This window comes from Camellia sinensis, chromosome 7 (assembly GCF_055761805.1).
Source record: "Camellia sinensis isolate YWXY chromosome 7, ASM5576180v1, whole genome shotgun sequence".
Classification (NCBI taxonomy): Eukaryota; Viridiplantae; Streptophyta; class Magnoliopsida; order Ericales; family Theaceae; genus Camellia; species Camellia sinensis.
Genome location: NC_138967.1, coordinates 177,604,170 through 177,665,117, shown reverse-complemented (window position 1 = coordinate 177,665,117; position 60,948 = coordinate 177,604,170). Strand labels below are relative to the sequence as shown.

Genomic DNA, 60,948 nt, shown 5'->3' with positions numbered 1-60,948 from the left:
CCAAGCCTAAGTCTCGTGGCCTTATTTTTTTATTATTTATTTTTATTTTTATTTTTTCAGTCAACAAGAGATTATTTATAATATCGAAAATGACAATAACACCCACAACATTAATACAATTAATTATGTTAGAAAAATCTAATAGAATCACTATGTAAGAAAAATTTAGCAAATCTCAGATAACCGTACAAGGAAGAGCCTTGTTTTGTAATAAGAAAAAAAAGAAAAGAAAAGAAGCAAATAATCAATTTTTGTTATTAGCAATGATTAACCCCTAACCACTCATAGGTACACACAGTGATAATACTGCAGAGCCGACCTTATGTTTGGTCATTTTCCTTTGTTTTACAAAACACAATTGTGTCCTCCGCAGAGCTTTAAAGTTTTGGTATCGTCTTTTACTTTTCAAAACAAATTTGTGCCCCCCCAGATAGGGCATTACTTCACTATTCTGAGGCTGCAAAAATGAAAATTTTGCACCAGTGTGGGACAGATAGACTATGCAGGTCAAGAAGGCTACCTCTCTTTTTGAAATGAGAGAAAAAGTATCGTATGGTTTGACAAAGTGCCTGTTTGGTAGCGCTTTATTTTAGCTTTACTCAACTTTTAGATTATTTTGAACTATTTTGATGTGTTTAGTAGAATTTAAAATCACTTTTTGTAACTTAAATTAAGTCAAAAAAATGATTTTTGACTGAGTAACGGAAGGGGTGCTTTTTCCATTCAGCTTAAGCGGAAAGCTAATAATTGAGGGACAAAATTACTTAAATGCCCCTTGTTAATCTCAACTATTACCAAAAACCCAACTATAGAAATCCCATATTGTTAAACACTGTTCACTTGAGAGAGAGAGGAGAGGCGATTTTCAACGATAAGGCGATTTTCGACAGAGAGGCAATTTCCGGCAAACAAACTAGAGCTCTCTCTCTCTCTCTCTCTTTCACGAACTGGAGGCAATGGCTAGGACACGATCTGCTCCATCGCCACCTCCCGTCACCACAACTATCAACGACATGATCGCAATCTGAAAGCTTAACCACAATCACCAATGTGGTTCATCGCTTTGTTCTCTCTCTATCTCTCTTTTCGACGTTGGTTTGTCGCCATCGTGATCTGAACCAATGCCATCGTCGCGATTTACGTTGTTGTTGGTCTCTCTCTCTCTTTGTGCCTTCGTCATTGCCCCCCATCCCTCATCACATTCAGCCAGTGCGAAATGATCTCAAACCCTAACATCGCCACGTCGTCACTGTGCCTGCCGGAGCTAGGGTCTTCAGTGTTTTTTTTTCTTTTCTTGGAGTTAGTGTTTTTTTCATAAAAATAATAATAATAATAATTAAGCATTTTAGCCATCAATGGAATAAATTTTATATTAATTGATACTAATTAATAATTTTACTATTAATTGATGTCAATTAAGCTATTAATTGACACTAATTAATTTATAATGAAAAAATGAAATAATTTTATACTAATTGATACTATTAATGAAAATAATAGTTTTTGTAATACTAATTATATTAACTTTTATGAATGAAATACTTTTTTAAAAATTAAACTGAAAAAAAAATGACAAAATAATCATTTTTATATTATATAAGGGCAAAAAGGACAATTATACAATGAAAAATTATTTTACAGCTTATCAACCAAACACTACCCTACTGCTTAAATCCATAATTCCACAGTTGCCCTAAACAGATTAATAACTTATGTTCACAATTACAAGTTATAATTTGTTAAATTATAATCTATAATCACTTTTTCACAACTCTAACAAATGAAACCAAAAGTGTCACTTCTTTCTCTCTGTCTGAAAGTGTAGTTTTGAGAGAAGAATGGATCATCATGGAAAGAGGGCCCCACTCCTCTCACGGCTAGATTTCAATTAATTAGATAGAAGCCAGACTTGTACTAAAACTCTAAATCTTCTCTAAACAGTCATTAAAAAAATAATGGTTGTTCATGGTGAAGAACCTGAGTTTTCCCTTCGCAAGTGAGTTCAAAGTAACAAACATAGATATATAGAACTTCTATAAAGAAGAAAAAATTATGATTAGAAATGATAAAAAACTTTTGAGCTACTAACTCAAAGTAGTTGATCCAAGCTCGTATCATCGGCTCAGGTGTCTCCTATTGTGAAATTACAATTAAACACCAACATGACTTGTTTCCAAAACAAGCCATTTGAACTTCAGCTCAATCATACAAAAAATATAATAATAATAATAATAAATTAAAATGCAGGTGGAAAAGCAGGGACCAATAAAAATGAATATACAGATGGTACATTCAGATTGAAACAAGCCATGCAGAGAGAAAACTAGTCGAGATTTTCACAGGCGGCGGAAAAGAATTTGTATACAGAGATGGTACATTCTAACATAAGTCTACAAATTTTGGAAAAAATTCTCTGTGAAAATACTATTCCAGCCCAACATTCCTGACTCAGCAGGCAGGCTACAACAAATAACAAGTAAAGGCAACAAGTTGGAATTATCAGACAGTGAACGATTAGTTGAGGACGTTGCACTTGAAATAGAGCTGCCTTCTGACTTGGAGGTTGAAACCACTGTTTGAACCCTGCGCACAAGCAAACCACATGATAGTCCTATATATATGGCAATCTTGGACCACTGCCCAAGGCTGATTGTGTGAAATTACAAGCGAATACTTCAAGGAATAAGAACTCAACAACAAAATTTGACACAACAGTTGTTGCATACAACCCAGTAAACGCCTGAAAATGACGTCAATGTTTGGTTTGTAATCCAAAATGTTCCTTTAATATATTTTTGGAAGTCTTTCCAAACCCCTTGCCCACTTCTTCCATTTCCCTCAATTTTATAATTTCCCATTTTATCCGATCCTCCCTGTTACGGGTAGCCTCAAGCAAGGCATCTGGGTCATTTGATGATGAGTGCATTGAAAGTTCGAACCTCTCTTTGTCGAGCTGTTGATACAGGTTTAGAATATAGTTCTTTTGAGCACAAAGCCTTTCCTCTGCAATTTTATATTCAGACTCTTGTGCCTTTCTCAGAGAATGAAGAACCTGATCAATCTCATCCTCGAGTTTTAGAGATTCGATCCTGGGGTCAAAGTTTGTAGATAAAATTTTAGGTGAGCCTATTCCAAATTCTGGAGATTCCCTGCGATTTGTGACTTCCAGCGCATTATGCCCACGATCAGACAGCCCTCCTATCATCAAATAAAACTACTAGTAACCCAGGGCATGAAAGAAATACCATATTTTGAGTGACAAAAGAAAAGGGGAAAAATGAAATGAAAAACTTTGATTTATGCTCCGTTTGTTTGGGAGGAAAACATTTTTCCTGCAAAATATTTTCTGTTTTTTCTAGCATTTAATACAAGTGAAAACAACAATCAAAGGAAATGTTGGTTGTGGTCAATGAAAAACAGGTGGAAAATGCTTTCCATTTTTGAAAAGTGAAAAACATTTTCTAAACTAAAGTCTTACCAATGTCACCACATTGCCACCACCACCATCACCTTTGCTAACCCACCACCACCACCATCACTGCCAATTCCACCCCACCACCACCGTCGCCCCCGTCACCACTACCACCAGCACACCACCACTGCCATCACCATCACCACTCTACCGCTACCTCCACCCCACTGTCACGGCTGCCACTGCCACTGCCACCACCACCTCCACCTCCGCCACTGCCATCACCACTAATACCACCACCACCTACCCCACAACTCCCACAATCATCTCCCCCATCACCACCGCACCACCATTAATAAAACTCCTAATACATTAGTTTCAATGACACAACCAACATAGTAAAATGTTATGAAAGAATATTTTCTAGAAGAAGTTTTTTGTAGAAAATGTTTTCCATTGAAAAAAGTTTTCTACTGAAACAAACGGAGCGTGAGTGCATCCAGAGCTCCACTCAAAAGGAAGGGGAAAATCAGAGTGGGGGGACATTGCAAGGTTCTGATTGTATTAGAGTACCTCATAAATATAAATAAATAAACAAAACAAGAAATACAAAAGACATTTTGGCAACATATGAAAGAGCTAACACTACGCTTTTGTTCCATGGCATTGAGCCAAAGCCCTAGGTAAAGTTTGAGTTGACATTTCCTTAAATACAACAATATACATGTAAATGCCACGATAAAATTTATAGAAAAATAAATAAACAGATAATGAAAGTATGGAGAGTAAAAGACCGGACAATAACTCAGAGCATAGGAGGTTGGAGAGAAAAAGTACCTGCCGTAACTGCCGATATGTCTTCTGTTTTCCAAATATTTTCAAGGTAAGTCCCACTCTTAAGCTGGTGCAAGTATCAGATTGATCATACTAGTTTTAGAAACCCTAAGAAAATGAGGATAGACTCTATCAAGAAAAGACTAATTATAGGTCAGCAGTTTAGCGATACCTTTGCCATGGCCATTTCAATACGAAGCAACAAACTCTTTGCACTAGTTTTCTGTGAGCCACGCAAAACACAACTGCCAACATTTAGAATCTTCTCAATGTCATCTCGAGAATCAATAGATTCACAGGTACAAAAAATCTTTGTAACATGTGGAACAAGATCTGTCCTCATATCACAGCGCCGACAATAGTACTCAGCATCAAGACCAATGCTACCTCCAACTGTCCCAGCCATGTATGATCGAAGAGCACAGTCTATGTGAGCGACATGGCCACAAATAATGTTGTAACCTACCATAGCTTCGCATTTAATGAAACTGTAGCCTCCATAGGATGAATTAATAGTCTTACAACAAAGAATACAACAACAATCTCGACAGAAACTGGGTTCGCTGCAGCAAATATCGCAAGCCATGGGTTCCAAGGCAGAATCTCTTGTTTCTACTAAACTGTTGCACATTTTGTTACCAGCCTTGCAACCCACAGCTCCAAACTGAGAATCAGACCCCAACTGTTCAGATATCTCTTCAGGAAGAAGCGTAATGACAGCATTAAGCTCCTCTTCACTGCCTACACCACGATTCAGAAAAATAGTTTTTTTTAAAAAGCCCCAAGGCCAGAAGTTTTATGTGTGAATAAAATCATCCCAATTCTTGAGATCCCCAAAAGACACTATTGAATAATAATAGCACCGATACAGATGATGGTACAATGCATTCTCAAAAATATATGGGTGTACAAAAGCATTAAAAGACCATCTTTCCAAATGTCAAAGAAAGCTAGATCAAGGGGAAAAAAACAAAAAAAGTTAAGGTGAACAAAATGGATGTGGAAGGACAGATTTCCTTTTTTCTTTTATTGTTTTGCTTGTTCTCACGTAAAGAAATTCAAATTGACTTTAGGACTATGTTACATGAACTCGTGTATAAGTGTTAGGTTGTTATACGACTAGATTTCATATATTTTTTTAAAGGGTTAAATGATGTTACAAACTAAAAGAGAGCATTCTATGTATAAAATTGAAATATTAAGCATAAGTTATGATGTGGTTAGGCCTAGAAAGGCCATAACCCACTATGAACAACCCAAGCCTACCACTTAGGGCCCAAGACATAACCCAACTGATAAGACCCAGCACAGCCGGAAATCAACATGACATGAAGCACCAATGATACTCAGACACGTGGCACGTAAAGGGCAAGCCACATCAGCAGACAAAGATCTGCAAAGTTATTGCCACTGCACATCGCCATTAATGCAGCCTCACAGCATTTATTACGATAACACCTCTTTGTCGGGACGGCATGCCCTCACCCTGAACAAGGTAAGTTACAGCATAGACTTGGGGCCAAGGTGACAGAAAGGACGGGACAACGAAATGATTACCAAAGGATATAAGCAACCGTTGGAGACAAGAAGAATGTTAAACTTTCTATCTCTAATTCACATCTCTACATTTCACTTCTCCCTCTCTCTAACTTGCTCGTCTGAGGGTTCGCTGGGGGAACACCCCGTTCCCCGTTGAACTCTTGTGCAGGTTCTCAGGTGGGCTTGGCCATTCAGGTATCGGTTGGAGAAGCGTGGACCAGTCCGACCCATTCCCTCTGGAACCCGTTGTATCGTAACTGTATCATCAGTTGGCGCCGTCTGTGGAAACGCTTTGCTCCTCGCACCAGTTGTGTTCACTGTCGCCGGAGACCCTATTCCAATAACCCTTTCTCGCTACCCATCGAAGTGTATGGTCACGACTAGATCCATGGCTTCTCATCAAAATGCTGCCGACCACCAAGTCGACCCCCCCAATCCAAACAACCCACCACAATATTTCATTGAGCTTACCAACAGCATTAACCGCATGGCCGAGCAAAACCAAGCCCTGATGAATGCCCTACTCCAAAGAAGCCTTCCTATGCCCCCTCCACCACCTCCCGATATTCCTCCAAACTACGAACAAGCCCCGAGCCATACTATCTCGCAGCCTAATCCACCCAACAGAGAAGGCTTGCAACCCCTTCCCCCAGGTATGAACTTGCCACCCCCGAGGCCCACAACCATCGATCCCGACACCAATCCTTGAAGGAGACGCCAGCAGTGTCCAGCCCCCGTTGCCCTCCGGAGGTGACCACATCCCTCTCTGGGACGCGGAACTCCGAGCCATGAAGCTCCAACTCTAAGGGGTCATGGAGAACATCCAGCATAAACCCTCTACCACGGCAAACTCACCATTTGTCGCCTCCATCCGGGACAAACCTCTACCCCCAAGTTCAAGATGCCCACCATCGACTCTTTTGACGGTACGGCGAACCCAGTCGAGCATCTGGAGACCATAGAACCCTCATGATCCTCCATGCATTCCCTGATGAGATCATGTGTCGAGCTTTCCCCGTGACACTGAAGGGGTCAGCTCGGCTGTGATTTAGCCAGTTACCAGCAGACTCCGTCTCCACTTTCCAGCATCTCAGTGACTCCTTCCTCAGCCATTTTATTGGAGCCCAGCGCCAGTGATGCCCGGCAACCTAACTCCTCAACATTCGACAGACCGAGGGGGAGTCGCTACGCAGTTTTGTTACCTGCTTCAACACCGAGGCCCTGCAAGTAGCGGAAAATGATGACAAGGTCATCCTCACTGCTTTCATGGCCGGTCTACGGTCGTCCGACTTCCTTTTCTCCCTCTCTAAAAACCCCCCGACCTCCATGGCAGCTCTACTCTCCAAAGCCCAAAAATACATGAATGCTGAGGATTCCCTAGCCGCCCGACAAGATCCGATAACCAAAAACCCAACCCCCAGAGAAAAGAGAAAAGACTCAGAATCCAGAAACACCTAGTATAATAGCCAAACACCATACTATACCGACCGACCCCCCCGAGCTGACCGGTTGGCACCAGTCCGACCGCCCAGTCGGTTCGAGCGGTACACACCCCTTAATTCCCCCATGGAACAAGTTCTCAATCAGATCCAGCAGGACTACCCCCTTAAATGGCCCCAACCTTCACGAACCCCTTCCAATTGGAAAGGCCAGTCCAAATATTGTCGTTTTCACCAGGACCATGGCCATAACACCGATGAGTGCGTTAACCTCAAAGATCAGGTCGAGACCCTCATACGCCAGGGACGTCTTAGCCGGTTCACAGACACCCGCCCTCAACAGAGGCAAAGAACTGAGCCCCTCAGAAACAACCGTCGGCGCACCCCCCCGGTAGCCAGCCCAACCTAACCAAGGTCATGATCGCCCTCCACAACAACCTCGGCCGCTAGGCAACCCTCCCCCACCTGTTGGAGAAATCAGAGTCATTTCAGGCGGCCTTGCTTGTGGGGGACCATCCCGCTCGGCTTAGAGGGCAGAACTCAGGAAGATAAGGCAAGGCTCAGACAAAGCAGTTGCCACGGTCGATCGACCCTCCAAAGAGCCTAAGCAGTAGACCGAGCCTATTACCTTCACGGACGCCGACTGTACAGGCATCCGCTACCCTCATGATGACCCTCTCGTCATTTCTGCCCTCCTCTCCAACTACAAGGTCAGACGAGTTCTCATCGACAACGGCAGTTCTTCAGTCATCATCTTTCTCAACTGCTTTCGCCAGCTCAAAATTGGAGAGGAAAGTCTGTCTCCTCTCCAAATCCCTTTGGTCGGTTTCACTGGCGACCGGGTCACCTCCATCAGCTCCATCGATCTTCCCATCACAATCGGCGAGTACCCACGACAGACTACAAAGTTGCTCACCTTCCTTGTTGTCGACTACCCATCCGCCTACAACATCATCCTTGGCCGCACTGCCCTAAATGCCTTCCAAGCTATCACATCAACTTATCGCCTTGCCGTTAAGTTTCCCACCGATCTGGGGGTCGGGACTGTAAAAGGAGAGCAGACCGTGGCCAGGGAATGCCATGCCGCCTCACTAAAAGAAGTCAAGCTGAAGGAAGCCATGATCATTGAAGGACTTGACGTCCGGGATAAGGACAAGCTGGTCAGAGGGGAGCCTGTGGAGGAGCTCGTTGAGGTTCCCATCGACTCCACCAACCCGGCGAAAACCGCCAAAATCGGTAGCCAACTGTCCCCCCAAGTAAAGGCCGACCTTACTGCCCTCATGATTAAGCACAACGATGTATTCGCCTGGACCCACTCAGACATGCTGGGTGTTGACCCCTCATTCATAACCCATCGCCTCAGCATTGAACCCCATTTCCGACCTTACCGCCAGAAGCAGCGCATTTTCCATCCGCAGCGCAATACTCTCATTGCCACAGAGGTCGACAAGTTCCTTGAGGGACCTTACGTTGTGAAAGCCAGACCACGACCGGGCACTTACCGACTTCAGGACATGGAAGGTCAAGACCTCCCCCACCCTTGGAACGCTGAACATTTGAAGCGCTATTTTCAATAAAAGTTGTATTTTTGTATCGTCCAAAATGTTGTATTTTCTTTTGGACAATCTATGTTCTCATTTTCTCCTTATATAGTATAAATTTGTGACCCCATGGGCTACATTTTGTATAACAACAAGCTTATATCTCAACTATCTGTGGTATTCCAATAACGCTTTGGTTGCATCCTCAGCTAGACTGAGCATGAAGAGCTCGGCCAGACCGAGTCACAAAAAGCCTCAGCCAGACTGAGCACAAAAAGCCTCAACTAGACTGAGCATGAAGAGCTCGGCCCGACCAAGTCACAAAAAGCCTCAGCCAGACTGACTATGAAGAGCTTGGCCAGATCGAGCCACAAAAAGCCTCAGCCAGACTAAGCATGAAGAGCTCGGCCAGACCGAGTCACAAAAAACCTCAGCCAGACTGACCATGAAGAGCTCGGCCAGACTGAGTCACAAAAAGCCTCAGCCAGACTGAGTATGAAGAGCTCGGCCAGACCAAGTCACAAAAAGCCTCAGCCAGACTGACCATGAAGAGCTCGGCCAGATCGAGTCACAAAAAGCCTCAGCCAGATTAAGCATGAAGAGCTCGGCCAGATTGAGTCACAAAAAGTCTCAGCCAGACTGACCATGAAGAGCTCGGCCAGACCGAGTCAGAAAAAGCCTTAGCTAGACTGAGCACAAAAAGCCTCAGCCAGACTAAGCATGAAGAGCTCGGCCAGACCGAGTCACAAAAAGCCTCAGCTAGACTGACCATGAAGAGCTCGGCCAGACTGAGTCACAAAAAACCTCAGCCAAACTTAGCAGAAAAAGCCTTAGCCAGACTGAGCATGAAGAGCTCGGCCAGACCGAGTTACAAAAAGTCTCAGTCAGACTGACCATGAAGAGCTTGGCTAGACCGAGTCACAAAAAGCCTCAGCCAGACTGAGCATGAAGAGCTCGACCAGACCGAGTCACAAAAAGTCTCAGCCAGACTGAGCACAAAAAGCCTCAGCAAAATTGAGCATGAAGAACTCGGCCAGACCAAGTCACAAAAAGCCTCAGCCAGACTGAGCATGAAGAGCTCGGCCAGACCAAGTCACAAAAAGCCTCAGCTAGATTGAGCACAAAAAGCCTCGGCTAGACTGAGCATGAAGAGTTCGGTCAGACTGAGTCACTTAAAGCCCCAGCCAGGCCGAAGCCACCATTGCGACTTCATGAACATAAGCACAGTGGCCATATTTTCTCACACTCACTCTGCATTGAATTTTTCTTACAAGTTAAAATTCACTCTGCATTGAGTTTTCTCACTTTCACTCTGCATTGAATTTTTCTTACAAGTTAAAATTCACTCTGCATTGAGTTTTCTCACTTTCACTCTGCATTGAATTTTCTCACTTTCACTCTGCATTGAATTTTCCTTACAAGTTAAAATTCACTCTGCATTGAGTTTTTCTCACACTCACTCTGCGTTGAATTTTTCTTACAAGTTAAAATTCACTCTGCATCGAGTTTTTCTCACTTTCACTCTGCGTTGAATTTTTTCTTACAAGTTAAAATTCACTTTACATTGAGTTTTCCTTACATTTTACACTTCACAATAATTTATACATTTCAGATGTACAAGCAAAAACAATGGACTGAAAACACAACTCAAATTTTATTTATTCACAAACTTGTACATAAGTTCATTACAGCATTTCAAAAAAAAAAAAAAAACAAAAACAAAAACAAACACACAAAAACAACTCTAAGTACAAATTGTGTTCACTTCAAATTATTCCTCCTCACTGGAAACGAGGTCTTCTTCTTCAATACCCTCAACCAGGGGGGTCTGGGCCACATCGTCTTCGTCAATTTTTACCCTACTGAGGTCTAAGTCTAGGAACAGCTCTTCAGCTTTACGCTTGAACATCTTCCAGCCACTGTCCCAGAACTCAGCCATTTCGTGCTTATAGAAGTCTGACCGCTGGAAGCTCTCAATAACTTCTGCCTCAGTCCTGTCCCCAGCGATTGTTCCCGACGAGCTCGCCCCCCCAGACATTTCCCTCGCCAAGCTGCTGGCGACTGCGGCATCGATCGCCATTTGAAATTCAGCAGACCCCTTAAACTGCTCAACTGCTGCGACGCATAGGTCAGGGTATGCCGCCCTTTTAGAGGCGGCCTTGGTCTTTTCATCCTCCAGCTCCTTTTGCAATCTTCACGTCCGCTTCATCCTTCTCTTTGATCTGCTGGGCGCGCAGTTCTTCATTATTGATCATTGCCTCTTCAAACCGCTCGGTGGCGACCGTGCAGGCATTTTGAGCTTCCCCTAGCTTCTTCTGCTCGCCAGCCAGTTGGAACTCGAGTGACACTACCTTGCGGCGTTCGTCCTCCAGCTCCAACCCGACCGCCAACAGCTCAGCATGGGCACGATCGGCAACATTGCCCTGCATGATCGCCAATACTTTCATCTTTTTGCCTTCTCAGCCTTCTGCCAACCCCTGGCACACGCGCTTCGCGCAGCCCTCTTCCAGCTTGCACTCTCCTTCTTGAAACTTGCGAGCTGGGCCATGGCCTCCTCCCACTTGGCCTTTGCAGCCGCTGCCTTTCTCAGCAGAGCCCCTGCTAGGGTGGTTGCCTCCATTTGAGCAAAGCAGAACCCCCTTAGCAGCTCAGCCTCATTGAACCTGGCTGCAGAGCGCACGGCTCCTTCGTCCACCACCCCCAAAAGAAGATCTGCAGCCGTCCTGGCTGGGCCTCCTTCTCCCTCCAATCGCCCAGAAACTGCTGGAGCATGGTAGATGGCATACTTTGGCCTCACCCCCTCTCCTTGGGGCGCAGGACCCCCCTGGGGCTGTTCTTCTCCCCTCGTCTCAGGGCTAGTTGTCCCACCTTCTACTTGAATTTCAGGAACGACCTCTGCGACCTTCGAGGCGATCCCCACCACTACTGGGACGACTGTCATGACCTCCGAGGCGACCTCCACCATTTCTGGGGCACCCACCCTTCCTGAGGTCTGCCCTACTCCCTCTTCCTCTGCCTCTGCCTCCTTGGCTATGGGGGTCTCCTCTGCCGTCACCTCCCTCCTCTTCTTCAAGGCAAGTTCCTCCTCACTCCTTCTCACCTTTCTTTTCTTCTTCCCCACACTGCCCATGTCCTGGTTAGCCCTCTGTTTTAAAGGATCAATCGGGCGTGGTCGTGGCTCAGATTCACTCAAGTCTTTTTCCCCCAGCGATTTGGAGCGCGGTCAGATCCTCTCCCATGCGATCGGCTTATGCGGTCAGTCTTCCTGTGCCTCTTTGAACTTACTAGCTTGGGCGAGGATAGTCCTATCCTCCGCCTCTTGTGCCTTCATTCTCGCCTTTAATTCCGCCCGGTCGAGGTCTCTACTGTTCGGTTGAGGACCCAACCCCGCCACAAACAAGGCTGACGGCTGAACAAGCTCGTCCCACTTGGCCCCCTCATTCTCCCGCCATTCCTTCACTATCTGTTAAAATTTACCATCACCTACCACCAATTTACAATCACCTACCACCACCTACTCCTCACCTACTACACTCACCCTCTCCTATATAATGAGCCACTCACCATTTGTAATATACACAACATTCAATACATCAATCAATAATACATCATTTTTTTACATGGTATCAGAGCAAGGTTAAGAATTTAGTATTTTTTTCGCGTCACCGGCGGGCGGCAACCTCGCCTTGGCCGCCCGCCGGACCTCAACCTAGTCCGCTTATTTTCTACACATACCTTCACTCCGCTGCCAGAAAGTCATAGCTGAACTCTTCTCTGCCTCACACATATTTGTTCATCAATGGCGACATCGAGCCACCATCTTCTCATCCATTACAAGCACCCACTCAATCTCAGGCAATGTGCCATGCAATGTGCAAAGCAGTCCTCCCATCCAAGTCTATGCTATTTACATCAATACCATCGTCCAGCAACTCCTGGACTCCCTTCACGTCACCATGGCAGACGACCCAACGATCAACTTTAAGAACCCAGCATGCCGTGCCAACTCAGATCGTCCTAGTTTGTCTCGCTGGCATGCCACTTTCCGGTCTCTGTGCTTCCTAGTCCACCGGGCACGTTCACTCCCCCATACTCCTCCACTGCAGCATATGGCGGACCTCCAAATCGAAACATCACGGTGGCCTTCCGCTTCAGCTCCTTGTTTTCTGCCTTTAGCACACTTATCTCTGCTCGCGCATCCTTATACATGCGTTGGAGCAGAGCCAGTTGGCCGTTTAAATGCTGCACCTCATTTGTCCTACTCTGCAGCCGGTGCGACAAGTTTGTGACTGCCGTCATCGTCTCCACACAGGACTTCAAAGTATACTGGTTAGCCTCCACATCCGTTTGCACTGCCATTTTTTGCTCCACCGACTGCATCGGAAAGTTCAACGGAGCAAACCCAGTGGTGTTTGGTTGAGGTTCACGGGACACCGCACCAGTTATTTCTCTTGTGGACTCGTTAAGGTCTGGAAAGAGAGTGAGCAGACCACGGGAAGATGAAGCCATTTTCTGGGCAACAGAGTGTTACAGAATATCTCTCGCAACAGAGTGTTACAGACTCTCTCAGGAATATCTCTCAGAAAACGAAGAGTTTTTCAGAGTGTTACAGAATATCTCTCGCAACAGAGTGTCTCTCTCAGGAATCTCTCTCAGAAAACGAAGAGTTTTTCAGAGTTTTTCTAGCAGGTTTTTTTGTCTCTGCTTCCAAGCCTCAGCCTCAGTTTATAAAGACCCTGACGAAGAGGCAGACACGCGCATCATGCGCCTCTCGGTGCTCGCCGACAACTTGGGCGTGCCTTTTGATGGCACGCCTTTTTATGAATTGGGCACACCTTTTGAGGGTGCGACTTTTTAAGGGTCCGACAAGACTCTGTAAACTGTCCCGACATAGATTCCGGTTAGTTTCTACAAGGGTCCGACAAGACTCTGTAAACTGTCCCGACATTGATTCCGGTTAGCTCTTTTATGGGTCCGACAAGACTCTGTAAACTGTCCCGACATTGATTCCGGTTAGCTCTTTTATGGGTCCGACAAGACTCTGTAAACTGTCCCGACATTGATTCCGGTTAGTTTCTACAAGGGTCCAGCAAGACCCCATAAACTGTCTTCTACAACGGTCTGACATGACCCCATAAACTGTCTTCTCCAACGGTCCGACATGACCCCATAAACTGTCTTCTACAACGGTCCGACATGACCCCATAAACTGTCTTCTACAACGGTCCGACATGACCCCATAAACTGTCTTCTACAACGGTCCGACACGACCCCATAAACTGTCTTGTACAATGGTCTGACACGACCATACAGTGTCACCTATCCTCTTTTATTTTTATGTATTTTCTTGTTTTGTTACTCTCTCCAAACTCAAGTTGGTTAGTTTCTATCCTCCTTGAGTTTGCGGGGGGCTGTTAAAATTTACCATCACCTACCACCAATTTACAATCACCTACCACCACCTACTCCTCACCTACTCCTCACCTACTACACTCACCCTCTCCTATATAATGAGCCACTCACCATTTGTAATATACACAACATTCAATACATCAATCAATAATACATCATTTTTTTACACTATCTTCACCCTCTCCTCCGCTGCTGCCCCCAGTCTTGGCTCCATCGATTTGGTGGGCACTTTCCAAACTGTACGCACCCCAACCCCTCCATTGGCGGACACATAGAACCACCGCGACCTCCACTCCTTGATCGATGACGGCAGCCCCGCCACCAACCCCTTCCCTGCTGCTGCCTACAGGGTAACCCAAGTTTCCTGCTGCCCTGACACCTTGTAGCACGCAAAAAACTCGTCCACTGTCATTTCAGCCACCTCATTTGCCTTCAGCCACGCACTCGCACAAGCCAGCAAGATCTTCCACGCGTTGGGCATTAGCTGGCCTGGGGCTACCTTCAACCGGTTCAGTACATCCACCACTATCCGGGGGAGGGGCAACCTTAACCCTCCCTTCAGCGCCTCCTTGTACAGGGCGAACTCCTCCGGTTGAGCATCAGACGCCCTCTCCTTTGATTCCGGCAGTTTCAACTCTATCTCTGCGGGGATCTGGTACTTCTCCCGTATCCCCTCTAGCTCTTTCACGGTAATGATCGACTTATCAGCCTTTGTATGCCAATGATCTGGCTCCACCTAGCTTATCGGCGTTGGGGCAGCCATCATGGTGGAAGAATGAGATCGTACCGCCGGCTCCCCTACCCTCTCTATTTGCCTCTCCGCCCTGTACTGCTCCGCCAATTCCACCGCATCGTCATCCCTAAGTGGATCAACCCTGGCGATTCCAGCTTCTTCTTGGGCCATTTCTGTGGTGTGTCTACGAATAGCTTCGGATATGGGCGCAAGGAAATTCAAAAAAAGTCGCAGAGGTGTATCGTCAGCAACAAAAGAGTTAACACTTGGAATGTTTTGATTTTTTGCAAAAAGGTAAGTAAATCGAATAATACCAAAGACCCAAGGCTTGCCCGTATTCCAAGGGTCACAATTAATTTTCGCCAGTTTGAAAACTTTTCAAAAAACTCCGCCAAAACTGTCTTTTCAACACCCACAATGACCTATGGTTTCACTTCTAGCTCAACGCCTAACCTTCCTCACCACGAGATGTTGCCACGTGTACGACCACGATTCACTGCCTCCTCCCCTTACCTTGTCTTTTCCACTTCAAATCACTACGTGACACGACGCCTCTCGAGCCCCGCGCCCTCCCACCTTACCCTTCGCAGTCGGCCCCTCCACTCGGCCACCTTTCGTGGTCGGCCCTCCTCATGGTCGGTCCCTCCGCCCGACCACCCTTCGCGGTCGGCCTTCTTCATGGTCGGTCCCTCCACTCGGCTACCCTTCGCGGTCGGCCCTCCTCACGGTCGGTCCTTCCACTCGACCACTTCTGGTCGGTCGTTCCTTTCACTCGACCTTTAACCCCCATCTTCCTTATTATTCCCTTCGTTGGACTAAAGCTGCACTTGGGAATGGAGGACTACTGATGTGGTTAGGCCTAGAAAGGCCATAACCCACTATGAACAACCCAAGCCTACCACTTAGGGCCCAAGACATAACCCAACTGATAAGGCCCAGCACAGCTGGAAATCAACATGACATGAAGGACTAATGATACTCAGACACGTGGCACGTAAAGGGCAAGCCACATCAGCAGACAAAGATCTGCAAAGTTATTGCCATTGCACATCGCCATTAATGCAGCCTCTCACAGCATTTATTACGACAACACCTCTCTGTCGGGACGGCATGCCCTCACTCTGAACAAGGTAAGCTACAGCATAGACTTGGGGCCAAGGTGACAGATAGGACGGGACAACAAAATGATTACCAAAGGATATAAGCAAACGTTGGAGACAAGAAGAAGGTTAAGCTTTCTATCTCTAATTCATATCTCTACATTCTACTTCTCCCTCTCTTTAACTTGCTCGTCGGAGGGTTCACTGGGGGACACCCCGTTCCCCGTTGAACTCTTGTGCAGGTTCTCAAGTGGGCTTGGCCATTCAGGTATCAGTTGAAGAAGCGTGAACCAGTCCGACCCATTCCCTCTGGAACCATCGTAACTGTATCATCAAGTTATATAGTAAAATCGACATGTCAGATTAGGCATATCTAACATATATGATATAATCCATATCCTTAGCAAAATGTTGAGTGCCCAACAAGGTTATTTCATAAATTTAGAGGAGTCCATTTAACATAACTTTACAACCTTTAATTTTTTTTAAGCCCTGTTAACAAGCCAAAGATGATTTGATGAAATAAAATAGTAAGAAACAAATTCTCTTTACAGAACTAAATGTATGCAATTGCTTAATAATATATCGAAGAAGCCAAGAAAAAGAATAGTAGTAAGAAAGAATGTAATATTCAAGAAAATTTTCCAGTCACATAATCTTTGTTTCACAAGGAGGCTTTTTTTTTTTTTTCTCTAAAACTATACCTACTTGAAAATTAACAACTTAAAAGGAACCAAAAACTACGCCTAATTGTAATAAACAATACCATCCTTCCACTGAATGTTCCGTTTCACAGTACATAAAAATTGGAAACCCATAATGGATGTAGGATTATAAAAAAAATACTTTAAAAACAAGCATAAAAGAAAAATAATGCCGGTCTGGTTGTATACAATTTACTTAGAAAATATGAAGAAGAAGAACTCCGAAAATATGAGGAAGAAGGAATATATTTCTGTTATATTCAAAACTTCTTATCTTACAAGACCAAATGACACTCCTTATATAGGAGATATTACAAACATCATCATAACCCATTATATGCCACTTACATATTATATATTACCACTATCTACCACTATCTTATTATATACATGCCACTATCTACCACCAACACCACTATCATATTTTATACATACCACTATCTACCACCAACACCACTATCATATTCTATACATGCCACTATCTACCACCAACACCACTATCATATTATATGCATGAACACAATTTCCAGCACTCCCCCTCAAGCTGGTTTGAAGATATCTTTCATAGCCAGCTTGCTAGTCAGCTTATCAAATTGCTTCTTGTGTAGTCCCTTCGTTAGCACATCAGCTAATTGTTCACCTGTTGGAAGGTAGGTCATACAGATTATGCCAGCATTGATTTTCTCCTTGATGAAATGTTTATCCACTTCTATATGTTTTGTGCGATCATGTAGAACTGGATTATGAGTTATAGATATAGCTGCTTTGTTGTCACAATAGACCTTCATAGGTGTCGGGTGAGAAAGCTTTAATTCTTCAAGAATTCTTTTAATCCACATTACTTCACAGATTCCATGGGCAACAGCTCTGAACTCTGCTTCTGCACTACTTCTAGCTACCACATTCTGTTTTTTACTCCGCCATGTAACTAGGTTCCCACCTACAAAGGAGCAGTATCCGGATGTTGATCTCCTGTCTGTAACACTTCCTGCCCAGTCTGCATCTGTGTATACTTCAACTTGAAGATGTCCATGTTTCTTGAATAGTAAGCCTCTCCCTGGAGTTCCTTTCAAATATCTTAAGATCTTATAAACGGCCTCAAAGTGCTCTGCCCCTGGTGAGTGCATGAACTGACTTACCATGCTGACTGCAAAGGCAATATCAGGCCGCGTATGAGACAAGTAAATCAATTTCCCTACAAGTCGCTGATATTGTTCTCTCTCTTTGACTTCTTCAGCCTTAGCAGCTTGTAACTTCAAGTTAGGCTCGATCGGAGTCTCCGCCATCTTACAACCAAGCATACCTGTTTCTCCAAGGAGATCAAGAACATATTTTCTCTGATTAACGAATATACCTTCCTTGGATCTTGCAAATTCCATTCCGAGGAAATACTTGAGGGCTCCCAGATCCTTAATGTGAAATTCTTTTGCGAGTTTCTCTTTGAGGGCTGCTAACTCTGCTTCATCATTACCAGTTAAAATGATGTCATCAACATAAACAATCAAAATTGCAATTTTACTGTTTTTTGAATGTTTATGAAATATTGTGTGATCTGCTTGACTCTGCGAGAAGCCACAACTGATAACTTCCTTCCCAAAGCGTTCAAACCACGCTCTTGGTGATTGTTTGAGTCCGTATAATGACTTGTTCAATCTGCATACTCTGTCACTTCCAAGTCTCTGCTCAAATCCCGGCGGTAGGCTCATGAACACCTCCTCTTCAAGATCACCATTGAGAAATGCATTTTTAATGTCAAGTTGATGTAGAGGCCAATCTGAATTTACTGCAAGAGATAACAGTACTCTGATGGAATTTATTTTAGCAACAGGAGCAAACGTCTCCTGATAGTCAATCCCATAAGTTTGAGTGAAGCCTTTAGCTACCAGTCTCGCCTTGTATCTCTCAACGCTTCCATCTGCGTTACATTTTATCGTAAACACCCATTTACACCCAACTGTTTTCTTGTCTTTGGGTAGATCAACTATCTCCCAAGTACCACTTCTCCTTAAAGCATTCATCTCCTCCATGACTGCTAATTTCCAATTCGGATCATCCAATGCTTCCTGTATATTCCTTGGAACAAACAAGTGTGAAATCCTAGATGTGAAAGCTCTATGGTTTTTAGACAGTCTTTGATAGGAGAGGTAATTTGCAATAGGATGTTTAATGCAATTTCGGACACCTTTCCTAATTGCTATAGGTACATCAAGGTCGGAAATAGAAGGAATAGGATTACCTAAAATTTCGATGCCAGAACTCGGGTGGACATTCAGGTCATTAGGATGGACATTCGGGTCATTATTCCTCAGATGAAATCGCTTCCTAGTATAAACCTGAAGCTCAGGATTTAGATCATTTTGTAGTACTTCTCCCCCTAAACAAGAATCTTCTTGACTAGGCACCATAGAACTTGGTTCTCCTAAGTGATCATTATCAGACAGATGTGGTTTTTGTGTAGGATAAATGACATTGGGGAGCGGGATAGAAATATCCCAAAAACGGTCTTCTACTCCACTTGTCTCCCCCTGAAGAGAAGTGTTGGGGAAATAGGATTTTGTTTCCACAAATGACACATCCATACTCACATGAAATTTCTTGTTTTGAGGATCGAAGCACTTATACCCCTTTTTGTTTGAGGAATAACCCAAAAAAACACATTTTATAGCACGGGGGTCAAGTTTTGAACGAAATTGACTGGGAACATGAACATAGGCAGTACATCCAAAAACTTTGGCGGGTAAATCAGAAAACAACCTCGTGTCAGGAAAAAAAGTTTTGAGACAATCAAAAGGTGTTTTGTATGTTAACACCTTTGTAGGCATCCTGTTTATCAAATACGAGGCTGTTAAAATTGCTTCACCCCATAAATATTTAGGAACATGCATGTAAAACATTATAGCACGTGCTACTTCAAGTAGATGTTTATTTTTTCGTTCTGCAATGCCATTTTGTTGAGGGGTATCCCGACATGTAGATTGATGAAAAATCCCCTTTTTTTCCAAAAACTCACCCAACTGCTCATTGAAATATTCTGTTCCATTATCAGAATGTAAAATACCAATTTTGGTTTGAAATTGGTTTTCAATCATATTGTAAAAATTTGTGAATAAATTTTTCACGTCAGATTTTTTATTCATCAAATAAATCCAACATAAGCGGGTATGGTCATCAATAAATGTAACAAACCATCTTTTACCAGAAAGAGTAGTGATTTTAGAAGGGCCCCAAACATCACTATGAATCAAATAAAAAGGTTTTGAAGCCTGGTAAGGTTTTGGCAAATAAGTAGAGCGATGAAATTTTGCAAAAATGCAACTTTCACAATGAAAAGAAGAACAATCAATCCCTTTAAATAATTCTGGAAATAAATGTTTCAGATAAAGAAAACTAGGATGTCCTAGCCTATAGTGCCATAGCATTATTTTTTCTCGAACAGAGATTGAACTGGTACTATTAAAGCTCTGAGCTTTTTTATTACTAACAGGTACTTCATCAAAGTAGTAAAGACCTTCAAGCATCCTAGCACGCCCAATCATCATCCCCGAGTTCTGGTCCTGAAATTCACAATGGGATTCAAAAAATGTAACACGACAATTAGAATCCTTAGATAGTTTACTGACAGACAAAAGGTTACAGGCTAAGTTGGGGACGTGAAGAACAGCATTGAGATTAATTTTCTCAGTTAGTTTAATAAGTCCTTTTCCTGCAATAGGTGAAAAACTACCATCGGCTATTCTGATTTTGTCATGACCAGAACAAGGGAAATAGGTACTAAATAAATGGGAAAAACTAGTCATGTGATCGGAGGCACCGGAATCTATGATCCACGGAGAGAAGTTTAGGCAAGAGAAGGCTTTAGGATTTCTACCTGTTTGTGCCAACAAAACACTAGGAGTACCGGTTGAGGAGTTGGATTTTATCAGCTTTAAGAGTTGATCAATCTGCTCTTTGTTGAAGGGACCTGAATCGGCTTCATTAGCGGTAGGAAAGCCACGATTCTTCTCTCCTTGTTTGCTGCTTTTCCAGTTGACAGGTTTGCCATGAATCTTCCAACACGTTTCGCGTGTATGGCGAGGCTTGTTGCAAAAATCACACCAGACCCGTGGCTTATCATCAAACCTGCGCTGGTAATTTGCAGCCTTGTTGGCCGCAGCATCGCTAATTAAAGCAGAAATTTCAATTGATTCACCATTACCTTTTTTCTTAAGCATGACGCTCCTTCGGCTCTCTTCCCTTCTGACTTCGGCAAATACTTCGCCAATGGATGGGAGAGGAGGTCTGCCAATAATTCTTCCTCGCACTTCATCGAACTCAATGTTGAGGCCGGCAAGAAACTTGTAAATACGGCTGTCTTCCACAGTTTTCTTGTGGTGGTTGCAGTCGTCAACTGATTTCCATTCGTATGTGTTGAAGATGTCAAGATCCTGCCACAACCTTTTCAACGAATTGAAATATTTGGTGACGGAATCATCTCCTTGACGAATCTCTCCCAACTTCAAAGTTAATTCGAAAACTTGAGATTGATTTCCTAGGTCAGAATACATCTGACTAACATTATCCCACAATTCTTGTGCAGTAGTATAGCACATGTAATTAGAGCTTATATCCTCCTCCATGGAATTGACCAACCATGTCATAACCATGGAGTTTTCAGCGTCCCAATTGTCGAACAGCGGATCATTAACCGCAGGAGCCTTCTTGTCACCAGTGATGTAACCGATCTTTCCTTGCCCACGGATATACATCCGGACAGATTGTGACCAGCGGAGAAAATTATCACCATTTAGGCGGATGGTGGTGATTTGGACAGAGTGAGAGTTGGACGTTTTCACCGGAATGGCAGCGGCAGGGGTTGAAGTGGTTCCAGACGTGACTTCCGACATGGCTATGACGGTTTTAGGGCTGCTGTGTTTTTTGTTGCTCTGATACCAACTTAGAAAATATGAAGAAGAAGAACTCCGAAAATATGAGGAAGAAGGAATATATTTCTGTTATATTCAAAACTTCTTATCTTACAAGACCAAATGACACTCCTTATATAGGAGATATTACAAACATCATCATAACCCATTATATGCCACTTACATATTATATATTACCACTATCTACCACTATCTTATTATATACATGCCACTATCTACCACCAACACCACTATCATATTTTATACATACCACTATCTACCACCAACACCACTATCATATTCTATACATGCCACTATCTACCACCAACACCACTATCATATTATATGCATGAACACAATTTCCAGCAAATTTGCAACACAAGAAGTACATCAGCAAGAATTTTCTACCATTGCCTAATTTAGCAAAAACTCATAACTCCATGGCTGGAGCAAAAAAGTGGATTCTTGGTCAGAGCAAGCTGCCCTATATTTGCTTAATTGCAAATATAGAAATTTTGAAGTAAATCATCCTCCAAATTGACAAATACAAAAGAATGAAAAGGGAAGGGAAAAAAAAATTCTTTAACCAAAGCTTTAATGGTCAACTCATTGTCATCCACTCCCACAAACTATCATTACAAAATGATTCATATCAAGAAAGTGATCTTGCAAACTCAATTCCATAATTACAAGCAATAAATGTTGCTCGTGTCATGGCAATCATGTTGGGCCCCATAACATCAAAGGGCTAAACCATTATAGCTGAGTCCTTGGATTATACCACTCATACTACCAAGGGCTAAACCATTTTGAACATCAAACCATTGGAGGAGGTAAAGCTGTCCCTCATAATGGGAAGGTACAAAGAAGAACAAATATCTGATCACAAGACCACATAAGTAAGGTATGCAACATATTAAAACAGAAGGATGTTATTCTTTATATAGTGTTTGGTTTACTGGAATGAAATAGAATTGAATGTAATGGTCATTCCTTAACCTCCCTATGGAGTGACTATTCTCTTTCAATAGTGAATAATGATTCCATTTGTAATACAAATTTTATCATTTTTTTAATGAACCTAACATGAGAAGGGATATTATCATGGAATGATCATTCCATTCCATTTCCTTCCAGTGAACCAACTAGAGCATAAAAGATTAAAATCATAATAGCCTGACCTTTGTTCACATGTAACTTTTTTGCAGGAATCTTCCAACTGAATGAGGCAAAAAATGCATCAACATCAGCACCAGGGAATGATGCCCGGACGAAATGTTCAACTGAAAGCTTACTCGCAAAACCACCTCTCTTACGCATGGGCTCTTGAAGACGCTTGGGAAGATACAAGTATCTATCCAAAAAGCAGCCAGAATGTGCGACTCTCTTCCCCACCTTCCAACTCCACACATCACCAGGATTTGGCCAATCTTCAGGAGCATATGGCAAACCTTCACCTGAATCAGTTGCAGAAACCGGATAAAGACGAAGCCCATTTTCCTTTACTCCAGCGGTGCTTCCGTTACTTTCAATAGGATTGTCAATCTCCATAGATTCCTTTCCTGTGCTGACAAGTAATTAGGGCCGCTGAACTGTATCCATGGTCATTTGGATATCATTAGCTGTAACCAAAGTATAATTACCAACAAATATTACAATTTATGAAGAATACTGCTCTTCTTTTTTCTAATTTTTTAGAGGTTATTTTGCAAATATAGAGTTGTGGATACGTATGCAATGATGCTCAATTCCTTCAAATGCAATGAAGTAACCAGATAAAAACTCAATAGTTTTGTTTCAGAAAATGCGAACCCAGATCAGCAAATAATTGTAAAAACCAAATAAAAGAACAAAATTTCCTCCTCCAAACGACATAGGCTACACCACAGAGAGTCCTCAAGTTCAAATGTTTTTATTAAAAGACTAGTCAAAGCCTGGTAAATTTCGAGGCACTGAAAAAAATTGGATAACTCAGATTCAGAGATTAGCTGATTTTATTTGAAAATGAACAGAAGGTACGGAGTAAAAATAAAGTGAACCCAAGGTATTATCTTTGTCATGCATAAATAGCTTCCATGTATATATATATATATATGAAAGACAAAGTCTGCATTAGGCGATTATTTTCAATTAGTATGACAGAGTAAGCTGGCATTAGGCTATTAAACTATCAGTCGTATCAGTTAAAAGTGCAAGAATGTAAACAAAAGGTGGATGCATTATATGTAAATATTAATCATTACAAATTTACAAACGATTTCCATCAATCGCAAAAATGGAAACCTGTTGTTGACATTATTGATATTATGATTATTATCAGCTAAATTTAGAATATGAATAAAGAGAGACGATAAACAATATCAAAGTTACTTCCATGCAAATTATCATTATTACCAATTAATGTAAACGTCAAAAATAGGAAGAGGGGGGGGGGGGGGAGCCAATCTAAATATTATCCAATAATAACAGGAGTAAAATTAAATTTGAAAGAACTGGACATAATTATGAACATTCTAAAAAGTTAAAACTTAACTACTATTAACTACTACATAGATATAGTGCACAGTACATGCTTTAAAAGGTATAAATATATATACAAATATTGGGTGATGGGTGCCACTGAACAACGCATACGATTTTTTTAATCATGATAGTAAACTTGGGAGTCACGCTACAAATATTATAGTCACACTAGAAATATTGCACATCATTGGCTAAACTGTGTGAATGTGTTTTTACAAATCAGTCATCCATTTTATTCAAAAAACAACTATCTTCTATCAACATAGATACAATAAAAAAAATAAGCCATCCATCCTGAAAAGTGCAGCAACAAACAGGTGCAACAAGCACAATTCATGACAGGCAACAGGTCAATAGCTCAATAACAGTAATTCAAATGGAAAGAGAGGATATGGAATAAAAATAAAATAAAAAAAATTAAAAAAAAAAACAATTTTTTTTTCTCTACAAAATATTTTCAACAATTCTGCTAGCTCAATGAGATTTTAACACAAAACAATAGTCTCTCCAAACCTAAGAAGCATGGATGCTTCTAAGAAGATGATGTATCGGTGTGAGTTGGACACTTCTCGACACTTGTTGTTGGACACAAGTCCAAATGTGTCGCAACTATTTTTTTTATTTTAATCAAACACGTTTGGACACTTTTGGAGGATACACGTGTCCATCGCTTATACATGCATAAAACACATTACAAGTGTAAATTGCTTATGCACACATGATCCAAACCTAAGAAGCATGGATGCTTCTAAGAAGGTACTCATTAAATACTTCTCAACACATGTCGGGCACATGTCAAAACGTGTCCTATTATCATCATTAAATTTTTTTAAATCAAACACATTTGGAAATTTTATGACACACGTGTCCATCATCACTTGTACATAAATTCATTACATTATCGCTTTTACACACATGAAACATATTACAAAGCATGAACAAAATAATTTACAATCCAATGATAAACAAAGTAATACAAATTTATCCATTCTCCTTAAACGTTAAAAATTCAAATTATGTTGCTTATTTTTATTCTTATATATATAGTTTATAATAAAGATACAAAATTATATATATTTTGCATATACCTACATATGTCATGACCAGTATTTTTTTATTTTTATTTTTTTCTCTCTAAATTATCATGTTGGTGTCCGTGCTTCTTAGCTCCAAACAATCAAAACAACTTCAATGCAACAATCGAATGATAATTCATAGAGAAAGAGTTTACCTGAGAAACTTTTTCTTTGTTGACCAAGGCTTAAGAGGGAAAATAAAATTAGGGCTTGGACTCAAACTTGGGAGAAAATCAGTCTACCTGAAAATTTAAAAAGACAAAGAAAAATAAAAAATAAAATTCATAAAATGTAAATAAAATTATTTGAGACTCGAAATCGCACTCTGAATAATGCATTACAGTGAAAAGACAATCATGCCCTCTGCTACTCTCTCTCTCTCTCCCTCTCCCTCTCCCTTCCAAGATCACAGTCTCAAAGCAAATGCACAGTGAGAGAGAGAGAGTACAAAACCCAGAAACCCAAAAGTTTGTTGATCAAATCAGTGAGAATCAAATTCAGGAAAACCCATATTGACCCTTCAAAAAATTTCAATGTTTTTGTGTATGGAATGAGAATGAAAACACAGAGTGGTTGAGAATGCAAGATTCAGCATCAAACAACAATGAATCAATCAACAACGAACCAATACAGGGTACAACACATGAAGATCGAAGAGTGGGGAAGAGAAAAATGAAACCTTTCTGTGCTTGGGACTGAGCTGTCTTTCGAAGTTGCGCTTGTCCTAAAGGGAGAGAAAATCGAAGATGTGTGTGCGTCTATCTGTCGGACTCTGGACCGTTGGATTGTCTGCCCACTGTAGGAATGAATGTGCGAATAACTAGGGCTGGAGATCGGAAACATAAATCCCAGATAATCGATTAAATTTTTTATTAAAATTATGTGAAATTTATCCAAATTAATCACATCAATACGAGAGTTTTGATAAATTATTTGGTATCTTCAAAATAACTCTGACAAATCGGCCAAGGTGGCTCAACTTTGGCTTTAAAATAATTTTTTAAACTCGCTTGAATTTGACTTATTTAGGGTATTTCAGTATTGCATCAATTTTTTTATTAAATTTAAATAAAATAATTGAATAAAAACTTCTTTTAATATTAAGTGTTTTGATAGAGGATTTTGTAATTTCATCAAATCACCAGTTGACCAAGTAGACGACCGGTAGATCAACTGGCCAGTGCAATTTTTTCACAAATTTTTGCCTTGAGATAGTCATCCGGGGGGACATCCGGTGATAAAAATCTAACGGTAATGAACAGTAATTTAATAAAAGGCACATTGATCCTCAGTTTAATGAAAGAAAAATGAAATTTTTATTAAATTTTTTATTAAAGCTCTTTATGGGTGGGATTCATATAAACCCGCATGTGTATGGGATCCACACTTATGTAAGAGTTTTGATAAAAAATTTAATAAATTATTTGAAATCTCTAACCTAACTCCAACAAATCAGCCAAGGTGGCTCAACTTTGGCTTTAAAATAATTTTTTAAACTAGTTTAAATTTGACTTGTTTAGGGCATTTTTAGTGTTGCATCAATTTTTTTTTTATTAAGTTTGAATAAAAAATGGAGTAAAAACTTCTTTTAATATTACGTGTTTTGATAGAGGATTTTGTAATTTCATCAAATCACTAGTTGATTGAGCGGACGACTAGTCAGTCGACCGACTAGTGCAATTTTTTCACAAATTTTTATCTTGAGGTGGTCATCCGGTGATGGAAATCTAACGGCAAGAAACAGTGATTTAATAAAAGGCACATTGATCCTTAGTTTAACGAAAGAAAAATGAAATCTTAGATTTGATGATAGATTTTATGAACCGTTGGAAGAGCAAAAAGTAACTTTTTTTTTATCAAATTTAAATTTGATGAACAATTTGAGATAGTCTTATAACCCTTCCTTTCTCTTGATGTAAAATATTTTTCTTATAAGTTAATTTTACATAAAATATATATATGAAAAATGTTTCCGACCCCCACATAAACCAACCCCTACGACCCCCAGCTGAGCTGGACAGGCACGTGATTGGTCACGTGATAGACAAGGGCCATGCACCTCCTCTTTCAGAATTCAAAATGAAAAATACATCCAGATGAGATTATATCTCTCATCTCTATCACAAGAGAGCCCGACAGCGCCACTCCTCTCCTTCACTCGGACGACAACTCCTCAACTTTGACAGCCGACTCCTCAGCTCCTCCCTTTCACTCCGACGCCCGACTCTCGACTTTCTCTCTCTCTCTCTCTCTCTCTCTCTCTCTCCATCTCATTCGACGAAGAACGACTCCTCCCCTTCACGCTGATGACAAGTCCTCCTCTTCAGTTCGATGTCTTACGCTGTCCTACTGACGCCCTACTCTGTCCTCCCGACACCCGACTCTCTCTATTTCCATCCCATTGATGACGAGGTAATCTGGTATATATATGTATCTTGTATATTAGGGCAAAATTCCTCAATCTGATACATATTGTAAAATTCCTCAACAAATAGTGATAAATCTGATACATATATGTATCTTGTATGTTAGGGCTTTTGACAATATTAGGGCAATTATTAAGAGGATTTAGGGCTTTTGACAATTCCAAACACTGATAAACAATTTGAATGTTGGATTATGGCCTTTTGATTTGGGAATTGAGTATGGTAATTAGTTTTTTTCAATGTTGGATTATGGCCTTTTTATTTGGGAATTGAGTATGGTAATTAGTTGTTGCCTTTTTTAATGTGGTAATTAGTTCAGTATGGTAATTAGTTGTTGGCCTTTTGAATTGAGTATGGCCTTTTGAATGTTGGATTATTGTAGTACTGTTTTTGGAATTGAGTATGACCATACTGTTCCATTCACTCTAACACATCATTCACCGCAAAATGCTGTTTTGATTAGTTATGTTTTTTATGATTGTTAACTTATTATGAGCTTATTATGAGTTGAAATTATTTTTCAGTTTCAGAAATGTAGAATAATTATGAGACTAAACATGTAATAGTGTTTGAACATGTCAAATAATTTGAACATAAGCGTTATAGGTTGAACATATCAGTTATAGTGTTTGAACATGTCATAACAGTTATAGTTTGAACATGTTATAGTTTGAACATAACAGTTATAATGTATGAAGGCAATAACTGAAATGAAATATTGTTGGAATAATTTATTAGATGAAGTTGCTATAATTTATTAGTGTTTGAAAACTGGGACTTTCCTACAAAACACAAGTCCAATAATCTTATAAAATAATCATACTGAAATCATTCTATTTGAATTTCTCAGATCGGTTGACGTACTTGAACAAAAATTGTCCTAGATATAATAAAAAGGCCACTATTCAAATTTCTGAGACTGATCAAAACAAAAACAAGTTATTTTACTCTTGTAATGATTGTGGTAGTTCATTAGATAGTGTGTGCCTATGAATTCACAATGTAGAGATCATGAAATTCCAAGACAAGTAGAAGGAGAACTGCTAAGATCTATGATAGAACAACTTCAAGCTATGACCAAACAACAAAGATCTATGATGGAACAACTTCGAATTCAGAGCGCATAGATGCAAAAAATAGAATTTGTGTTGTTTGTTTTGCTTGTAATTGATGCCTTATTACTTATGAAGATGTAATGCTAGTTAGAAGTAGAAGTAGATTGAACTATGTTTTGTTGTGGAATGGAATATCTATTAGTAGGAAACAGTTTGTTATTTTAGAGTGGAATGGAATATCTATTTTAGTGTTTGTTATTATACAGTGAATGATGTTTTGACGTACTTGAACAGTATGATGTTTCGTTATGGCATAGAATAGCTATTTTACAGTTTGTTATTTTATGTTGGAATGGAATGTCCTATTGATTGTTTTAGATTATTGAGTGCATGAATGATTGTGGAATGGAACACTTATTGACTGAATGGAACACTGATTATTTGTTCACTGATTGTTGAGTGAATGGAACACTTATTGTGGAATGGAACACTTATTTAGTGAATGGAACACTGTCATGATTATTGTGTGTGTTTTGGTGTTTAGTGCGCCATATATACAGTGAAGTTCAAAACTAAATTGTAAAAATGCTACTGGTCCTGCAGAAGATACCTGTTTTTTTAATCCTTTGTTTTAGATTTGCCCCACTTAATATCTTAGGGGTGATCCCCTGAGTGATTTCCATCTCAATGTAATGTCATTTTGTTAATGTCAATTTATAAAAGCTACAAATTTAATGTCATTTTGCAAAGCTGCCAACCTATTAGGATTAGTGTAATGTTTAGTTGGGCAATTCCAATTAGTGACTGATTCTTTTTGGTGCACATATCTGCACCTGGTTAGAAGCATAAGCCTTGTGTTCAGGCCTTGATGATTTAGCCTCGATTTTTTTGTTGAATACACCAACAAGGACCTTAGCAAATTCTGGATTAGCTTTTATCTGCTTTGATCAATATGTCAACTATTTAACCAAAGAGAATGTTTAGGTATCTATCTAAGGGAGAAGCAAAGCCTTTTAAACCTTCTTGGTGGTATTCAAAATGAATTGTCAAAAAATGCTAAAAAATAATGATTTCAAGACAGATTTTTTGAACTGTCAAAAAATCATGCTTAAACACTGTCATGAACTTCATCACATAACATAACCAATAACAGTGTCAAAATAGCAAACTCATGAACTTCATTACATAACCAATAATAATAATAATAACAAACTGTAAAAGTGGGACTTAAGAATAACCAATCTTGCAAATTAATACACAACATGTGTTACACATCTAACATGGGACTTAACATAATAGGTTTCAATCTAAAAAATAATGTCCATCATTCATTGTCGGTGTGTATGCATTAGAACCCGATGGGGTTAGAGATCTAGACCCAAAAAATTGAGTTATAACACTCATCAAACTTCTTGGTGTGCCGCTTACAAAGTCCGATGGGATAAGAGATGTGCCTCCAATAGCATTTACCTCCTGTGATAATTCAAGTAAAAAAGTACATGTTACAAAATATTTGTAAATGAAAGCAAACAATTGATGTAAAGTCGTCTTATGAACACATACTGGTGCATACATACTATTTTGCATGCCAACCATATAAGGATAATACAATGTATAAGCTTGAGCTTGAGCTTGAGCTTGAGCTTCAAATTGAAGCACCTTAGTAGCCTATATTTGTTCAAGAGTTTGTAAAAATGTACTTGAAAAGAGTTTGTTAAAAAAATAAAAAACAAGTTCAATTCAATATACAATTTACCTTTGCTTTTGTTTGTTTTTTTGCCGTTGCTTTGAATTGATTCACTATTTGATCTGCTTTGGCAACCTTTCGTTTCGTAACTGGACGGCCTCTTCGCTGAACAACCAAAGGACTAATCACCTTCCTAGTACTAGCTCCTTCTGTACAACCGGTGGCAATCGGACTTTTTATAGAAGATGGTATCATATTAGTAGAAGGTGGTAAATTACTCCCATCACCCGATTCATCGTGCATGACTCTATCCTTCATTTCATCCAACCCAAGGTTTATAATTTTAATTTTCCCTTCCGCATTACCAGCAAGTTGTACAATGGCAATCAATTTCTTGTTCATCCTCTCATAGCAACTTGTATTGAAATCATCCCCAAAGCCAGTGTACGTGGTTTTGATGCATGTGTACTCTCGAACCAAATCTTTCCTCCAACGTGGCAGAATATATTACTTGACACGTCATTTATGCATCTTCTCACAAGCATCGCGAGTGAGTGAGCACACATAATGCATTTACACTAAAACAACCGACACATATATTGAACTTCACATTCAATTGAATTAAAATAGACAACAAAGTCCATATGCTTCATCTTGTCACAAACTACCATCGCTTCTTGGACATTATATGTACAAATTGCTCCCTCCTTTTTGACAATCAAGGCCTGACAGTAAACTAATCTCTTCAACTCTCCTTGAACTTATTTGAATTTTGCATTGGTGTAGGCTTGCTGAAATTGCTTCTCAAAGCCATATATAGTTAGACAATCAAACAATTTGTGTCGAGACTTGAAGTCTGATTTCTTCTATTTCTCTACCTTACTTCTCAACGCATTGTCATATTGTTCAACAAATTGTTTTAATGTAGTCTTCGGGTTGACATATCCATCAAAAAAATGCATTCATGTTTTCACTTCGTTGTGTAGTTGACATACCGGTCCAAAAAATGTCTTTAACATATACAGGAACCTATCGATGCCGCTCATCATATAGTACCCCCCCAACCACTCATTATCATATAGATTGAATTTAGTAAGCATCTCTTCCCATTTTTCCTCAAATTCATATCTTGTCAAACAATCATAAACTGCATTTTGCATAGCCAACTTTATGGGTTCATACTGAGCTTATCCTTTCAACTTCTCCGGTATTTTCTTCGTTATATGCCATAAGCACCATCGATGCCGGGCCTGTGGAAAGACAATTTTTATTGCATTTTGCATAGCTCTGCACCGATCAGGTATGATAGTTTTTGGAGGATGATTTGACATGCAACTTAACCATGACTTGAATAGCCAAACAAATGTATCGGTGTCTTCACTAGATAACAATCCACAACCAAGCAAAATAGACTGTCTATAGTGATTAATTCCTACAAATGGAGCAAATGGTAGGTCATATTTGTTCGTCAGATAAATTGTGTCAAATGAAACAACATCTCCAAATGATTTATAAGTAGCCCGACTCCTTGCATCAGCCCAAAACAAGTTTCTAATGTCAAACTCCTCATCAACATCAATCACATAAAAGAATCTCTCACTATGTGCTTGCATCCTCATAAAATAACTTCGAAGTGATTCGGCATCACCTTCACTAAGCCTTAATCTTCTAGCTCTATTAATGTAATTCTCGCTCATCAAATGTCAATGACTCGTATCCCCCCGCTTCAACAACCATTGAATGATAGTTCCTAGACACCCCAATCCCTGCTTGATCATTGATTTCTAATCTTCTCTTCATAAGAGTACGAATTTTCTTATTCATTGCAAAATGACGAGAGTCGGTGGGAATCAAATCATGATTATGCTCAAGGTTAACTATGGTTAACATATATCTCCCATTCTTTTGTAGACTACCTCGTACCCTTGCTTTGCAACCAATTTTTGTGGACAAAGATGGCTTCAAAGTTTTCACTTATGATTTCTTTTTTCTCTCCCCCGCTCGAGAACATTCAATTGCAAAGTTTTTTAATTGGTCATCATCTCCAAAATGTTGTGCTCTATGAGCTATAGAAAAGCCAACATGCTTAGCATATTTGGCATAAAATGTGTACACTTCTTCCCTTGAGCTAAAACACGTACTCTTCTTAGGTTCTTTAACTTGTTCACGCTCATTTACTGAAGGATTGTCACCACCATTTGAACCAACCTCCATTCTATGAGAATAAAAAATGAAATTCAAATAGAATGATTTCAGAGTGATTATTTTATAAGATTATTGGCCTTGTGTTTTGTGGGTAAGTCCTAGTTTTCAAACACTAATAAATTACAGCAACTTCATCTAATAAATTATTCCAACACTATTTCATTTTAGTTATTGCTTTCGTACACTATAACTATTATGTTCAAACTACAACATGTTCAAACTATAACTGTTATGACATGTTCAAACACTATAACTATTATGTTCAACCTATAACTGTTATGTTCAAATTAGTCTACATGTTCAAACACTATTACATGTTCACTCTCATAAATTTAAATTTAAACTTTGAAACTGTTATGTTCAAATTTACATTGTGATAATTTAAATTTATGGTATAACTAAATTATAGCAACTTCAATTCCTCACATAGTCATGGTATATCACAGAACACATATTAAACACTATTAAAAAGTTCATAATAATTATGCTACATTTATGAAACTGAAAAATAATTTCAGCTCATAATAAGTTCATAAACTAGTTCATAATAATTATTCTACATTTCTGAAACTAAAAAATAATTTCAGCTGAAAAATTTTCTAGAGAAATTATTTTTAGCCATTTGCCACCATAAATTTGAGTGAAGAGTAAAAAATAACAAAAATGTTTCTAACCTCCACATATTTATAAGATTATATACAGACATTTTACGGAGATTGATCAATGTATGTAGATAGAGAGAAAGGGGGAATGAGGGGCTTTGGAGTAACATTACCTGAGAAAATGTGATCAGAATGCGATCGAAGATCAGTAGAGTGACAGACAGAGAGTTATGGCCAGAGAGCTATGGCCGTCGACGGAGGAGAGCTATGGCGGACAGACGATGGAAGAGGGAAGAGTGATAGGGGTGGGGAAAAAGGAAATATCAGGTAAGGGCTTCCCGCTTTTTATTTTTTTGTCTTTGTTTTCAGCCTATATATTTTTTTTTTGTCTCACAAGTGCGTGTATCACACCTTCCTCACAGTGCAATTGTTCTTCACATGGCTTCAATCAGGTGCCACCTCAGAGGGGGTCTTGGGGATGGTTTTTGGTGGGGGTCCGTATCACTTTTGTATATATATATATTCTTTGTTTTTCAACATCTGATTGATATTTGAAATAAAAATATTTTATTATCTAAAAAAGAAATTTTGATTCAATAAAATATTATTTATGACTTTTTAGTAAGTTGATATTTATTTGAAAAAACTAAATATGTTGAAAAAATAGTGAGTGAAGTTAACTTTGCAAAAATTGATTTGCGAAAATTTTAAAGGTAAATTATTTTTTAGGAAATGATGCAAAAATATTTGTCTTAAAAAAAATTATTTATTTATTGTTCAACCAAATAACAAAAAATGAGTAAAATATTTTTGATAAAAATAATTTTACATATAAACAAACAGAGCCTAAATGATGAATTATAATATGACTCAGTTATATTTTGCTCCCTAAATTTTAAAATTCAATAGTTAATCCCTTTAAAATATTATTTTATTACACTTAACTCTTTTTGTTAATATTATATTACAAATTTATAGAAAATAGATTATGTGTAAAACACTCAGAATATATTTATGAAAATTTTAAGACAATAAGATGATGTGTGAAGGGGCTAACTATAAACGAAGTAGGACAAAACTATTAGGCTAATCCAATTCATCAATGCCCAAACTCGATTGGCCAAACACCAACATTGGCCAGCCACATCAAGTCCAAATTCTCATGGCTTAACCCCTTAAGTCCTTAAACACTTGGGTCAAACCAATCAAGATAAAGCCAGTTCAGATGAGGTACTGAGATGGGCCATGGGCCAAACATATAAACCGAACTATAGGGGTTGAACCCATAAACTGAACTATATAGGCTGAACCTATAAACCAAAGCACATAGGTCGAGCTCGTCAGCAAAACCGACGTGAGTCAAACTCACACAAAGTCATCCGTATGGGTCAACCGATCTTAAACAAACAACTTCGCAAGAAAGTCGAACAAAATTGGCTGAGGAATCGAGCAAACCAGGCAGAGTCCTCTAGTGGTAAGTGTTTAAATTGTGAGCACACATGTGTAAGCACCACCTTAGCTAGTCCTCCCTGTGAGAATCAAATAAATAGTTAAGAGAATGAATGTGCAATGATGTATATACAGCTCAGGTGAACATGTGCAAACATGTATGACCAGCTCAGTGGTCCCCAACTGAGCTATGATAAAAAGAGTATTGAGGCACCCAAACTCCATCACCCACACCTTGGGGAGCAAGTTAAGTCTCTTATATAAGAAAACACTCTCATCTCATTGAAGGTATTCAGTCTCATCTCAACTAATCTCATTTTATCCCACTCTTTTCCTCTTTCTACACCTAGATAGAGAACTTCATCTTTTCCGATTACTGATTCTCACATTAGAGGGGTTTTTCGGCCAACCCAACTAGGTAGCTTTCACAAATATATATAAGATGTGATTTTTTAAATTTTTATAAGTTAACTTATGTATACTTATAAAAGTTTACACAATTCTTATAAAATAATCTATATAATAAAACAAAATAGTTTTTGAAAATGTATCAAAATGTATTAGAGATACATTTCATTTGAATGGCTGAGATGATTCCTAATCAATATCTAACAGTTGAGATTAATTTTTTTTCCTGCCCAAACACTCTTTGCTCTCTCTCTCTCTCTCTCTTCCACGTCTGCCCAGACACGTTTCTTCAATTCCCTCTTTATACGTTCTCTTTCACGTTCTCTCTTCAAAATTAAAAGAACCTGATATCTGCGATAGAAGTGGCAACGGAAGCATCGACGGAGTGAATTTAGCAATAAGCCATTGTTCTTACCTTTCCCCTTCTTCATCCTTCACCAACTGGTGCCCACGACCATCGCCGATCACCTACAATCATCTGACACTCCTCCGATCGCAAAAAAATTGTATAATCCTCTCTTTCTATTTTTTTTGTGGCTCTGTCTATTTTTCTGTTTCCATTGCTGCAATTCAAACCCAAAAACAGAGGTATTTTACATTGTCTTCATTGGTTTTTCTTCAGTTCTTTGTGGGTCACCGATGCTGCAATCGCACTCGCAAGGTAAGATTCTTACATTTCCCCTTCTTCATCCTTCACCTATCGGTGCCCACAGAAAACTATTGTCAAATGGTTTTCTGGGGATTTCCACACCACTTGCCCCCATTTTTTTGGTGTTATTTACAATTTTTGTCTTCTATCTGTAGCTAATGTATTCTAGATATGGTGTTTTGGTTTGCCAAGGCTTGCTTTTTGTTCTTTTGTGCCTAAACTACCCTTCATTTGTCTGAAGAAAACTATTGTCAAATGGTTTTATGGGGTTTTCCATGCCACTTACCCTTCATTTTGGTGTTATTTACAATTTTTGTCTTCTATCTCTAGCTAAATATATTGTACATACTGTTATTATTGGGTCATTTAGTTTTAATATTTTGGGGGGAATTTTTGAATTCCATTTTATATGGTTTGCCTATATGGTTGCAACATCTACTTGTAGTGTAGTATGGTGTATGAAGATGGTTGTGGTTTCCAATTTTGTGTAGAACAACATTGAGTGTTATGAAATTTGATAAAACAATAGGTATGGATTGGTTGCATTGTAGTATGGTTGTGGTTATAGTGTATAAAGATCATTATCGAGTGTTATTCTCTGAGTTATTGTAAAAAAAAAATTTTGTTGTCAAATTACAGTTGGTTTTCTAATTTATTATAAATAAAAAAAAACGCATCATTGAGTGTTTATATTGGTTGTTGATTTAGATTTTTTTCCCTCTATTAGTTGGTTGATTATTTTTATTTTTATTACTTTGTATCTTCAAGTGATTAACAGTTTTTGATTGTGTTTCTAGTATGGTGTACGAAGATGGTTGTGGTTTCCAATTTTGTGCAGAACACCATTGAGTGTAGAACACAATAGGTATGAACTGATTTGTCTATATGGTTACAACATCTGCTTGCACTGTAGTATGGTTATGGTGATAGTGTATGAAGATCATTATTGAGTGTTATTTTTTTTTTCCTTCAAATTAGAGTTGTTTTTTGATTTATTGTAAAAAAAACGCACCATTCAGTGTTTATGTTAGTTGTTAATTTAGATTTTGTTTTTTTCCCCCCTATTGGTTGGTTGTTTATTTTTATTTTTATTACTTTGTATCTTCAAGTGATTAACAGTTTTAATTGTGTTTTTATGAATTATAAGATAGGCGATGAGTTTATTTGAAATTGGGGTTGTTTGTTCAAAACTAACCTTCATCAAAACAGTAGGTATGGTTTAATCAATGTATTTTTTTAGTTTGTTCTATTGTATTTTCCATTGTTCAATTGTATTTTTTCCCGCCCAAACACTCTCTGCTCTCTCTCTCTCTCCCTTCCACATCTGCCCAAACACGTCTATTCAACTCCCTCTCTACACGTTCTCTCTTCATAATCAAAAGAACCTGATCTCTGCGATAGAAACGGCAACGGAAGCATCGGCGGAGCGAATTCGGCAATAAGCCACTGTTCTTACCTTTCCCCTTCTTCATTCTTTACCAATCGGTGCCCACGACCATCGCCGATCACCTACGATCATTCGACACTCCTCTGATTGCAAAAAAAACTGTATAATCCTCTGTGTGTGTGTGTGTGTGTTTTTTTTGTTTGTTTTTTTTTATTTTTGTGGCTTTATTTATTTTTGTGTTTCCCTTGCTACAATTCAAACCCCAAAACAGAGGTATTTTACATTGTCTTTGTTGGTTTTTCTTCAGTTCTTTGTGGGTCACCGATGCTACAATCACATTCATAAGGTAAGATTCTTACCTTTCCCCTTCTTCATCCTTCACCAACAGGTGCCCACAGAAAACTGCTGTCAAATGGTTTTCTGGGGATTTCTACATCACTTGCCCTTTTTTTTGGTGTTAGTTATAATTTTTGTCTTATATTTGTAGCTAATGTATTCTATATGTGGTGTTTTGGTTTGCCAAGGCTTGCTTTTTGTTCTTCTATGCCCAAACTACCCCCCATTTGTCTGAAGAAAACTGTTGCCAAATGGTTTTTTGGGGTTTTCCATGCCACTTATCCTTCTTTTTGGTATTATTTACAAATTTTGTCTTTTATCTCTAGCTAAATATATTGTACATACTGTTATTATTGGGTCATTTAGTTTTAATATTTTTGGGGGAATTTTTGAATTCCATTTTATTTGGTTTGTCTATATGGTTGCAACCTCTACTTACAGTGTAGTATAGTGCATGAAGATGGTTATGGTTTCCAATTTTGTGTAGAACACCATGGAGTGTTATGAAATTTGATAAAACAGTAGGTATGAACTGGTTGCATTGTAGTATGGTTGTGGTGATAGTGTATGAAGATCATCATTGAGTGTTATTCTCTCAGTTAATGTAAAAAAAAAATAAAATAAAATAAAAAAATAAAAAATAAAAAAAATTACTGTTATTATTGGGTCATTTAGTTTTAATATTTTTTGGGGAATTTTTGAATCCCATTTTATTTGGTTTGTCCATATGGTTGCAACATCTACTTGCAGTGTAGTATAGTGTATGAAGATGGTTGTGGTTTCCTATTTTGTGTAGAACACCATTGAGTGTTATGAAATTTGATAAAATAGTAGGTATGAACTGGTTGCACTGTATTATGGTTGTGGTGATAGTGTATGAAGATCATCATTGAGTGTTATTCTCTGAGTTATTGTAAAAAACAAATTTGTTGTCAAATTACAGTTGGTTTTCTGATTTATTATTTAAAAAAAAAAAACACACCATTAAGTGTTTATGTTGGTTGTTGATTTAATTTTCCCCCCTATTAGTTGGTTGTTTATTTTTATTTTTATTGCTTTGTATCTTTAAGTGATTAATAGTTTTAATTGTGCTTTTAGTATGGTGTATGAAGATAGTTGTGGTTTCTAATTTTGTGTAAAACACCATTGAGTGTAGAACACAATAGGTATGAACTGGTTTGTCTATATGGTTGCAACATCTACTTGTACTGTAGTATGGTTGTGGTGATAGTGGATGAAGATCATCTTTGAGTGTTATTCTCTGCTTTTTTTCTTTTTGTTGTCAAAATAGAGTTGGTTTTCTGATTTATTGTAAAAAAAAAAAATGCACAATTCAGTGTTTATGTTGGAAGTTGATTTAGATTTTTTCCCCCTTATTAGTTGGTTGTTTATTTTTATTTTTATTATCTTCAAGTGATTAACAGTTTTAATTGTGTTTTTATTTTTATTACGCGGTCCTGCGAAGACTTGTGTGGAATCGCTCTTGAGATTGTGCAGCTTAGGATCGTTCTCAGCCTCGAGACTCGACTCCTTATTTTCAAACCTTGGACTAGAACTCAGAAAGTTCAAAGGTTAACTACAATGTAAGGCCTGTGTGGCCGGATCCAGAGTAGCCCGTGAATTAGCGGTAACAAAGTCAGATCAAGAAGCTTGCGAAGCCAGATCAGGAGCACCCCTCGAACTAGGGGCAAGAATTTCAAATGTGCTCGAAGAGTCCAAGATGAAGATCGGTAAGAATGCCAAACCCCAGAAGGGAGGAAAGAAGAAGAAATTGTTGAAGGACAACCGAGTTCCTATCCACAAACACTAGGGGCAAATTCACCCTCCATTGGATGGACTCTTGCATCGTCAGCGAACAACAGCCATTCTCCTGGATTCAGATGACTTCGGGATCTCAAAACCATTTGACATGGACAAAGCTATACTTTTACCCTTGAGAGGCTCGCTGGGCCGAAAACCCGGAAGGGCGGCCCAGGCAAAAGTTAGAGCAGGAAAAGAAGAAAAAGAACAAAAAAGAGAAAAGAACAAAAGAACAAAAAAGAAAGATGCAAAGAAAAGAACAAAAAAAGAAAATCAAAAAAGAAATGAAATGAAAAGAAAAGAACACAAAAATTGAAAAGAAGAAAAACATAGCTCGCAAGGTTGAAAACCCGCAAAGGGCGACCTTGGCAAAATTTAGAGCGCAAAAGGAGAGGTTAATACCTGAGTGTACCTTAACCCCGAACTACGTGAGGCTTGATTCCCATCTTTGGGATACGTAGGCAACTTCATTATGAAGTCGAGCCGTAAAACACTGTGTCCATGTAATGGTTTTGATCATCTTTGCTTTCTCTGAATCCGAAAATTTGGTTGTGTTCGTCACTCTGAGGACTGACTACAATGCGCCGCGATGCTATCCAAACAAGGGGCAACTTTCCGTTGCTAGGAAGCTCTCTTCAAGCACGGGGCAATTTTCCTTCGGATCTGAAGTTGTGCATCTCAAGAGCGGCTTCCGTGCCCGTTGAGCAGTGGCCGTTTGCAAAAATAGTTTTTGAGAATTTTTAATGAGGTTGACTAATTTTCTCTCAAAAATTATTCAATTTTTCCAAAACTGGACCATTTCTTGGACCCAAAAAAGGAAAATTTTCAGTGCTCATAACCTGACTTGCATGATTTTAAATCAGAAAATTGAATAAGCATGTTAATCGAACTCTCATTTTGGTCAAAATTGTCTTAGTAGAAAGCCAAAAAAAACAAAAAATGGTCGAAATGATGAACTTGGGGCACAGTCGAGTCAGGTGTTCTGTCTTTTCCTCATTGCCACAATACTTGCCAAGAAGGGCACTCTACCTGCCAGAAAAGGGCACAACTGAAGTTAACAGCAAAAGGGCTGAAAGCTCTATCACCCGCCGAGCAACGAGGTATCAAGCCAAGTGCGAAGCACGAATTGGAATGGATCAAGATATTCCACTCCCTTATCTGGACAGATCTGATCATGTCCAAACTCCTCAGCAGAGCATCGTCAACCGATGTCAGTTGCAGATTTGCTACACACCCAGTTGTAGCACAGCCCCTCTGTGGGAGAAACTCACTAGCCGCGTGCAGAAGAAGAAGAATCTAGCGGAATGCTAGGGGCAAGAGCCCACAACTTTCTGTTTATCCATCAACCGCCCAGGGGAGGGATTTAAAATGAGAGATTGAAGAATAGAGAGGTGTGCGCTGAGAGAAAAAGTGAGGAAAGGGCTTTTTCAGAAAAACAGAGCTTGAGGGCCGAGTGATGTGAGAATCACAAATGAGAAAGGGTGGGAAATAATACCTAGAGAAACTGGCTCCTCGCGTACTGAGAGGTCTCTCGTCTTTGTAACACGTCTGAGTGTTGTGTCTTTTGTTTTGTCTCGATTCTTGCTTTGAGTCAGTCCGAGTGTGTCTTGATGTGTTTAGGTTGTTTACCTTTTGTTTTCCATTATTGAGTCTTTTTCGCTGTGTTCAGTTGTAGGCTCAATACTCGGTTGAGAACTCATTTCTCAATTTCAAAAAATCATCTTGTGCTCAGAGTGCTGTGCCATTCTCCACATTTGTGCAAACAGGATTTGTTCTTTCATAAAACTGTAGGGTCCACCCCCGATAAGTGTGAACGGTAAACAAGGACCTATCTGAAGCTATATAAGTTCTGGACTGCAAAGCAAAAGAAAAGAGGGAAAATTTTGAGCATCTGAGTATGTTTCACCTTCAGAAAATTCTGAGATTGCATTCCATATGTACCTCTTCAGGCCTTGTCAGTGCTCCGAAGAATGAGTGTGCCTCTACTCCAAGCTTAAGCATGCTTCACGTCAGAATGGCAATTAAAGCAGCAGTAGATGTTATCTCTCGCCAATATGAACAAGGTGTGCCCTTTTTGAGCTGAGTGTGTTGCAAAGTCCTCTAAGAGGTAAATCAGAGGCACCAGAGTACATATTTGATGCTCCTCTATTGCGTAGAATGTGAATTTCATATACACTGTTGTTGCATGCGTGCCGCGCATCGTTATGATTCATGCATAGAATATGCTTGTTTTCGATTCCGCATAGAATATGCTTTGCTTGTTTCATGCATAGAATATGCTTGCTTTCAATATTGCATAGAATGTGCTTCCATACTTGCATAGAAGATGCATTTTATCGCACTTTTTTGTGCATTTTATCTCACTCGCACTGTCGTGTGCACTTACACTTTGTATCTCACTTGCACTGTCTTGTGCATCTTGTGGTTGTATCTCACTCGCACTATCTTGTGCATTTCAAATCACTCGCGCTGTTTAGCGTATCGCGTTGTTTAGCGTATCGCACTGTCTTGTGCATTTCAAATCACTCGCGCTGTTTAGCGTATCGCACTATCTTGTGCATTTCAAATCACTCGCGCTGTTTAGCGTATCGCACTATTTTGTGCATTTCTAATCACTCGCGCTGTTTAGCGTATCGCATTGCCTTGTGCATTTCTAATCACTCGCGCTGTTTAGCGTATCGCGCTGTTTAGCGTATCGCACTGTCTTGTGCATTTCAAATCACTCTCGCTGTTTAGCGTATCGCACTGTTTTGTGCATTTCTAATCACTCGCGCTGTTTAGCGTATCGCACTGTTTTGTGCATTTCTAATCACTTGCGCTGTTTAGCGTATCACACTGTTTTGTGCATTTCTAATCATTCGCGCTATTTTGCGCACCTCCGTCGCACTGTTCTGTGCAGTTTATCACTCGCGCTATTTTGCGCACCATAATCGCACTGTTTTGTGCAGTTTATCATTCGCGCTATTTTGCGCACCTCCATCGCACTGTCTTGTGCATTGCATTCATCGCGCTATTTTGTGCTTTGCAAATCACATCGCACTATCTTGTGCATTTCAAATCAATCGCGCTGTTTAGCGTATCGCACTATTTTGTGCATTGTATCATTCGCGCTATCTTGCGCACCTCACCTGCACTTGTTAGTGTATTGCATCGCGCTATCTTGCGCTGTGACCATTACTTGCATTGTGCATGCATTTTATCGCGCTATCTTGCGCATCTCACCTTTAGCATCGCACTGTTTTGTGCATTCACTCTACTCGCATTGTTTTGTGCACCTTTAGCTCGCACTGTCTTGTGCACTCACCTGGTCCAGGAGACCTTAAATCCTCCGGTCTAAGGAGACCTTAAATCCTGCATCATCATTCGCACTGTTTTGCGCATCATACTTGCATTTTACTTGCATTTCATCGCATTATCTTGGGCACCTTCGCCGGTCTAGGAGACCTTAAATCCTCTAAAGGTGTAATTCCTTTGGTGTTTGTCGTGCCCGAATGACTTCCCGTGGTCTGGTATAGCCACCTGCCTATGTTTGCGGTGAGTTCCTAGGAGACCAACTGAGACGGTGGAAACTAGAGTTCGAATGGCTCATGCCTAGAACACAAAGGTTCGGGATTTCCGAGACTAAAGTCTGGTTTAAATACCCAGAGGTATATCCTCGGCTTGAAATCTGTATGGCAGCCCCATAGATTGAGATAGCATGTGTATGCGCCTCAATTCTGGATACTGAACCAACCTAGTCTGTCACCCTGTTGGAGAATAGGGAAAGCTGCGACCATAGTCAGGGAGAAAAGTAGTACCTGCAGTTCAACCAAGAAGAAGCGAAAGATCCCCAGCAGCATGAGGTAAGTCATTGCCAATCGCCTCTGTAAGGTACCTTTACCTCTTAGCTATTACATTGCATTTTAGCCACTACATTACAGTACATTGCATGAATCCTCAATTATCAAACCAGGCTTCGCGTAGCGTACAAGTCCAACTTTCAAAACCGGCTTTGCGTAGCGTATAAGTCCAATTATCAAACTGGCTTCGCGTAGCGTATAAGTCCAATTATCAAACCGGCTTCGCGTAGCGTATAAGTCTAACTTTCAAAACCGGCTTCGCGTAGCGTATAAGCCCAATTTTCAAACCGGCTTCGCGTAGCGTATAAGTCCAACTTTCAAAATCGGCTTCGCGTAGCGTATAAGTCCAATTTTCAAACCGGCTTCGCGTAGCGTATAAGTCCAACTTTCAAAACCGGCTTCGCGTAGCGTATAAGTCCAATTATCAAATCGGCTTCGCGTAGCGTATAAGTCCAATTGTCAAAGTCTTCCTGCATATCATCAGCATCCTGCCCCTGAACTACGCTGGTTTGATTCCTTGCAAAGGAATACGTAGGCAGCCTACGGGCATAACCATTTATTTATCGGTATTTTGTTTGTTTGTCCAAGTCTTCGGCCTTGGCAAAAATGGGTCGTCTCTGGGCTTTGACATTCACTCCCGTCACTTATGACTTTCGAGTTCTGTCAAAGAGGGACAACTGTAGACACCCCATTTTTGACCGACCTTAAGACTCAGACGTCACCGATTGAGCGCTCGGTGATGGTGCATATTGTACTCGTTCAGAAGTTTCAGAGTCTCGGCTGCGAGCCTTGCCTCCGGACTTCCGGGCTCTTTCGTGTCTTGCCTCGGTTTGCGAACCAGGCTCCGTTTTCTCTGTTTTCTCTTCCCGAAGGGAGGAAGAGGTCTTGTAGATCATCTCTCAGTGGCCGTAGGATACGTTTCGTGGTTGTAGGCCATTTTTCCCGTTTGGAGCCCGGTTTTCGATTTTTCGGAGCCGACGACCGTGTGCCTCGGTTCGGGACCGCTTAACCACCTCCGTTTGCCCCGGTTTTTTGTATACACCCCACCACCATCCATTCCAACAACTTGGAGCTGTTTTTCAGAGCTTAGGAGCACCATTTCTCTGACCAAGAGCTGCTGGTCCATTGGTCTTCAAGGGTAAGCTTCTTTTCCCTCTTTTTTATTCCTATCTTGCTCTATATCTAAGCCTTGCTTGAAAACATTTTTGGGCTCCGACCCAAACTGTAAATAGTCATATTTTGAGCTCCTTTTCATGTTTGATTAAGGACCTTTTGCTGTTTGAGGTCTCCTACTATCACTTGCCTCTTTAACTCTCTTTTAGGCCTATTTTTGCATGGTATTTTAGGCTTATTTGTGAGCTGTTTCGTGGCTTGATGTAAACTGTAAAATATCTTGTTTTGAGCCCCTCTTCAACTTTGTTGAAGGGCTCTCTTCGGTTTGAGGCCACCAGCTACCACTTGCCTCTTTATCTCTCTTTTAGGCCTATTTTTAGGGGGAAATTTGAATTTCATTTCCCCCCCCCCTTTTTCCTCCACTCTTTTGCCTATATAACCAGCACCCCCAGCTGTGTTTTGAGGGTTACAAAAATTGGTTCTAAGCCTCTTGCATTCAATCCCTCTTCCATTCTATTCCAAACATCAAAACCTTTTTGTTCTTGGACCATTCCTACACCCTTTACTCTACAACCCATAGCACCCCTCCTCCTCACTCCATTCCAACAACTTGAAGGCCATTTCCAGAGCTTAAGAGTCCCCAAACTTGGTCCAAAGGCTGTCAAAGATTGGTTCTTCAAGGGTAAGTCTTCTTTTCCTCTTTTCTTGCTTTATTTTGATCTATATTCTAGCCCCTTGTGCTCGCATATTTGGGCTCCAAACCTAACTAAAAATAGTCTTATTTTAAGCTCTATTTCATGTTTGATTCAGAGCTTCTCCCTGTTTGATGCTTCTTTTTTACACTTTGTGTTAAAAACCACTTTTAGGCCACTTTCTTGCATAGTATTTTAGGCCTATTTGTAAACTGTTTCAAGCTTTGCTATAAACTATGAGTTGCCTTATTTTAAGCCCCTCTTCAACTTTGTTGAAGGGCTCTTCAATGATTGGGACTTTCCTCTATCACTTGCCTCTTTATCCCTCTTTTGGCCCCTTTGTTTGCATGTTTTTTTAGCTCCTTGTGCTTGTATTTTTGGGCTCCGACCCAAACTGTAAAGAGTCATATTTTGACCCCCTCTTCATGTTTGATCAAGGGTCCTTTGCTATTTGAGGCTCCCTTTTTGCTCTTTGTGTTTAAACCTTCTTTTAGGCCTATTTTTGCATAGTATTTTAAGCTTACTTGTGCACTGTTTTGGACTTGGTCATAAACTGTAAAGTGTATTATTTTGAGCCCCTCTTCAACTTTGTTGAAGGGATCTTCTTTGTTTGGAGCCAGCTGCTGTCCCTTTGTGTTTAATCTCTATTTTAGGCCTTTTCTTGCATGATAGATTAGCCCTATTTGCATTCGTTTTTGGGACTTGTTATAAACTGGAAATATACATGTTTTGGGACTGTGTTGCTTCTGTCTTCATACTTCATGATCAAATAATGCATGTTTTGTATAGCTATAGGCCAATGCATATGCCTAGTTTTGTGTTTCGGGTTCATTCCATGCATCAGGTGCCATGTTTCCATGTTTCAGGGCTGTTTTGCATCATATTTCAGCACTGAAATTTGCATGTTTGCATACCATGTTTCATGCCTTGCCATGCCTTATTAGTGTTGCATGCTATGCCTTGGATTCGGTCCTCGATTTGCGTGCACATGTGCACGCATTTCGAGTGTCTCATTTTTCATCTCATGGCTACTAATGTGAGTGTGGCTGAGGTCCACTCATGTTGGTGTAAGTCCATTGTGCATTGAGTATTCCATTTCATTTTATAGCATTGCGTATGCTAGGTTGTATGTTAGAGCATTGCGTATGCCTTGTTACATCGTGCATTGTGTATGCCATCTCATAGCATTGTGCATGCTAGGTTGTATATTAGTTGCATTCATGCATGTCATGCATATTGCATTGTGCTTGGGATAGGAGTTAGCCCGAGCACGGGAAACGAGGGACGTTTCGTACTTCGAGTGACGGAACGTGTCTTAATTCCCAGTCACCGACACTCCCGATTATCCATGATGGAGTTTAGGTTTTGTTATGTTTATATGTGCATTCATTTCATATTGAGTCGTGCAATTCGACTCCTCGACCATCATGCATCGATATGCGTGATTGGTGACACGAGGACCGAGGACTACACTCCCTGAAGAGTAGTCATGCATACATATGTGAAAATACTTTGCCATGCCCCTTTGTTGCTCTCTGTTGCAGCAAATCAGAAATCGACAGCCTTCCGGAGCTTGGCACGCATTCCAAGAACAATTGCAAACAGAGGCAAACCGGGGCATCGCGAGGGATTCTCCGCACAAGGCAACCCGAGCATGCATCATTCATCATCCGGAGCAGATTTGAGGCAGTCCCTGGCTTATATGCTAATTTATTGCTTTCCTAATTTAATTTGTTAATTAATTAGGGTTTTGTACATATTTGGACTGTAATTATTCATTTAGGACTGTATATTATTTATTCGGACCCTCTGCGTGAGGGCAATGTTGTAATAAGTGTGCGTGTGTGTGATGTATGTCTCCCAACCCCACGTCTTTCTCCCTTTTATTTACCCGCTTATGATGGTTAGATTAGGGCATGTTTCAATTAGCATACAGTATGATAGCATGTTTGCATTCATTCATCTGTTTTGCATGCACCGGGCTCGGCGCATCATACTAACTGCATTGTATTTTCAATTCCAAGTTGAATACATGTTAGCTGTAGCATTTCATATGCCATGTTTAGAATAGCCGAGCCTGCTATAGTTGCATTTTTGCATGTGTTGCATTAGGCATTTCCGTATAATTACGATCATGCATGGATTTCTAATTAGCTTCTGTTTTGGCTTGGAGTACTCGGTAAGTTTTATGCTTTAGCATCCTTGCATGCGTGTGAGTGACTGCCATGAATAGCATGCTTACCATGAGGCTATATGCTTATGTGATATAACTGCCTGAATGCCTGTGGGTGAAGGTTGGGTTATTTGAATTGGAACAATTCATCAAATGTGTATTTTAAGCCCACTAGATAGTGACAAAATCATGTTTTTCTAAGCCCATCCGAGGGTGGCAAATCCACGTTTTAACCTACTTACGGGTAGCACCATCAAACCACTTTAAAAAATAAACATGAAATGTTTTGTTCCAATTCAGACGATCCAGTCTATACTTGTATGCTGTGCGCATCACATAGTAAATCTAGGCTAATAATTGGAATAAGAACGCATAATGTTTTCAAAAATAGATATCATGGTTAGTAGAGGCCGATCTTTGATCGGGCGAGCGGGGGTGCTCACGAAGTGACCTTCCCCAATCGTACCCAAGTTCCTGAGCTGAGGCAACTTTGGTGATGATGGACACGTGGCCTTAGGCAAACGAGTCAGGGTTTCCTAAATTTCCCCAAAATAAAACATTTAGGTGGCGACTCTGTATCTGGCAAAGCAGTCCATGTTTGGCACTTCTTTCAAAATCTGTTTTCTCAAAACGATTTGCCGAATTTGGACTCTTTGGTTCAGATTTAGAACCGTGACAATTTGAGAGTCCGAACTGTAGTGAACCCCAAATGAACAGAACGGGACTCATCCCTTCCGGGCCGTTCGGGGACGTCTACAATATCCTAATGGTTCGGGTGTTGATGCCATCTTGGCAGCAAAGTGTGGTGCAATAAAAGAATGAGTTGACCTAGAGTCAATAAGGACATGAGCTAAATGACCACAGACAGAAAGTGTACCTGACACAATGTTTTCGGTAACTTCCGATTTTTCAAGTACCAAGGCGAAAGCTCGTCCTTAACGTTTTTGGTCCTTTCTCTCTCCTCCAGGTCTTGCGGGTTTCCTGATTAGGCCAGAGGGGCTGGCTGTAGGATTAGTCAGCTTTGGACAATCCTTCAACAAGTGGCCAACTTAACCGCATTTAAAATATGCTCCAGTGTCTCGATGGCATTGTCCCCAATGAGCCTTTCCACAAGTGGGATAAATTGGAATAGTGCCACCTCAGGGGTTGGTAGGACCTTGATGGCCTGAATTGGTTATGCCCGTATTCACCTTTTTAGAAGGCGCAACACCGGGTCTTCTGTTGTCTCCCAGAATCATTTCTTTTGGCTTGGTTCCTTAGAACGCAAGGCTTTAATCCCCTTTTCTGCAATGTACGCCCAGTCTACCACTTCTGCATAGGTTGGCAGTTTCAAGACCTCGACCCTGTCTTTAATTTCAGCATCCAATCATGCTTCGAATTTTCTTACTTTTCGAGTTTCGATAGGGATGAAGTATGTTGCAAACTGAGCGAGTTGTGTGAACTTGCTCTCATATTCGGCCACCGTTATGGTTCCTTGCTTTAGATGTATGAATTTAGATGCCTTCTGTTCCCGCAATGGATCTGGGAAGTATTTTTCGTAGAATACTTCCAAGAATCTTGCCCAAGTAGCAATTTATTCTTTCTCCAGAGTGAGAAGCCACCATTCCTGTGCATTGTCTTTGAAAGTGAAAGTGGCGAAAGTTACCTTCTATCTTTCGATGCAGGGTAGGGCGCGAAAAATCTTTTCCATGTCTTTAACCTAAGCATCTGTTACCATTGGGTCTGGGCCGCCAGCAAATGTGGTGGGTTTCAGATCCTGGAACTGTTTTATGGTAACTGACTCTTCTCGCCATTCTGGTAGTCTACAAGGCTTGCAAAAAGCTAGTAACCGTTCTTTTCATTATTCTTTCCATAGATTCAGTGCCACTGACTGATGACTCACTTCGGTTACCATTATTGGCCATTCTACAAGGTAATAAATGAGGCATTACATTTACAACGCAGCATACATGTAAGCATGTGTAGCGCAATCTATATCTATATAAAATGCCAACTTTAAATTTTTTACAATTAACATTACATCAGTCAGAATATGTTAGTGTCTCATCCTTGTGGTAAACAAAAACAAAAAAACAACAAAAAGGGATTAAAACACATCATGGTTAGCATACAAAAAGGTTTTTTTCTACCAAATCTAGAGTGGTGGGTCAAAGGGGCCAAACAATCATGGAAAATAGTGTTGCATAAAAAGCTCAAATTCTCATCCTAACTGGACTACACCAAAACACACCCACGCTGCCTGGACTGTGAAAATGGGGACGGATTGTACGTATCCCAAAAATACTCGATCGACAATCCAGCCGGGTGTCTCGACATATGACAAGTCATTATTAAAGTCAACATTTTGAATATTAATTATCTCCAGCGGGTTAGGGACTGTGGTGAAAATTTAGTCCTCAAGGTACATGTTTCCCCTTCTGGCCACAAAATCTGGGGATAGAGGGCCTATGATATAGTGCGGGTGGTCATGTCCCGGGGCAACGCCAAGGACACGAGTGGGTCCAAGAAAACGCCCGCGTGTATCGGCACGGCTTTGCCTCCATAGTAAATGTGGGACATCGGTAGGATCAGCTTGTATATAGATTGGCCGACCCATCAACTGGGCAAGGCCTGGATGCAATCCTCTGATTATGTCCTCTGAATCTCCCCAACTCTCAGGTAAGGCGGGGGCGGGGTGCTCGGCTAAAATCTTATCTAAATTAATGGCCCTGAGCTCATCCCAAAATGCATCATCAAGGTTAATCTTTGTCATTCCTACATCACCAGAATAAACGTGAGATTTTACACAAAAGGACTAACGTTGCAGGTAAATATTTATTTTTATTTTATTTTATATTATTATGTTTATTTAGCTATATGGTTTTATTTATAAATTTATTTATAACTTTTCGAACTTCCTGATCAAATTAAAATAGCATTTTTTTTGAACCGTTGCTCTGATACCACCTTTGTCACGACCTAACCCCGGGGGCTTAGGGTTGGAATCGCAAATTACTAACTTGTTCTATTTGTAGCAAATTAAACTGCGCAAGCGGAAATAAAAATAATTAAATAGGAAATTACTCTATTTTACTATTTTAATAAGAGAAAATACATTTATAGGGCTTTTATTATTTTATTATTCAGTGACCGGCCCCGAGTAGAAACAAAAGGGAGCAAAAATATATTTAAAAAAAAGAAAAGAATGACAAAATAGTGGTTCAACATTAATCATCGTGCAGGTTCCATTACATGAGGTTATGGGTTTCCCATACATATCGTCACCTGAAATGGTAACAACTATAAGTATACAGTAGAGTGAGAAATATTATGTCAAGAGTATAGGGAATACAAAATAACCATGGATAGTTAGTTAAGCCAAAACATTTACATAACTCAATTTGGTAAACAAATCATTTAAGTGGCAGAAACTGAAATACAGAAATTATGTAAATAAATAACCATAACCACGGTACAGAACAGAACAGAACAGAGGTCACAGAAGTGACAATCAGAATAGAGGTCAATGGATCCATGACAAACAGAGGATCACAAAGTGGCCAAACAGAGGCCAATGGTTATTAAAGTCCCCCAAGGCGTGGGACTCCTGTGGTAGTACTTACAAAACATAATTGTTTATAAGGTCATAGTCAAATATTCTTTAAAATTTAAACAAACATATCCATGGGTTTCATTTTAAATAAATAGAGTTCAGAAATTAATCCACGTAATTGAAATATTAATATAACTTATAAAATATAACTTGTATAAAAGAAATTATGGTAAGTCAAAACATACGTAAAATATATTATGATAACTCAAGGTATAATATAACTCACCTTAAAATTAAGTCTTACTATTTCCTTCCTATTTTTCCTATTTTTTCGGGACCCTCTTCTACGCAGTATCTCTTAGAATTTTTCTTCGTTTCTTTTGGTACCTCCAATCTGCTACCTTGGTTGCCTTTATATAGACACAAGGCCCATGTCTCATAATAATGAGTAAATCCAAATCATATATATTCTGTATAGGTGTCTTAACTACAGATGCCATATCTCCGTCCTAATTAATTCAGAGATTTGTTTGGATAATTACCTGTTTATTATTATTATTATTTATTTATTTATTTACTTTTACTATTATATTTATTTATTTACTATTTTTAACTTTAATTTGACCCTAAATAATAATCTCTAAATAAATTATACTTTATCGCGTACCAACAGAAAATTAATTATTTGTTTTACTACACGCCCAATATTATTATTATTGGTTGTAGTATTAATTAAATATTTAGGGTGTCACAAAACCAATCAAGATAAAGCTAGTTCAAACGAGGTACTGAGATGGGCCATGGGCCAAAAACGTAAACTGAACTATATGGGTTGAACCCATAAACCGAACTATATAGGCTGAACCCATAAACCAAAGCACATAGGTCGAGCCCGTCAACAAAACCGATGTGAGTCGAACTCACACAAAGTCATCCGTATGGGTCAACCCATCTTAAACAAACAACTTTGCAAGAAAGTCGAACAAAATTGGTTGAGGAACCGAGCAAACCAGGCAGAATCCTCAAGTGGTAAGTGTCTAAGTTGTGAGTACACATGTGCAGGTACTATCTCAGCTGGTCCCGCTTATGAGAATCAAAGAAATAGTTAAAAGAATGAATGTGCAATGATGTATATACAACTCAGGTGGACATCTGCAAACATGTATGACTAGCTCAGTGGTCCCCACCTGAGCTATGATAAAAAGAGTATTGAGGCACCAAAACTCCATCACCCGCACCTTGGGGAGCAAGTTAAGTCTCTTATATAAGCAAACACTCTCATCTTATTGAAGGTATTCAGCCTCATCTCTGAAAAATTTAGAAATCCCCTAAATGTTGATTTGTGATTATATATCAATTTTAAGCAGTATATAACAATCTCAATCAAACAATCAAGACAAATCGACACAACGATTTTACGTGAAAAAACCACAATTGGACACCTCTAATTGTGATAAAAAAACCACGGACAACAGCCACAAAACAATCCACTAAGAAGATATAAAGGAATTACACAAGTATACTCTCAAATACCTAGCGAATCCACGCCCGAATTGAACCAACCTCTATGTGCCTCTTCCAATCCCGTCTTTACCTCTGAATTGTCTTGACGATGAGCCACTCCGGAGTCCACCAAAGCTTCAGGCTCGAATTCTTCAGAATCCACCGAAGAACAACTCTCTCTTTTGTGTAGAACAAACAAATAATCCTTTGATGTATACTCTTTAAACTATGAGATGAATACTCAATCAAAACATCAAAGAAAACTACCAAAATATCCCCAGATATAAACCCTAGAACCCAAGAAGAAGATCTGGAGAAGTAATCCTTAAATCTGACAGAAACACGTACTTATAGAAATCTGAATCGCGCTCGAGCGAGGAACCAAAAACGCGTGTTTTCCATAAGTGGCTTCGCTCGAGCCACGCACTCTTCGCTCGAGCGTACATTCATCTCTTTCAGGTTTTTTGCCAGACGCAGCCTTCGCTCGAGCGAGCACTCCTTCGCTTGAGCGAGCAAGGGCGGACATGCAACTTCGAATGCACTTTTGTATTTTGCTTCGGGGGCGCTACCCCTTGGATCCCCGCGAGCTGATTGGGCAGCTCGATCCCCGTTATAATCAGCGAAGTGGCAATCTTGAAAGTATTAACATCACAAACTTCTCTGCAAGGCACAATTCGGGTTGGATTCGTATCTAAACACTCATAGCCTCACTGAAATAAAAAGTGTGAAAACAAATACAACTTAAAGGAGTTTTGTCAAACGGGGTTGTCAAGAATAAAAACCTAACAATCTCCTTCTTTGGCAATGCCGTGACAAAACACACCTAACAAATAAAATCCTAAACACCCCAACCCTTACAGCCAATAAAAACAAACTTCTTTTTCAAGGTCATGATCTGCAAAACAACTATTAGTGCCACAATCTCCAAAACAACTATTAGTCCCACAAGAGTATATGAAAAAGCAATAGATATATGACACGATTATCTTGAAACATAAGATGGAAAACATGAATAGATGAAAACTAAGACTCATGAAAAACAACTCTCAAACAACAAAAACAAGATCATAAACCACACAAGAAATGATATGACGATGTAAATACTAGGAACATGCAAGAAGGAAATAATTAGCAAACAATGCATAGCAACATGCAAAACAACTATAGCCAATCTCCTTTACCAAACAAATCAAAGTGTTCATGCTAACAAACTCTTGTAACGATAAACCAAACTCCCCTTCACTAAAAACAATGAACAAGAAGAAAAACAACAAAAGTAATATGGTGGAGCAAGCAAGAAATCTCAGATTTGTACCTTAAAACACACAAGATTATCCAAGAAGCACAATTACTAGTAAACACAATGTGCACAGTCTATAGAAGATTCCTCATGAAAGAAAGTGATGCATTATGTAAAAAGCATAGATCCCATGATAAAAGTGTGTGTGTGACTCTCGGAGTTCGACAAACACTAGATTCAATCCTAGTAGTGATCTGAAAATTGGACCTCCGACAAGAGAATCTAAGCACAACAAAACCAGTTCGCTCGAGTGTGGGTTTTAACGCTCGAGCGTGAGCCAAAACACGCAGAAACTCACTTGAGCGAGAAAATGGCCGATCGAGCGCCAATGCACCCCTCTAAGAACTGTAAAGTGAAGTGAAAAATGCTGCAAGGCTCAAAACCACGCTCGAGCGTGGGAATGTCCGCTCGAGCAGGGAATTTTTTTTTTAATTTTATTTTTTTAAAAAAAAAACAAAAAACAACTAAGATGACTTGTAATCAGCAGAGAGTCCAAGTGGACTACTATATCGCTAGGATACAAGAATCCATCAATCATGAGTCCTGAAAACTTGTAAAAAAAATTTGTTACACCAGATCATGAACAGAATAGATAGACTTTAATCAATGTCATAAGCAACATACGAATGCATAACTCAAAAACACGCATGAGAGCTCACAACTAGAATGTGTGTGTGTGCAATCCTTGAGAGCCACAGAGCTAGAGTTAATCCTCGTAGTGATCTGAAAGTTGGACCTCCGACAAGAGAATCTAAGCACAACAACGAAAAGTCAAACCACTAGGAATCAAGGGGTATTTGCTGAGTAAAGGCGGAGGCTCCCCATCAATCAATGAATCCTTTATTTTTTCCTTTTTTTTTTATATCTTTTTCTTTTTTTCTTTTGCACATCTTTTTTTTTTGTTTATTTCTTTTGCCCATTTTTTTCTTTCTTTTGCACATATAGCGATTCCGGTATTCCCTTTACTGTTCTGTTGCATTCCGGACTCGGTTCCGTGGAGTTGGTGGTTGCGTCTATCTTGTTGTCGTCCTTTAATTCCATTTGTTTGAGTTTTAGGATGTGTTGGGCATGGTTGTTGCAGGTTGGTAGAGCTTTGACTTCCATTGCTGTTGCCCAGTTTTTAAGTGGTCCGCTCGAGCGGGCCATTTTACGCTCGAGCGGGGTTTACACCCTTCCAGCATTTCGAGTCCCTACAAAACTTCTGCAGGTGTGTTTTCTACGCTCGAGCGGGTTTCTTGCGCTCGAGCGGGCTTGTTGGCGCTCGAGCGGGTAGTACCTCGTTGGTGAAAGTTCTGGGAGATGAAAATCTACGCTCGAGCGGACTGATTTTCGCGCTCGAGCAGATGTACTTTATTCTTGTGTCTTGGCGCTCGAGCGGACCTAGTTTTTTTTGTTTTTGACGCTCGAGCGTTGTGTTTTCCGCTCGAGCGGGAATGTTGTATAACAGAGGGCAGCTGGGCATTTTTGAATCATTTTCTACACTTTCTCTCTCTATCTTACTTTTCCAAAACGCCATTTGAGAGCTTCTCTCTCTAGAAACTCCCTTCTCTCTAGGGTTTGATCTAGTTAGAGTGCTTCCCTCCCCTTTGGCCTTTGGCCTTTGTAAAAGTTGTGTTGATCGTCGATGGCTACATTTTGATCCGAGAAACTTGTGGTTTGGAGCATTTTGGTTTTCTTCATCCTCTTCTCTTGGGCTTCGAATTTGAGGTAGGGATACCCTACTCCTCTTTATGAGCTTTGTCTTTGAATTTTAGCATTTTGATATGTTGGGGGTTGTTGGGTAATTTTGAGAAAGTTTGGGTCTTTGTGTAATTTTACAAAAGATGGGATTTTATTTATAATTAAACCTATATGCATGTTTGGCATAGAGAAATGATATAGATGATGAACTATGGATAAAAGTGGAACCTTGGGGTTGTTATGTTAATTATGGAAAAATGCCCGAAATAGTTGGATAAATTAATTTGTATAATTAATTTTGAGAAATGAAGAATTGAATTGAGAGTATTCAAATTGAAAAGATTATGGAATTAACGGGTGTAGTTAGATTCATTTAATCGCTCACCTAGGTTGAATGTCGATAATATGTCCATTTGGTGCATTTATTTCCTGTTTAAAAATAACTGCTTTGGGCTATCGGTGGAGGATAGCCTTGATTGTTGTAGACAATGCATGATGATTGGGCAAACTACAACTAATCGATTGAGTACGCTATCGAATATAACTGTTGGAATAATACATCGACTTTATGTATTGATTGTTTATGTATATGATCTATGTTTATATACATTGTGCGTGTGGGAGGAGATAGGGGATGTACTCCATGGTTTAGGAGAAGATAGGGGATGGACCTTTAAGTCGGGTTGTGTGTGACATTGATACAGCACTACAATGTGTATCAAGTGTTGATTATGGAAGTGTTTAGATTGATTTGATATAGCACTAAAATGTATATCGTTATCAATTGTGAAGTATAGAAGTGTTTCTATGTCATGTTGATACAGCACCAAAATGTGTATCGTTCGTATAGTATGGGAGTGGCTTATGTGTTGTTGATACAGCATTAAAATGTGTATCCACCATGAATTTCGAAAGTATTTTTAAGATGAGTCTTATTCTCATCAAGTTATTTGGCTAAGTTTTGTGCCTTGTTTTCAAACTCAAGGTTGAAAAAGAAATAAGAAATGAAATGTAACATGGACTTAAATGTCATGAAACCGGAATGTGATATAAGTGAGTGTATCGGTGTTGACCATCTATCAACTGCTAATCTTTTAGTCATTGTTCATCACTGGTTTAGCGTATTTTTGCTGGGCTGTGGCTCACCCTTTATGGGACATCATTTTCAGGTACAAGTAGCATGCCACCTCCAAGGACATAGCTTGGGAGGCTAGAGGCAGACAGACTGCTTTTGTTGTTTGCTTTCTTTTGATATATTACATGTAAATTCAAGCTGAGGGCTTAATATATATTGAGTTAATACTCTTCTTTTTGTAACCAAGTGTTAACTTGGAAAGCTGTAAGCCTGTAGGGCATTTGCTTTTGTTGTTAACATGTAATACTTTTGTAAGAACTACTCTGATTAATGAAAAGATGGTTGGTTTCTTTTATATCAATGCATGTCTAAAGTGATGGGTCCTATGTAATTTTTTTAGGGCGTTACAACTTGGTATTAGAGCTTATCGGGTTCGAATACTTTGGGTACGTGGGAAGTGATTAGTATCACAATGGGTTTGTCTGGCTTGATAGAGACTTAGATGTAATGTTATGTGTTTATATGATAACATGTTTATGTGACTATGTGGGTATGGAATGTAGTTTCTAGGATGTTGATTGGATCCTTGGTTTTCTGGGAGTCTTGTTGGAAAAGCACTTGATCAATGCTGTTTCTAACCAGAACTCTATTAACGCCTCGGGACTATCATTATCCGGAAATGAAATTCGTAAGTGCTTATGTGTTTATGTGCTTACGTGGAGTGAATTACAGTTGTCCATGTATTAGGACGCGAGTGTTTAGTTTTGGCACATTTATGAATGTGCTAATGTTCTTCGTTACCTTTATTAGGATGTCAGGACGAGGAAAAGGTGGTAGACGTGGCAGACGTGGTAGGCAGGAGATGCCCTTACCGGATGATGTTCCGGCAAAGCAGGAGGGGGTTGGCTAGGCCAATATGGCCGAGCCAGCAGGTCAGGGGGCTATGGGCACTTTAGCCCGAGGGATAGCCGATGCTTTGAGGGAGTCTGTGGGTATTTTCAGAGTTGAGAATCCAGTTCAGGCTCCAGTGCGGGCCCAAGTTGTTGAGGTAGGGCCTTCCTTCTTGAAAAGGGAGTTCTTCCGGTCTAACCCGGACGAGTTTATTGGGGATCCGAAGGAGCCACTGAAGGCTGACGAGTGGTTAGAGCAAATGAGTAAGACGTTCGAGATGCTTGGCATCGAGGACGGAGTGTTGAAAGTGACCTTGGCATCCTTCCAACTAAAAGGGGGTACGGGTCAGTGGTGGAAATACATGAGGGGCCGTATTGCTGGCACGTGGGAGGCTTTTGTGGAGGTTTTTCAGGAGAAGTATTTATCTCCAGCAGTTAGGGAGAAGCTGAGAGACCAGTTCTGTCAGCTTTTGCAGTTGAGTTCTTCAGTAGCCGAGTATGAGGCTATTTTTACTAGCTTGTTTAGGTTCGCACCTGAACTTGTGGCGTCCGAGGAACGCCGCTGTATCGAGTTCGAGAAGAGGTTGAGGCGCGGCCTCAAGATGAAGGTTGGAGGTTCGATGATCCGAGACTATAGGCGCTTGGTTGATGCTGTAGCCCATATGGAGATCATGATGCAGGAAGAAGAGGGACAGAGAGGCTCCAAGAGGAGCCAGGATGGTCAGGGTGATGGCAGGAGACAGAGGAGTGCTAACCCTCAGCAGTCTCAGAGGGGTGTTGCTAGATCGACCTTTCCGGTGCCGAGTGCAGGCTTGGGGAGATTTCACCTGTTACAAGTCTGGTCAGTTGAGCCACAAGGCTTCAGTTTGCCCACAGAGGGGAGGAGGTCAGAGAACGGCTTCATCTTCAACTAGACCGCAGAACCAGAGTCAGGGTAGGGGCCAGCCCTTGTCTTGTTATCAGTGTGGTCAGCTGGGCACCTGAAGAGGTTTTGCCCACTGTTGAGTGCCACTTTGGGCACGTCTGGTTCTAGGCAGACGCAGGGTTTTCAGCCAGCTCAGTCTGTGCAAGCCTCGAGGGCCAATCCGGGAGCTTCGTCGTCCCAGTCAGTGCAGTAGTCGTTTGCTCCGAGGGGTGAGCAGTTGGATCAGGGGCCTACAGGGCGTGTGTATGCTGTTACCGCGCAGGATCTTGTATCTGCTCTGTCAGTTGTGAGAGGTACCTTCTTGTTTTGCAACTCGGTTGCTAATGTATTGATTGATACGGGTGCATCTTATTCTTTTGTATCTGCATCATTCGCATCTGTGTTGGAGTTGGAGTTGGAGTTGGCACAGTTAGCATCTCCTATTTGTGTTGTATCACCTGTTGGGGGTGAATTGATTTTGAAACACGGATGTAGGGGTTGTGATATAGAGGTCGCCGACCATAGGCTTCATTTTCCTTTTGTTGTCATGCCCATGAAGGGTTTTGATGTTATTTTGGATATGGACTGGCTATCATCGTACCGGGCTGTTATTGATTACTACCGCCAGAGGGTCACGGTCTGTACCTTGAGCGGGGAGTGTTTCCATTTCTTGGGGATCGGGTTGGTAGTGTGTTGCCACCGATGTATGATCCGCGAGGGTGGAATAAGCTTAGTGGTCTACTTGCTAGCTTTATGAGTGGTGAGTGTGATGAGACCCAGATTGTATTGCTGAGGGTGGTTTACGAGTATTCGGATGTTTTTCCCGAGGATCTCATCAGTTTGCCACCTCACCGAGAGATAGAGTTCTTTATTGATTTAGTGCCCTGCACAGCGCCGATTTCTATGGCACCTTATCGTTTTGTCCCAGCCGAGTTGAGTGAGTTGAAGATTCAGCTCCAGGAATTGCTAGATAAGGGTTTTGTCCGCCCTAGTGTTTCGCTGTGGGGAGCACCGGCCCTCTTTGCTAAAAAGAAAGATGGTGCCTTGAGATTGTGTATCGACTACCGAAAGTTGAATCGGGCTACGGTTAAGAATAAGTATCCTATGCCCCGTATAGATGATTTGTTTGACCAGTTGAAGGGTTCCCGTTGTTTCTCTAAGATAGACTTGAGATCGGGTTACCACCAGTTGAGGGTCATGGAGGAGGATATTCCTAAGACGGCATTTCGTACGCGGTATGGCCATTATGAGTTTCTGGTGATGCCATTCGGACTTACCAATGCACCAGCAGTCTTTATGGACTTGATGAACCGGATCTTCCAAGAATTTCTAGATCGCTTTGTGGTCGTTTTCGTGGACGACATTCTTATCTATTCGCCTTCTGAGGAGGAGCACGAGGAACACTTGAGAGTGGTGCTTGAATTGCTTAGAGTCCATAGGCTGTATGCCAAGTTTGGAAAGTGTGAGTTCTGGCTAGGAGAGGTCAAATTCTTAGGCCATGTGGTGTCCGGGGAAGGGGTGTCTGTTGATACATCTAAGGTAGAGGCAGTGCAAGATTGGGCACAGCCTAAGAGTGTGTTTGAGATCCGCAGTTTTCTGGGATTAGCTGGGTATTACCATCGGTTTGTGAAAGATTTCTCCAGGCTAGTTTCGCCGTTGACTAGATTGACGCGGAAAGGGGTCAAGTTTGTGTGGAGTGAGACTTGCGAAAAGTCGTTCCAGGAGTTGAAGGTTAGATTGACCACCGCTCCGGTTTTGATTATTCCGGAGAGAGGGTTGGGTTATGCAGTTTATTGTGATGCCTCACGAGAGGGTTTGGGTTGTGTGTTGATGCAAGAGAGGAAAGTAGTAGCTTATGGCTCACGTCAGTTGAAAATACACGAGAAGAATTACCCTACACAAGACCTAGAGTTAGCAGCAGTGATCTTCGCCTTGAAGATTTGGAGGCACTACCTTTATGGTGAGAGGTTCGAGGTGTTCTCGGACCACAAGAGTTTGAAGTATCTTTTCACACAGAGAGACTTGAATCTGAGGCAGAGGAGGTGGATGGAGTTCATTGAGGACTATGATTTTGAGTTGCACTATCACCCAGGGAAGGCCAATGTTGTGGCCGATGCCCTTAGTAGGAAACCTATTAGTGATGTAGCTTGCATAGCCATCCGGGAATGGGAGATGTTGGGTGCACTTGGCAAGTTCGATTTGCTTCTGGGCGAATCTGTTGAGGCTGCGGCCTTGTTTTCTATTGTTGCGCAACCTACACTTGTAACCCGAGTATTAAAGGCACAGAGAGGTGACCTTGAGGTAGAATCCCCCCGAGAGAAGATCTCCAGTGGGAAGGTTGAGAAGGGTTTGACGGTGTATCCCGACCAGAGTGTGAGATACCGAGACCGTTTGTTTGTGTCGGAGTCTTGCCGAGAGGAAGTACTCCGAGAGTTCCATCATTCACGCCTTGCGGTGCATCTGGGAGGCACTAAGATGTATCGGGATTTGGGTCGCCAGTTTTGGTAGCGAGGTATGAAGAGAGATGTGGCTGTTTTCGTGTTTAAGTGCCTTACTTGCCAGCAAGTGAAGGCCGAGCATCAGAGGCCAGCGGGTTTGTTGCAACCCTTGCCTATTGCCGAGTGGAAGTGGGAGCATGTCACTATGGACTTCGTTGTAGGTCTTTCGAAGACTCAGCGGGGTAGTGATGCCATCTGGGTGGTCGTAGACTGGTTGACTAAGTCAGCGCACTTCATTCCTATGCGCGTGAGAGATTCGGCAGATCATCTCCCCGACTTGTATATTCGGGACATAGTGAGATTGCACGGGGTTCCAGTGACGATCGTCTCAGATAGAGATCCTCGTTTTACTGCTAGGTTGTGGCAGAGTTTGTAGAGTGCCTTGGGCACTAAGTTGACCTTTAGTACGGCTTATCATCCTCCGACTGACGGGCAGTCCGAACGTACTATTCAGATCCTTGAGGATATGCTTCGAGGTTGTGTCCTTGACTTTAGTGGGACGTAGGAGAGGCATTTGCCCTTGGTGGAGTT

At 40.5% G+C, this 60,948-nt stretch overlaps 1 protein-coding gene across 21 annotated transcripts; it reads right to left on the bottom strand.

Annotated features, from left to right (window-relative positions):
- Positions 1 to 2,266: 2,266 nt before the first annotated feature.
- On the bottom strand, positions 2,267 to 26,172 carry LOC114312294 (CDPK adapter, putative (DUF1423)). 21 transcript variants are annotated; one of them, XM_028258507.2, is made up of 6 exons: positions 25,894 to 26,172; positions 25,370 to 25,456; positions 22,797 to 23,177; positions 4,419 to 4,987; positions 4,250 to 4,313; positions 2,267 to 3,198 (listed from the first exon to the last, which is right to left on the bottom strand). In XM_028258507.2, exons 3-6 carry the CDS (start codon positions 23,164 to 23,166, stop codon positions 2,753 to 2,755), a joined length of 1,449 nt encoding a protein of 482 aa, XP_028114308.2. In that variant the 5' UTR covers positions 23,167 to 23,177; positions 25,370 to 25,456; positions 25,894 to 26,172; the 3' UTR covers positions 2,267 to 2,752. The 21 variants fall into 21 exon arrangements, with proteins under 21 accessions (XP_028114308.2, XP_028114303.2, XP_082736084.1 ...); XM_028258502.2 differs by having other exon boundaries at positions 22,797 to 23,207; positions 25,894 to 26,090; XM_082879958.1 differs by having other exon boundaries at positions 2,267 to 2,583; positions 22,797 to 23,207; positions 25,894 to 26,090.
- Between the last annotated feature and the right edge of the window lie 34,776 nt (positions 26,173 to 60,948).

Bases quoted from the DNA above. Each gene is read 5' to 3' on its own strand.
- LOC114312294 (XM_028258507.2), bottom strand. From the start codon at position 23,166: ATGGAGATTGACAATCCTATTGAAAGTAACGGAAGCACCGCTGGAGTA. The intron at 4,988-22,796 runs GTCAGGCTATTA...ATCGTGGTGTAG, and splicing joins AAAGTTACATGTGAACAAAG to GCAGTGAAGAGGAGCTTAAT. The intron at 3,199-4,249 runs GTACTTTTTCTC...ATTTGATGATAG, and splicing joins CATATCGGCAGTTACGGCAG to GAGGGCTGTCTGATCGTGGG.